The 70,933-nt window shown below is 48.7% G+C and overlaps 3 protein-coding genes, 2 long non-coding RNA genes and 1 pseudogene across 7 annotated transcripts; 2 read left to right on the forward strand and 4 right to left on the reverse strand.

Annotated features, from left to right (window-relative positions):
- Nucleotides 1-3,567: 3,567 nt before the first annotated feature.
- Nucleotides 3,568-5,479, reverse strand: LOC119293259 (annotated as a pseudogene).
- Nucleotides 5,480-30,734: 25,255 nt separating this feature from the next.
- On the reverse strand, nucleotides 30,735-32,353 carry LOC119293260. Its single transcript, XR_005143008.1, has 3 exons — nucleotides 32,235-32,353; nucleotides 31,053-31,689; nucleotides 30,735-30,933 (listed from the first exon to the last, which is right to left on the reverse strand). It is a non-coding gene; the product is annotated as an uncharacterized LOC119293260 (long non-coding RNA).
- Nucleotides 32,354-32,551: 198 nt separating this feature from the next.
- On the forward strand, nucleotides 32,552-36,077 carry LOC119294743. Of its 3 annotated transcripts, none has more exons than XR_005143539.1 (4): nucleotides 32,552-32,897; nucleotides 33,061-33,755; nucleotides 34,165-35,110; nucleotides 35,652-36,077. It is a non-coding gene; the product is annotated as an uncharacterized LOC119294743 (long non-coding RNA). The 3 variants fall into 3 exon arrangements; XR_005143540.1 differs by having other exon boundaries at nucleotides 32,554-32,897; nucleotides 34,165-34,241; nucleotides 35,079-36,077; XR_005143538.1 differs by having other exon boundaries at nucleotides 32,556-32,897; nucleotides 34,165-36,077.
- A 473-nt stretch (nucleotides 36,078-36,550) lies between these two features.
- On the reverse strand, nucleotides 36,551-40,225 carry LOC119292454. The gene is made up of 9 exons (XM_037571290.1): nucleotides 39,789-40,225; nucleotides 39,491-39,555; nucleotides 38,677-38,744; nucleotides 38,396-38,529; nucleotides 37,813-37,978; nucleotides 37,652-37,710; nucleotides 37,172-37,258; nucleotides 37,012-37,086; nucleotides 36,551-36,598 (listed from the first exon to the last, which is right to left on the reverse strand). Exons 1-9 carry the CDS (start codon nucleotides 40,209-40,211, stop codon nucleotides 36,551-36,553), a joined length of 1,125 nt encoding a protein of 374 aa, XP_037427187.1. The 5' UTR covers nucleotides 40,212-40,225.
- Nucleotides 40,226-57,882: 17,657 nt separating this feature from the next.
- Nucleotides 57,883-60,522, reverse strand: LOC119293261 (multicopper oxidase LPR1 homolog 1-like). Its single transcript, XM_037571787.1, has 3 exons — nucleotides 59,772-60,522; nucleotides 58,190-59,656; nucleotides 57,883-58,108 (listed from the first exon to the last, which is right to left on the reverse strand). The coding sequence occupies exons 1-3, from the start codon at nucleotides 60,009-60,011 to the stop codon at nucleotides 58,055-58,057; spliced, it is 1,761 nt and encodes a 586-aa protein (XP_037427684.1). The 5' UTR covers nucleotides 60,012-60,522; the 3' UTR covers nucleotides 57,883-58,054.
- A 4,873-nt stretch (nucleotides 60,523-65,395) lies between these two features.
- Nucleotides 65,396-69,409, forward strand: LOC119292455 (linoleate 9S-lipoxygenase 1-like). The gene is made up of 7 exons (XM_037571291.1): nucleotides 65,396-65,673; nucleotides 66,022-66,321; nucleotides 66,859-67,181; nucleotides 67,446-67,553; nucleotides 67,656-67,966; nucleotides 68,064-68,327; nucleotides 68,405-69,409. Exons 1-7 carry the CDS (start codon nucleotides 65,481-65,483, stop codon nucleotides 69,174-69,176), a joined length of 2,271 nt encoding a protein of 756 aa, XP_037427188.1. The 5' UTR covers nucleotides 65,396-65,480; the 3' UTR covers nucleotides 69,177-69,409.
- Nucleotides 69,410-70,933: the final 1,524 nt, after the last annotated feature.

Raw genomic sequence — 70,933 nt, forward strand, 5'->3', positions numbered from 1 at the left:
GCGCCCGTCCGAGGCTCGTCTACGGCGAGCTCCGGCCACGCCCGCCCTGAGTCGCTCGTCCCGGCCTCGCGCGGCCACGAGCTCCGGCCACGCTCCGCCCCGCGTCGCCCATCCCGGCCTCGTGTGGCCACGCTCCGCACCGCGTCGCCCGTCCCGGCCTCACGCGGCCATGAGCTCCGGCCACGCTCCGCTCCAGGACGCCCTCCCAAGTCACTTTTTGGACGCCGGCGAGGAGCAGCGTGTTCTCGAGGGCGGGGATGCAAAAGGCGTGGGAGCCCGTGAGAACACTCCTATTTGTGTGAACAATGCCCTACCTATTTTCATAAAACCCAGTTGTGTAGCATGTCCTTCTTCCGCACATACTCTCCTGATTTGTTTTCTAGCATTGCTTAGCTTAATCGTATGTTTCTTTTTTGCTTAATTGCACGCATTTAGCGCGCTCACATGCCTGAATTGTACACGCCTTAATCTCTTGCTTGATTCAGATGCTTCTCCACGGTGGGCGTCAATTCTGACCTGACCCCCATGCATCACGATAGGCTTAACCAATGGTGGTTGCGGTCGCGCAAGCAGTTCAGCAGAGTGGACAGGAAGGGATTTGATGTGTTTGTCATGCTGATTTGCTCGACGTTGTGGAAGCAAAGGAACGCCAGGGTTTTTCAGTCAGGTCCCATTCTAGACGTGCACGCTACGGCCAATCTTATTTTTCAGGAGCTGCATCTATGAAGGCTGTCCGGAGTAGTAGGAGTTCAACGATTTTGTGAGTAGTCCGCTTAGTGTTTTGGAGTGGTTGGGTGGGATCGACGGCTTGTGACGATCTACCATGAAATCTTGTACATAATTTTCTCCCTTCTATAAAGTTAAGGTACGCTATTGGCGTACTCTCGGAAAAAAAAATCTCTTGCTTGATTACCTTGTCACGTCATCGACCGATCGATCTCGTGTTGCTTGGCTACCTAGTTTTTGGCTTTGCTGGCTACAAAAATGTCATTGTGCTTTCTGCTTATTTATATTTTCGTCGACAATAAATGCTTAATTCCGTGCTCATGTTTGGAGCTATTTTGGACGAATTTTGTCAAATTTGTCACGCACGGTCGACCGTTTGAAATTTTCCATGGCCAGTAGGGAGGGCATAGCAGGTGCGTGCCCCTGTGATTTTTCGGTCTTCATCCTTACGTTTAAATGACAACTACGTAATCATCTTTTTATCCCTAGTGGCAACTACACAATAAAAGATTGTTCCACTTTCTGTCACCCCAATAGATTTTTGCAAGGTTGAGCTCATCTGTCATACACAACTCCCTCTTGAAGATGAATGTTTTCTTATTATTTGCAAGTGTATGTGTCTTAAAGTCAGATTTGTACTATGCTTTTGCTGCAGAAGTAGGTATTTCTCATTTGTCTTAGAAAAATAGCAACCGAGGCGATAATTATCTAATCAGCTTTAGCGGCTGAATCATGGCATTGTCCTCATGATCCAAAATCTGCGAGTAAAAGCAACAAAACGTATGTTGGGGATCTTCACTGAGGAGGAATTTTGGAATGTAATTAAGGAGTTGCCGCGGACAGAGCTCCGGGGCCGGACGGGTTCATGGGGATTTTTTATCAAAAGGCTTGGCCGATCATCAAGCACGACATCATGACAGCCTTCATGAAGCTGTATGTTGGGGATGGACTTGGATTTGGCAAGCTTAATAAAGCACTCATAACCCTAATCCCCAAACGTGCAGACGCAGAGGAGGTTGGAGACTTTCGGCCTATAAGCTTGACACACAGCTTTGCCAAGTTATTTGCCAAAGTGTTGGCTTGTCGCGCCAGAAGACGCATGACAGATATTGTCACTTTGCAACCAGTCTGCGTTTATTCGGGGAAGATGCCTTCATGAGCTTGTTCGGCAAGTGGCAAAGAAAATGCACGCTATGAAAACCCCGGGAGTGTTTTTGAAGTTGGACATAAGTAGGGCTTTTGACACTCTGTCCTGGCCCTTTTTGTTCCAGGTGCTACGACAGAAAGGGTTCGGCGAGACTTGGATGCGCTGGATTGCCATCTTATTGCAGACTGCTAGCACCAAAGTGCTTGTGAATGGAGTTCCGGGGTTCAGTTTCTTGCACGCATGTGGTTTGCGTCAGGGAGATCCGATTTCTCCGCTCCTGTTCGTGATTGCGATGGAGGCGCTCTCGGCCATTTTCAGAAAGGCCGAGGTCGCGGGGGTGATCAACTCGATCAGAGGGGTCTCGGCAACACAACGTTTGTCCATTTATGCGGACGATGTTGCTTTGTTTATCAAACCCTCCGACTAGGATCTACAGTTTGTGCAAGCAGCCCTACACAGTTTTGGCGAAGCATCTGGGCTCCGGGTTAACTACAGGAAGTCGATGGTTGTGCTCATTCGAGGAACGGAGGACCAGAACAGGATTGCTACCATCCTCCAATGTGCTATAGGCAAATTTCCATGCAAATACTTGGGCATCCTTCTGTCTATCAACCAGCTTACGAAAAATGACTGGCAGCCCCTACTTGACCAAGTGAAAAAGTTCATCCCGGCCTGGCAGAAGGGCCTCATTCATAGGCCTAGACGGCTTGTGCTCATTAAATCTGTGGTCTCCGCCAGACCCATAAATGGCTGGATGCCATCCTTCTTTTGGGCTGGGAAGGAGAAGTCTAATGGAGGGCAGTGCTTGGTGGCGTGGAACACTATATGCCGCCCAACTTGCTATGGAGGTTTGGGCATAAAAAACCTCAGGTTACAAGCTTTGGCGCTCAGGGCACAGTGGGAGTGGTTGCGACGTACAGATCCTGAACGACCATGGCAAGGAATCCCGTTCTTGGTTGACAACGAGGCTAAAGAGGTGTTCAACAGTTTGGTTGCGATCACAGTAGGCATCGGCAGCAGGGTTCTCTTCTAGAGGGACCGATGGATTATGGATCGGCGGTGCGAGATATAGCACCGGCTATACTATCTCTAGTAAATACCCGCACGATCAACAGTCGCACAGTCGAACAGGCACTCACAGATAACAGATGGGAGCGCGACATTAGTGCACCCACCCCTTTCTTGGCGCTGATGCAACTCATGAATCTCAGACTTGCAATTTCGAGGGTGGCAAGGGATACACAATTGCCGGACCAATTCAGATGGCCAACTGATGTCTCTGGGGTCTACTCGGCCCGCTCCACTTACCTCAGGTTGTGTTTGGGTCTGACGAGAACACCAACATTCGAATGCATATGGAGGAGTTGGGCCTTACTTAAGTGCAAAATCTTTGTGTGGCTGGCCGTGCAGTACCGTGTGTGGACCTCTGATAGGCATACCAGGCATGGGCTACAGGACAACATGTCACCATGTTTTACATGCTTGCAAGAGGAGGACACTGTGGACCACATACTGGTACAGTGCACTTACGCCCGCGAGGTGTGGTACCATTTCTTCGCACTGGTACACACACCTATCCTCATACCATCACATGACAGCACTTTCACGGCATGGTGGTTGGATGCAAGGGCTAGAGTGCAGAGCAAGACGAGAAGGACTTTTGATACGGCAGTCATCGCCATTGCCTGGTCACTGTGGAAGCAGCGTAACGCGCGTGTGTTTGGAAGAGTACACGACCAAAGGGGAACAGTGGATCTTGTTGCCCAAATCAGGGATGAGCTGAGTGATTGGAACATGGCGGGTATGGGTAGATTACAAATCTTTGCGAGAGAGTAGATTAATTTGTTTATGGGTGTTGTGTGCGTTTCCGTGATGCTTGCATTATTGGAAACATTCTTGTAAATATGTTTTGCTCCCTTCTATAAAAATCAGGTACGCCATTGACGTACTCCTGAAAAAAAAAGCAACAAAACGTCAATGGTGTACGTCTTGGCAAGATTTGTTTTTTGAGTTGTACGTTGGCAAGTAGTAAAAATATTTGTTGTACGAATACGTACGTGACAGTGATAGACGTAGCCGGGCTCGGCCGTGGCGTCGAACGGGTAGGCCTCGCCCGTGTCCACCATCAGGAACTTGACCACGACCGTCGTCACGTATCCCGGCGCCATCTTTCCCACGTTCTTCCACGTCCTCTCGTGCTCCGGCACGGCCACCGCGTCCCCGGCGGTGTGCTGGCTCAGGTTGCACCTGCCCGCGTCGTTGAGCCTGGCCATGCAGCTCTTCAACTCGTCCAGCCCGACGAGCCCCCGGACGCGCACCGCCTGGAACGTGGCCAGGTGGAGGTGGAGCGGGTGGTCGTCCGACGTGAGAAGCTGCGGTCGTTGGAGGACTGGTCGTCGGAGAAGTCGACAACGACGTCGAACGACTCAGACACGCTGACAAGGACGTGGGTGGCGGTGACCGGCCGGGGCAGGTAGCTGGTGTCGGAGCCGACGACGTGGAAGGGGAGGCCGTTGCTCAGCAACAGATTGAAGTAGCGCGCGTTGCTGGCGTTGATGACGCGAAAGCGGTACCGACGCCGAGCGACGCGGAGGAACGGCCACGCCTTGCCGTTGACGGTGATGGCGTCGCCGAAGTACTCGGGCTGCCACTGTGGGTGGATGCGCGGGTTGTTGCCGGTGGAGTTCATGTACAGGGAGTCGTCAGCGTAGAAGCTGCGGTCGGCGAGCACGAACACGCGGTCGAACTCATCACCGCATGGGAGACCGAGCGGCCACTCGACCGCCGGATTATGGATGACATAGGCGCCGAGGAGGCCGGCGAGGAGGTTGGCGCGCGTGAGGCCGAGAGCGTGGTCGTGGTACCAGAGGACGCCGGGGGACTGCACGTTCGGGTACACGTACGTCGGCGTCGTCCACTTGGCACCCGTCTCGCGGAAGCCGGCGGTGAACCAGGCGAAGGCGCTGCCATCGGACTGCGGCGGGTGGACGCCGCCGTGGAGGTGCACTACGATCGGGACGCCGCCATGCCTGGGGATGGCGACAGGCACGGTGGGGTCCCACGGGAGGACGTGGTGCTCCGGCAGGTGGTTCTCCCACGTCACCAACAGCGGGACCCCTTGCAGGGCCTCGATGGTCGGCCCGGGAAACGTGGCGCTCGCCGCCGACTCTTCGAACACGAACACGGTGGTCGCCGGCAGGTCACGGTGGAATTTCTGCACGCATGCATCCAGAGTCCACACACAACGTACATATACACAAATTAAAGAACAAGAATGATGTTACGGACGAACCCATTTCTTTCGGTACATCCCGACGGCGAGGTGCACCGGCCGGACGAACCCATTTCTTTCGGTACATCCCGACGGCGAGGTGCACCGGCGTGGGGCGGCCGTGTTCGACGGAGTAGCCGCGTAACTTGGGCATCTGAGGGAGCCTGTCGACGTACATTTCCAGTGAGCCGGCGACCTGCTCCAGCGTGTCCTCCGACACCGGCTGCGGCGGCGGCCTGGTCCCGGCCGCGAGGCCGGCCAGCAGGAGAAGGACGGCGAGCGCCGCCTTGCCGAGCATTCCGTCCGGCATGAGCGTATCTTCCTGTGCAACAAGCCAATTTTCTCAAGGCAGAAACACTCACTATGCTAGTGCGTGTGTGCAATATATGTGAACTGCCAAGTGATGTCCGTGTCAAGACGCAAGAAACAAATAATGTGATGAGCGCACTATGTTATCTAGCTAGTTTTGGTGAGCATCTATTTGCATGCTGATGTGTGGAGCTTCCACTAGCTACCCTTTTTCCTTTTTGATTTTGTCGGTATGTTTGGCTGGTGCCAAAATTTGCCCTACCAAATTTTTGGCAGCCCATGACATTTTGGCTCTTGGTTGGTTGGTTGTCCAAATTTTGGTTGCACATGGAATTAATATATGTTTGACACGGCACCACGTACGACGGCTCGGGCAGTGCGGTCGAAAACTTTGTATTACTCAATCACAGTAACATTACAATCTGCGAGAGCTGACTGAACAACATCAGGAGGAGCAGAACCAAGCCAAGACACAGTTCTACCATCCGTTCTGGCAAAATTGGCCAACCTTACTCTAATTTCAACTAACATGAACAACACTGGCATATCTACTACCCTTATAAAAAAAAGAGGGCGGAGAACCAAACAATCTGCACCGTACATAGGATTAAATCCTACGTTCCATATACTCCTGATGTTTTAGCACCAACCGTGTTTAGCCGCATGTAATTACCCACGCTGCCATCGGTAAAAACGCTAATCCCCGCTTCGTCTCACCCCGCACGTCCTCTCAACCACTCCTGTCGGAGTAATGGGCCACGGGTAGGCTAACCCGAGCCCCAGAACCGTTCAAGACATTGGGATAAGCAGCGCCGCTTATGCCGAGTCCCAGGGACGATTCCAAGTTATGCCGAGTTCCAGGGACGACTCCAAGATATACCGAGTCCCAGACGGCGACTCCAAGATATACCGAGTCCCAGACGGCGACTCCAAGATAAGCCGAGTCCCAGACGGCGACTCCAAGATAAGCCGAGTCCCAGACGGCGACTCCGAGATAAGCCGACTCATGGCCAGCGACTTCCAGAGAGCCCGGCTATGGAGAGTCGGCCCGCGACTCCACCCTCGTCTCAAAGGGCGAGGCGGGGTACGGCCACGGCGTGGCCGTCCCCCCCGCTTACAAGGGGTCGGCATGGCTACAGTAAGCCGCATCGTTGAAGATCTCCAGCGGGGCGCGACACTGTTGCCATGCCTGCCCTGACCTCAGCCACAGTGGGCGGCGCACTGTGCCCATGAAGCCTACCTGTACGACCCAAGGACGGCGGGGCCGCCTGTCAGTGGGTAGACCGAAGACGGCACCAGCGCCCTGGAGACGGACCCGTGGGAGTCGGCCCCCTGGAGTCGCCCGACTCCTCTCACGGGCCCCGCACGCCATTAACCATACAAGATGGGGAATGGCGACAGTGAACGCACGCCAGACGGCGGCGCTGTTGCCATTACCACATGACCAAGCCAGCGTCATCAGGAGTACCGCTAAAGTGTCAGGCCTGTCCGCGGGGCCCGCCAGTCGGCGGGCCCCAGTAGTCGGCAGAGCAGACGACGGCCTGAGAGACAGACGGCTGGGACCCACACCCAGCCGGATTACCATTGTACCCCTGGGGGGTAGGCCTATATAAACCCCCCGGGAAGCCCATGCAAAGGGTTCGGACCCCGATAGAGATAGACCTTAGAGCATAGGAAGGAGAGAGCTAGCCTTGCCCTCTCCTACCTCCAGATACAGCTCCAGGAGCACCATTGTAGCCACTTTGCCATAGTGACCATGTGGAGACCCCGCAGAGCAGCAGTAGGGGTGTTATCTCCTCGGAGAGCCCTGAAGCTGGGTAAGTTTCGCCGGTGTGCATGTCTTCGTCTCATCCCGCTTCCGGGCACCGGCGACGTTCTACTTGCTCCCATCATGATTAGCCATCCTTTGGCATATGTCATACCCAACCCCCGACATTTGGCGCCCACCGTGGGGCGAGGTGCACCATCATCCGGAGACCTGCTCTGGACGGGAACTCTTTTCCTCCCTGGCGAGCGCAGCCAGCCCGGCACGCCAGATGGAGTTTGCGCCGACGCGCTGCACGACGCTGAGATCGCCTGCGCGGCCAGCTGCCTCGCCGAGCTTATCGGTGAGGTTCGCCTCTCCGACGAGCCTGCGTCCAACGCAGACACGAGCGGCCCCGAGAGCCTCCTCGCGGGTCTCCTTGACCAACTCCACGTCGCCGGCGAGCCTGCCGTGGACCTGGAGTCCATAGGATCCATCGACCCGATGCTGGTCGACTCCAACACCGCGTCGCTCGACGCGTTTCCCACCAACGTGATGATCTACGACGAGCCGCTCCCTTGCGCGGGGAGCGGCGGAAGCACCGTCACGGAAGTTCTCGTCCTTGATCACGGCGAGCATTCCGATGAGGGAGCGCACGACCCGCTCGACGCGGCTCTGCGAGACCTCACCGCGCCGATTCCGGGAGACGCTAACGCGAGACGCTGGAGGCACGCTGCCTTTAGCTTATTGAGGGCGCGAAGAAGTTGGCAAGCATGAGGCGCTTGTCAGAAGCCTACCAGCGCGAGATGGATCGCGCCGTGGGCGGCTCGCCGGCTCTGACTGGGCCTAGCCGCCTAGGCGCGGTCCGACAACGCGGCGTGGCAATCGCCTATCTGTTCGGGGCTGATCGCCCTGTGTATGCACTCCCGCGGAGAACATCCGCGCCGCCCAGGCGGCGGCAGACGAGCTCGACAACTTCGAGGGCGAAGAGCGCCGCATGATGATGGAGCGAGCTCAGCAGCTCCTCGACGCGGCTGCCGCGCAGAACGATGCCAGCTGCCGCACGGAGGCACCGCAGCGACAAAATGACGACCCGCCATCCCGCCGAGACCAAGGCGCGGCGTCTCAGACACCGACTGGCGGGGCCCGCGGGAAGAAGGACAAGGTGTTGGGGAACGTAGTAATTTCAAAAAATTTCCTACGTACACGCAAGATCATGGTGATGGCATAGCAACGAGAGGAGAGAGTGTTGTCCACGTACCCTCGTAGACCGTAAGCGGAAGCGTTATGACAACGCGGTTGATGTAGTCGTACGTCTTCACGATCCGACCGATCCAAGTACCGAACGTACGGCACCTCCGAGTTCAGCACACGTTCAGCTCGATGACGATCCCCGGGCTCCGATCCAGCAAAGCTTCGGGGATGAGTTCCGTCAGCACGACGGCGTGGTGACGATGATGATGCTCTACCGGCGCAAGGCTTCGCCTAAACTCCGCGACGATATGACCGAGGTGGAATATGGTGGAGGGGGGCACCGCACACGGCTAAGGAACAATCCGTAGATCAACTTGTGTGTCTATGGGGTGCCCCTCGCCCCCGTATATAAAGGAGCCAGGGGAAGGAGGCGGCTGGCCAAGGAGGGCGCGCCAAGGGGGGAGTCCTACTCCCACCGGGAGTAGGACTCCCTTCTTTCCTAGTTGGAATAGGAGAAGTGGGGAAAGAGGAGGAAGAGGGGAAGGAAAGGGGGGGGGGGCGCCGCCCCCCTTCCCTTGTCCTATTCGGACTAGGAAGGGGTGGGGCGTGCGGCCCCCTCCTGCCTCCTTCCCTCTTCTCCCTCGAGGCCCATGTAGTCCCAATAACCCCCCGGGGGGTTCCGGTAACCTCCCGGTACTCCGGTAAAATGCTGATTTCACCCGGAACGATTCTGATGTCCAAATATAGGCTTCCAATATATCGATCTTTATGTATTGACCATTTCGAGACTCCTCGTTACGTCCGTGATCACATCTGGGACTCCGAACAAACTTCGGTACATCAAAACTTATAAACTCATAATAAAACTGTCATCGTAACGTTAAGCGTGCGGACCCTACGGGTTCGAGAACTATGTAGACATGACCTAGAACTATTCTCGATCAATAACCAATAGCGGAACCTGGATGCCCATATTGGTTCCTACATATTCTACGAAGATCTTTATCGGTCAAACCGCATAACAACATACGTTGTTCCCTTTGTCATCGGTATGTTACTTGCCCGAGATTTGATCGTCGGTATCCAATACCTAGTTCAATCTCGTTACCGGCAAGTCTCTTTTCTTGTTCCGTAATGCATCATTCCGTAACCAACTCATTTGGTCACATTGCTTGCAAGGCTTATAAAGATGTGCATTACCGAGAGGGCCCAGAGATACCTCTCCGACAATCGGAGTGACAAAACCTAATCTCGAAATACGCTAACTCAACATGTACCTTCGGAGACACCTGTAGTACTCCTTTATAATCACCCAGTTACGTTGTGACGTTTGGTAGTACCCAAAGTGTTCCTCCGGTAAACGGGAGTTGCATATTTCTCATAGTTACAGGAACATGTATAAGTCATGAAGAAAGCAATAGCAATATACTAAACAATCAAGTGCTAGGCTAACGGAATGGGTCATGTCAATCACATCATTCTTCTAATGATGTGATCCCATTAATCAAATGACAACACATGTCTATGGTTAGGAAACATAACCATCTTTGATTAATGAGCTAGTCAAGTAGAGGCATACTAGTGACTATATGTTTGTCTATGTATTCACACATGTATCATGTTTCCAGTTAATACAATTCTAGCATGAATAATAAACATTTATCATGATATGAGGAAATAAATAATAACTTTATTATTGCCTCTAGGGCATATTTCCTTCAGTCTCCCACTTGCACTAGAGTCAATAATCTAGATTACATAGTAATGATTCTAACACCCATGGAGTCTTGGTGCTGATCATGTTTTGCTCGTGAGAGTGGCTTAGTCAACGGGTCTACAACATTCAGATCCGTATGTATCTTGCAAATCTCTATGTCTCCCACTTGGACTAGGTCCCGAATGGGATTGAAGCGTCTCTTGATGTGCTTGGTCCTCTTGTGAAATCTGGATTCCTTTGCCAAGGCAATTGCACCAGTATTGTCACAGAAGATTTTCATTGGTCCCGATGCACTAGGTATGACACCTAGATCGGAAATGAACTCCTTCATCTAGACTCCTTCATTTGCTGCTTCCGAAGCAGCTATGTACTCCGCTTCACATGTAGATCCCGCCACGACGCTTTGTTTAGAACTGCACCAACTTACACCTCCACCGTTTAATAAAAACACGTATCCGGTTTGCGATTAGAATTGTCCGGATCAGTGTCAAAGCTTGCATCGACGTAACCATTTACGACTAGCTCTTTGTCACCTCCATATACGAGAAACATATCCTTAGTCCTTTTCAGGTATTTCAGGATGTTCTTGACCGCTGTCAAGTGATCCACTCCTGGATTACTTTGGTACCTTCCGGCCAAGCTTATTGCTAAGCATACGTCAGGTCTGGTACACAACATTGCATACATGATAGAGCCTATGGCTGAAGCATAGGTAACATCTTTCATTTTCTCTCTATCTTCTGCTGTGGTCGGGCATTGAGTTTGACTCAACTTCACACCTTGTAGTACGGGCAAGAACCCTTTCTTTGCCTGATCCATTTTGAACTTTTTCAAAATTTTATCAAGGTATGTGCTTTGTGAAAGTCTTATTTAAGCGTCTTGATCTATCTCTATAGATCTTGATGCCCAATATGTAAGCAGCTTCACCGAGGTCTTTCATTGAAAAACTTTTATTCAAGTATCCCTTTATGCTATCCAGAAATTCTATATCATTTCCAATTAATAATATGGCATCTACATATAATATCAGAAATGCTACAGAGCTCCCACTCACTTTCTTGTAAATATAGGCTTCTCCAAAAGTCTGTATAAAACCATATGCTTTGATCACACTATCAAAGCGTTTATTCCAACTCCGAGATGCTTGCACCCGTCCATAAATGGAACACTGGAGCTTGCACACTTTGTTAGCACCTTTTGGATCTACAAAACCTTCTGGTTGCATCATATACAACTCTTCTTCCAGAAATCCATTCAAGAATGCAGTTTTGACATCCATTTGCCAAATTTCATAATTATGAAATGCAGCAATAGCTAACATGATTCGGACAGACTTAAGCATCGCTACGGGTGAGAAAGTCTCATCGTAGTCAACTCCTTGAACTTGTCGAAAACCTTTCACAACAAGTCGAGCTTTATAGACAGTTACATTACCATCAGCGTCAGTCTTCTTCTTAAAGATCCATTTATTCTCAATTGCTTGCCGATCATCGGGCAAGTCAACCAAAGTCCATACTTTGTTTTCATACATGGATCCCATCTCAGATTTCATGGCCTCTAGCCATTTTGCGGAATCTGGGCTCATCATCGCTTCCTCATAGTTCGTAGGTTCATCATGGTCAAGCAACATGACTTCCAGAATTGGATTACCGTACCACTCTGGTGCGGATCTTACTCTGGTAGACCTATTAGGTTCAGTAGAAACTTGATCTAAAGTTTCATGATCAATATCATTAGTGTTGGGGAACGTAGTAATTTCAAAATTTTCCTACGCACACGCAAGATCATGGTGATGGCATAACAATGAGAGGGGAGAGTATTGTCCACGTACCCTCATAGACCGTTAAGCGGAAGCGTTATGACAACGCGGTTGATGTAGTCGTACATCTTCACGAATCGACCGATCCAAGCACCGAACGTACGGCACCTCCGTGTTTAGCACACGTTCAGCTCGATGACGTTCCCCGGGCTCCAATCCAGCTAAGTGTCAGGGATGAGTTCAGTCAGCACGACGGCATGGTGACGATGATGATGTTCTACCGGCGCAGGGCTTCGCCTAAACTCCGCGACAATATGATCGAGGTGGAATATGGTGGAGGGGGGCACCGCACACGGCTAAGGAACGATCCGTAGATCAACTTGTGTGTCTATGGGGTGCCCCCTCCCTCGTATATAAAGGGGGAGAGGAGGAGGGGGCCGGCCTAAGGGGAGGCGCGCCCTAGGAGGGGGAAACCTACTCCAAGTAGGTTTGCCCCCTCCCTTTCCTATTCCAAGAAGGAGGGGGAAGGAAGGAGTGGGAGAGGGGGAAGGCAAGGGGGCGCCGCCCCCCCTTCCTTGTCCTATTCGGACTCAAGGGGAGGGGGCGCGCCTCTTGCCCCGGCCAGCCCCTCTCTCTCTCCACTAGGGCCCATCAAGGCCCATTACTTCCCGGGGGGGGGGGGGGTTCCAGTAACCCTCCCGTACTCCGGTTTTTCTCCGAAAACACCCGGAACACTTCCGGTGTCCGAATATAGTCATCCAATATATCAATCCTTATGTCTTGACCATTTCGAGACTCCTCGTCATGTCCGTGATCACATCCGGGACTCCGAACAACCTTCGGTACATCAAAACTTATAAACTCATAATAAAACTGTCATCGTAACGTTAAGCGTGCGGACCCTACGGGTTCGAGAACTATGTAGACATGAGCTAGAACTATTCTCGGTCAATAACCAATAGCGGAACCTGGATGTTCATATTGTTTCCCACATATTCTATGAAGATCTTTATCGGTCAAACCGCATAACAACATACGTTGTTCCCTTTGTCATCGGTATGTTACTTGCCCGAGATTCGATCGTCGGTATCCAATATCTAGTTCAATCTCGTTACCGGCAAGTCTCTTTACTCGTTCCGTAATACATCATCTCATAACTAACTCATTAGTTACAATGCTTCCAAGGCTTAGGTGATGAGTATTACCGAGAGGGCCCAGAGATACCTCTCCGACAATCGAAGTGACAAAACCTAATCTCGAATTATGCCAACTCAACATGTACCTTTGGATACACCTATAGAGCACCTTTATAATCACCCAATTACGTTGTGACGTTTGGTAGCACACAAAGTGTTCCTCCGGTAAACGGGAGCTGCACAATCTCATAGTTGCAGGAACTTTGTATAAGTCATGAAGAAAGCAATAGCAACATACTAAACGATTAAGTGCTAAGCTAACGGAATGGGTCAAGTCAATCACATCATTCTCCTAATGATGTGATCCCATTAATCAAATAACAACACATTCCTATGGTTAGGAAACATAACCATCTTTGATCAATGAGCTAGTTCAAGTAGAGGCATACTAGTGACACTATATTTGTCTATGTATTCACACATGTATCATGTTTCCGGTTAATACAATTCTAGCATGAATAATAAACATTTATCATGATATGAGGAAATAAATAATAACTTTATTATTGCCTCTAGGGCATATTTCCTTCAGTCTCCCACTTGCACTAGAGTCAATAATCTAGATTACATAGTAATGATTCTAACACCCATGGAGTCTTGGTGCTGATCATGTTTTTCTCGTGAGAGAGGCTTAGTCAACGGGTCTGCAACATTGAGATCCGTATGTATCTTGCAAATCTCTATGTCTCCCACTTGGACTTGGTCCCGAATGGAATTGACGCGTCTCTTGATGTGCTTGGTCCTCTTGTGAAATCTGGATTCCTTTGCCAAGGCAATTGCACCAGTATTGTCACAGAAGATCTTCATTGGTCCCGATGCACTAGGTACAACACCTAGATCGGAAATGAACTCCTTCATCCAGACTCCTTCATTTGCTGCTTCCGAAGCAGCTATGTACTCCGCTTCACATGTAGATCCCGCCACGACGCTTTGTTTAGAACTGCACCAACTTACAGCTCCACCGTTTAATAAAAATACGTATCCGGTTTGCGATTTAGAATCGTCCGGATCAGTGTCAAAGCTTGCATCGACGTAACCATTTACGACTAGCTCTTTGTCACCTCCATATATGAGAAACATATCCTTAGTCCTTTTCAGGTATTTCAGGATGTTCTTGACCGTTGTCCAGTGACCCACTCCTGGATTACTTTGGTACCTCCCTGCCAAACTAATAGCAAGGCACACATCAGGTATGGTACACATCATTGCATACATGATAGAGCCTGTGGCTGAAGCATAGGGAACTCCTTTCATTTTCTCTCTATCTTCTGCAGTGGTCGGGCATTGAGTCTGACTCAACTTTATACCTTGTAATACAGGCAATAACCCTTTCTTTGCCTGTTCCATATTGAACCTTTTCAATACTTTATCAAGGTACGTGCTTTGTGAAAGTCCAATCAAGCGTCTTGATCTATCTCTATAGATCTTAATGCCCAATATGTAAGCAGCTTCACCGAGGTCTTTCATTGAGAAACTTTTATTCAAGTATCCTTTTATGCTATCCAGAAATTCTATATCATTTCCAATCAACAATATGTCATCCACATATAATATTAGAAATGCTACAGAGCTCCCACTCACTTTCTTGTAAATACAGGCTTCTCCAAAAGTCTGTATAAAACCATATGCTTTGATCACACTATCAAAACGTTTATTCCAACTCCGAGATGCTTGCACCAGTCCATAAATGGATCGCTGGAGCTTGCACACTTTGTTAGTACCTTTTGGATCAACAAAACCTTCTGGTTGCATCATATACAACTCTTCTTCCAGAAATCCATTCAAGAATGCAGTTTTGACATCCATTTGCCAAATTTCATAATCATGAAATGCAGCAACAGCTAACATGATTCGGACAGACTTAAGCATCGCTACAGGTGAGAAAGTCTCATCGTAGTCAACCCCTTGAACTTGTCGAAAACCTTTCGCAACAAGTCGAGCTTTATAGACAGTTACATTACCATCAGCGTCAGTCTTCTTCTTAAAGATCCATTTATTCTCAATGGCTTGCCGATCATCGGGCAAGTCAACCAAAGTCCATACTTTGTTTTCATACATGGATCCCACCTCAGATTTCATGGCCTCTAGCCATTTTGCAGAATCTGGGCTCATCATCGCTTCCTCATAGTTCGTAGGTTCATCTTGGTCAAGTAACATGACTTCTAGAATAGGATTACCGTACCACTCTGGTGCGGATCTTACTCTGGTAGACCTACGAGGTTCAGTAGAAACTTGATCTGAAGTTTCATGATCAATATCATTAGCTTCCTCACCAGTTGGTGTAGTTGTCACAGGAACCGGTTCTTGTGATGAACTACTTTTCAACAAGGGAGTAGATACAGTTATCTCATTAAGTTCTACTTTCCTCCCACTCACTTCTTTCGAGAGAAACTCCTTCTCTAGAAAGGATCCGATTTTAGCAACGAAAATCTTGCCCTTAGATCTGTGATAGAAGGTGTACCCAATAGTCTCTTTTGGGTATCCTATGAAGACACATTTCTCCGATTTGGGTTCGAGCTTATCTGGTTGAAGTTTCTTCACATAAGCATCGCAGCCCCAAACTTTAAGAAACGACAACTTTGGTTTCTTGCCAAACCACAGTTCATAAGGCGTCGTCTCAACGGATTTTGATGGTGCCCTATTTAACGTGAATGCGGCCGTCTCTAAAGCATAACCCCAAAACGATAGCGGTAAATCAGTAAGAGACATCATAGATCGCACCATATCTAGTAAAGTATGATTACGACGTTCGGACACACCATTTCGTTGTGGTGTTCCGGGTGGCGTGAGTTGCGAAACTATTCCGCATTGTTTCAAGTGTAGACCAAACTCGTAACTCAAATATTCTCCTCCACGATCAGATCGTAGAAACTTTATTTTCTTGTTACGATGATTTTCCACTTCACTCTGAAATTCTTTGAACTTTTCAAATGTTTCAGACTTGTGTTTCATTAAGTAGATATACCCATATCTGCTCAAATCATCTGTGAAGGTGAGAAAATAACGATACCCGCCACGAGCCTCAACATTCATTGGACCACAAACATCAGTATGTATGATCTCCAACAAATCAGTTGCTCGCTCCATAGTTCCGGAGAACGGCGTTTTAGTCATCTTGCCCATGAGGCACGGTTCGCAAGTACCAAGTGATTCATAATCAAGTGATTCCAAAAGCCCATCAGTATGGAGTTTCTTCATGCGCTTTACACCGATATGACCTAAACGGCAGTGCCACAAATAAGTTGCACCATCGTTATCAACTCTGTATCTTTTGGTTTCAACACTATGAATATGTGTATCACTACTATCGAGATTCAATAAAAATAGACCACTCTTCAAGGGTGCATGACCATAAAAGATATTACTCATATAAATAGAACAACCATTATTCTTTGATTTAAATGAATAACCGTCTCGCATCAAACAAGATCCAGATATAATGTTCATGCTCAACGCTGGCACCAAATAACAATTATTTAGGTCTAAAACTAATCCCGATGGTAGATGTAGAGGTAGCGTGCTAACCGCGATCGCGTCGACTTTGGAACCATTTCCCACGCGCATCGTCACCTCGTCCTTAGCCAATCTTCGCTTAATTCGTAGTCCCTGTTTCGAGTTGCAAATATTAGCAACAGAACCAGTATCAAATACCCAGGTGCTACTGCGAGCATTAGTAAGGTACACATCAATAACATGTATATCACATATACCTTTGTTTACTTTGCCATCCTTCTTATCTGCCAAATACTTGGGGCAATTCCGCATCCAGTGACCAGTCTGCTTGTAGTAGAAGCACTCAGTTTCAGGCTTAGGTCCAGACTTGGGTTTCTTCTCTTGAGCAGCAACTTGCTTGCTGTTCTTCTTGAAGTTCCCCTGCTTCTTCCCTTTGCCCTTTTTCTTGAAACTAGTGGTCTTGTTGACCATCAACACTTGATGCTCCTTTTTGATTTCTACCTCCGCAGCCTTTAGCATTGCGAAGAGCTCGGGAATTGTCTTGTTCATCCCTTGCATATTATAGTTCATCACGAAGCTCTTGTAGCTTGGTGGCAGTGAGTGAAGAATTCTGTCAACGACACTATCATCAGGAAGATTAACTCCCAGTTGAATCAAGTGATTATTATACCCAGACATTTTGAGTATATGTTCACTGACATAACTATTCTCCTCCATCTTGCAGCTATAGAACTTATTGGAGACTTCATATCTCTCAATTCGGGCATTTGCTTGAAATATTAACTTCAACTCCTGGAACATCTCATATGCTCCATGACGTTCAAAACGTCGTTGAAGACCCGGTTCTAAGCCATAAAGCATGGCACACTGAACTATCGAGTAGTCATCAGCTTTACTCTGCCAGACGTTCTTAACGTCGTCAGTTGCATCAGCAGCAGGCCTGGCACCCAGCGGTGCTTTCAGGACGTAACTTTTCTGTGCAGCAATGAGGATAATCCTCAGGTTACGGACCCAGTCCGTGTAATTGCTACCATCATATTTCAACTTTGCTTTCTCAAGGAACGCATTAAAATTCAACGGAACAACAGCACGAGCCATCTATCTACAAACAAACATAGACAAGCAAAATACTATCAGGTACTAAGTTCATGATAAATTTAAGTTCAATTAATCATATTACTTAAGAACTCCCACTTAGACAGACATCTCTCTAGTCATCTAAGTGATCACATGATCCAAATCAACTAAACCATGTCCGATCATCACGTGAGATGGAGTAGTTTCAATGGTGAACATCACTATGTTGATCATATCTACTATAAGATTCACGTTCGACCTTTCGGTCTCCGTGTTCCGAGGCCATATCTGTATATGCTAGGCTCGTCAAGTATGACCTGAGTATTCCGCGTGTGCAACTGTTTTGCACCCGTTGTATTTGAACATAGAGCCTATCACACCCGATCATCACGTGGTGTCTCAGCACGAAGAACTTTCGCAACGGTGCATACTCAGGGAGAACACTTCTTGATTATTAGTGAGAGATCATCTTAAAATGCTGCCGTCAATCAAAGCAAGATAAGATGCATAAAGGATAAACATCACATGCAATCAATATAAGTGATATGATATGGCCATCATCATCTTGTGCTTGTGATCTCCATCTTCGAAGCACCGTCGTGATCACCATCGTCACCGGCGCGACACCTTGATATCAATCGTAGCATCATTGTGGTTACGCCATCTATTGCTTCTACGACTATCGCTACCGCTTAGAGATAAAGTAAAGCAATTACAGGGCGTTTGCATTTCATACAATAAAGCAACAACCATATGGCTCCTGCCAGTTGCCGATAACTTCGGTTACAAAACATGATCATCTCATACAATAAAATATAGCATCACGTCTTGACCATATCACATCACAACATGCCCTGCAAAAACTGAAGGAAATATGCCCTAGAGGCAATAATAAAGTTATTATTTATTTCCTTATTTCATGATAAATGTTTATTATTCATGCTAGAATTGTATTAACCGGAGACATAATACATGTGTGAATACATAGACAAACATAGTGTCACTAGTATGCCTCTACTTAACTAGCTCGTTTATCAAAGATGGTTATGTTTCCTAGCCGTGGACAAAAGAGTTGTCATTTGATTAATGGGATCACATCATTAGGAGAATGATGTGATTGACATGACCCATTCCGTTAGCCTAGCACTTGATCGTTTAGTATGTTGCTATTGCTTTCTTCATGACTTATACATGTTCCTGTAACTATGAGAATTATGCAACTCCCGTTTACCGGAGGAACACTTTGGGTACTACCAAACGTCACAACGTAACTGGGTGATTATAAAGGAGTACTACAGGTGTCTCCAATGGTACATGTTGAGTTGGCGTATTTCGAGATTAGGTTTTGTTACTCCGATTGTCGGAGAGGTATCTCTGGGCCCTCTCGGTAATGCACATCTTTATAAGCCTTGCAAGCAATGTGACCAAATGAGTTGGTTAAGGAATGATGCATTACAGAACGAGTAAAGAGACTTGCCGGTAACGAGATTGAACTAGGTATTGGATACCGACGATCAAATCTCGGGCAAGTAACATACCGATGACAAAGGGAACAACGTATGTTGTTATGCGGTTTGACCGATAAAGATCTTCGTAGAATATGTAGGAGCCAATATGAACATCTAGGTTCCACTATTGGTTATTGACCGGAAACAGTTCTAGGTCATGTCTACATAGTTCTCGAACCCGTAGGGTCCGCACGCTTAAGGTTTCGATGACAGTTATATTATGAGTTTATGAGTTTTGATGTACCGAAGGAGTTCGGAGTCCCGGATGAGACCGGGGACATGACGAGGAGTCTTGAAATGGTCGAGACGTAAAGATCGATATATTGGACGACTATATTCGGAGTTCGGAAAGGTTCCGAGTGATTCGGGTATTTTTCGGAGTACCGGAGAGTTACGGGAATTCGCCGGGGAGAAGTATTGGGCCTTATTGGGCCATACGGGAAAGAGAGAGGGGCTGCCTAGGGCAGGCCGCGCGCCCCCCCATGGCCTAGTCCGAATTGGACTAGGGGGAGGGGCCGCACCCCCTCCTTCCTTCCCTTCTCTCTTCCCCTTCCTTGTCTCCTACTCCTACTACATGGAAGGACTCCTAGTTGGACTAGGAAAGGGGGAATCCTACTCCCACCGGGAGTAGGACTCCCCTAGGGCGCGCCATAGAGAGGGCCGGCCCTCCCCTCCTCCACTCCTTTATATACGGGGGCAGGGGGCACCCCATAGACACACAAGTTGATCTACGGATCGTTTCTTAGCCGTGTGCGGTGCCCCACTCCACCATATTCCACCTCGGTCATATCGTCGCGGAGTTTAGGCGAAGCCCTGCGCCGGTAGAACATCATCATCGTCACCACGCCGTCGTGCTAACGGAACTCATCCCCGACGCTTTACTGGATTGGAGCCCGGGGAACGTCATCGAGTTGAACGTGTGCTGAACTCAGAGGTGCCGTACGTTCGGTACTTGGATCGGTCGGATCGTGAAGACGTACGACTACATCAACTGCGTTGTCATAACGCTTCCGCTTACGGCCTACGAGGGTACGTGGACAACACTCTCCCCTCTCGTTGTTATGCCATCACCATGATCTTGCGTGTGCGTAGCAATTTTTTTGAAATTACTACGTTCCCCAACAAAAACAAGTTAGACGCCCTCTACTTTGTTGTTGCAAATTTTACGTGGCTGCTACGGGCTTTAGCAAGCACCGTTCTTACCTACGCATATAAACCACAACGATAGTTCGTCAAGTTGGTGCTGTTTTAACCTTCGCAAGGACCGGGTGTAGCCACACTCGATTCAGCTAAAGTGAGAGAGACAGACACCCGCCAGCCACCTTTAAGCACGAGTGCTCGCAACGGTGAAACCAGTCTCGCGTAAGCGTACGCGTAATGTCGGTCCGGGCCACTTCATCTCACAATACCACCGAACCAAAGTATGACATGCTGGTAAGCAGTACGAATTGTATCGCCCACAACTCACTTGTGTTCTACTCGTGCATATAACATCAACGCATAAAACCTAGGCTCGGATGCCACTGTTGGGGAACGTAGTAATTTCAAAAAATTTCCTACGTACACGCAAGATCATGGTGATGGCATAGCAACGAGAGGAGAGAGTGTTGTCCACATACCCTCGTAGACCGTAAGCGGAAGCGTTATGACAACGCGGTTGATGTAGTCGTACGTCTTCACGATCCGACCGATCCAAGTACCGAACGTACGGCACCTCCGAGTTCAGCACACGTTCAGCTCGATGACGATCCCCGGGCTCCGATCCAGCAAAGCTTCGGGGATGAGTTCCGTCAGCACGACGGCGTGGTGACGATGATGATGCTCTACCGGCGCAGGGCTTCGCCTAAACTCCGCGACGATATGACCGAGGTGGAATATGGTGGAGGGGGGCACCGCACACGGCTAAGGAACGATCCGTAGATCAACTTGTGTGTCTATGGGGTGCCCCCTGCCCCCGTATATAAAGGAGCCAGGGGGAGGAGGCGACCGGCCAAGGAGGGCGCGCCAAGGGGGGAGTCCTACTCCCACCGGGAGTAGGACTCCCTTCTTTCCTAGTTGGAATAGGAGAAGTGGGGAAAGAGGAGGAAGAGGGGAAGGAAAGGGGGGCGCCGCCCCCCTTCCCTTGTCCTATTCGGACTAGGAAGGGGAGGGGCGTGCGGCCCCCTCCTGCCTCCTTCCCTCTTCTCCCTCGAGGCCCATGTAGGCCCAATAACCCCCCGGGGGGTTCCGGTAACCTCCCGGTACTCCGGTAAAATGCTGATTTCACCCGGAACAATTCCGATGTCCAAATATAGGCTTCCAATATATCGATCTTTATGTCTCGACCATTTCGAGACTCCTCGTTACGTCCGTGATCACATCCGGGACTCCGAACAAACTTCGGTACATCAAAACTTATAAACTCATAATAAAACTGTCATCGTAACGTTAAGCGTGCGGACCCTACGGGTTCGAGAACTATGTAGACATGACCTAGAACTATTCTCGGTCAATAACCAATAGCGGAACCTGGATGCCCATATTGGTTCCTACATATTCTACGAAGATCTTTATCGGTCAAACTGCATAACAACATACGTTGTTCCCTTTGTCATCGGTATGTTACTTGCCCGAGATTTGATCGTCGGTATCCAATACCTAGTTCAATCTCGTTACCGGAAAGTCTCTTTACTCGTTCCGTAATGCATCATTCCGTAACCAACTCATTTGGTCACATTGCTTGCAAGGCTTATAAAGATGTGCATTACCGAGAGGGCCCAGAGATACCTCTCCGACAATCGGAGTGACAAAACCTAATCTCGAAATACGCCAACTCAACATGTACCTTCGGAGACACCTGTAGTACTCCTTTATAATCACCCAGTTACGTTGTGACGTTTGGTAGTACCCAAAGTGTTCCTCCGGTAAACGGGAGTTGCATATTTCTCATAGTTACAGGAACATGTATAAGTCATGAAGAAAGCAATAGCAATATACTAAACGATCAAGTGCTAGGCTAACGGAATGGGTCATGTCAATCACATCATTCTTCTAATGATGTGATCCCATTAATCAAATGACAACACATGTCCATGTTTAGGAAACATAACCATCTTTGATTAATGAGCTAGTCAAGTAGAGGCATACTAGTGACTATATGTTTGTCTATGTATTCACACATGTATCATGTTTCCGGTTAATACAATTCTAGCATGAATAATAAACATTTATCATGATATGAGGAAATAAATAATAACTTTATTATTTCCTCTAGGGCATATTTCCTTCGCAAGGAGCCGGCTGTTAGCCACAGTCGGACTCGCATTACCATCAAGCGCGACCAAGACGGCCGTACCAAAGCGGTGGAACGGCGGGACGACTATCTGCCTCCCCCTCCTTGTAGAGAAAGGCGAGTCTCCCCGCCGGCCATAGAACATACGACTCTCGGCGACCGTCTTGGCTGCCGAGAGGGAGTCGGAGAGAACGATGCCCGTCACCAGATCGACCGACTCCACCGATCCTTGGCGCTGGAAGAAGAATACGAGTTGGGTCCTCCCTGTTTTGGACCCCGCATCCGAGATGAGCCCTTCCCCAAAGGGTTCACGCTCCCCCGAGACACGCCCAAATATACCGGCACCGTGAAGCCGGAGGACTAGCTGATCGATTACTCCACAGCCACTTCAGCCAGCTTCCGCACTCAAGACTATCCCCGTCACCTGGCCCTTTGCAGTTTGGGGCCTGGACATGGTGGGACCATTCAAGACGGCACGAGGTGGCTTGACTCATCTACTTGTCGCAGTGGACAAGTTCACCAAGTGGATAGAAGTGAAACCCATCAAGAAGTTGAATGGTCCGACTGCAGTGACTTTCATCGCCGACATCACGACTCGGTACGACATCCCGCACAGCATCATCACCGACAATGGCACAAATTTTGCCAAAGGCGCCTTGGCCCGTTTCTGCGCGACGCAGGGCATCCGACTGGACTTAGCGTCCATCGCCCATCCGCAGTCAAATGGCCAGGTGGAGCGGGCAAACGGCCTCATCTTATCCGGCATCAAGCCTCGACTGGTCGTGCCGCTGGAGCGATCGACCGGCTGCTGGCTTGAGGAACTACCGGCCGTCCTCTGGAGTCTGCGCACGACTCCAAACAAGTCAACCGGCTTCACACCCTTCTTCCTCGTCTATGGTGCCGAAGCCGTCATCCCGACGGACATAGAGTTCGACTCCCTGCGAGTCACTATGTACACCGAGGAAGAAGCAGAAGAAGCACGTCAAGACGGCGTCGATCTACTGGAAGAGGGCCGGCTGTTGGCACTCAGCCGGTCCAGCATCTACTAGCAGAGTCTGCGTCGATACTACAACAGGAAGGTCAGGCCAAGATCTTTCCAAGAGGGCGACCTTGTGCTCCGACTGATCCAGCGAACAGCCGGCCAGCACAAGCTGTCGGCGCCTTGGGAAGGCCCCTTCATCATCAGCAAGGTGCTGGGAATCGACTCCTACTACCTGATCGATGCTTAGAAGCCCCGAGCGCGCAAGAAGGACGACTCCGGCAAAGAGACAGAACGCCCGTGGAATGCAAATCTTCTCCGAAGATTTTACAGTTGATGCAGTATGTATCACGCTACCCTTTTGTATTAAAGTACCAAGACTTTGGGCCCCCCGAGACGAGCTCGGGGACTGCCCTTTTTTGTTATCTATATGATAAGAATTATGCCTTCGAGTATATTACTCTTTGTTAAATGCCGCTTGGCACCGGGCCCGACTAGTCGGCCCGGGGACTCGCCGCCTCGCGCTATGAGGAGCTTCCCGCAGTCAGACAAGTAGTGTGCGGTGCCTAATCCGTCTCCTGGCAAAGCCGCAGCTCGCAGAGCGACTGTGTGGTGGGAAGGAGTGAGGAAGAACGGGCGCCCACATGAAAAATGGCTAAGGACCCAAAGCACGAACATAGCGTAAGACGGCCTCCAGCATCTCTGAGGCAAAAAGCCGACTCATGAGTAGTCGGCTTGCCGCTTTATACTAGCCTCTATTAAAGACAGCTGACTCTTTAGTAGTCAGCTCGCCGCCTTCTATCCAACTTGTTAAAGAAGACTCTAAAATGGCCGAGTACTTGCCTTCCCAAAGTAGCCAAGCATTTTGATCCAGCGACAGTCCGCAGAGCGGTTGTCCGACTGGAAAGGCGGCGACTAAAGGAAGGCGACAAAGGGAAAAGCCTAAAGAGCAATAAGCAAGGAAAGATAGAACTCTGATAAATATTTACATAGGCCCTTGGCCGAATCTTCAAGTAGAAGTTCAAGATACACCCCGCGGGTGGAGCTGTTCGAATTTAACAAAGTTTTCCAAAAGATTACTAAGACAAATAAAGCAGAGGCAAAAACGGCAGCCTAGGAGGCGGCATCTGGGATCAGAGGATCGGAGGAGACGGCGGTGTCAGGCGCCGGGGCGGCCGGCTGGGCGGTCTCGGTTTGATTGCCTCCGGCGGCAGTCGCCTTCTCTGGACGCGGCTCGTTGCTGGAGGCGCGGTCGAGCTGAGGCTGGCCGCCCGCTCTGTCTTCTGGCACCTCCGTCTCGCCTTCGTCCTCCGCCTCGCCTTCCTCCTCGGTGCTGGAGTCAATCACCTCCGCCGAGTCCTCGCCGAAGTCTGGGTTCATCCCGAACCACTCTGGCGGCACCTCCTCGCCGCCTGCAGCCCGCTCGGGGACGAAGACACTGGTGTCCTGTAGTTAGCAATTGCCACCGCACGCTCGACAAGGGCACCCTCCACTGCCACCAACTCTGCCTGGGCCTCTGACCGGAACGCGGCCAGCCGGTCCAGGTCCAGCCCCGGATACCACGCCTTGACGAACTCCAAGGCCGACGCGCTCCGGCCCGGGCCGAGGAACCCTTCCAAGCTTCAAGACGGCCAGCTGCGACCTCCAGCCAGTCGGCGGTCCGACTGGCGGTGCGCAGGGCTGGCATGTCTGGCCACAGAGCGGCAACCGCCTGGGCGCCGGCACGCTGAAGCCAGCGCATCAGCCGATGGGCCGGACGAAGACGGGCCTCGATGCTCAGAAGCTGCTCACCGACGGTTTGGGGGGCGTTAGCGGCGATCTCTGCGTCGCTTGCCCTCCGCATCTCGCGATCAACCTCAATGGCCTGAGTGACTGCCTGCGAGTGGCCAGGGAAGAAGTCTGCCAAGACAAAAAAGAAGTGAGTCGGAAAAACCAGAAATCAGCTCGATCTATAGTTGGAAGCTCGAAGAAAGAAAGGAAGAAAAGAAACTCACCATCGATGATGTCCTCGATCTCATGGAAGCCGGAGGTCAGCATCGCCTCCCTGTCAGTCCAGGAGGAGCGCTCGCTCTCGAACTCGGCCAGGAGAGTGGCTTCCTTCTTCTCGGCCTCGTCCTGCGCCTTCTTGAGCAGCTCCTTCTGCTTGGCCAGCTGCGAGGCCAGCAGGTCACGCTCTGCGACAAGTTTGCTGCACTCCTCCTCCTTGGCGCGCAAGGCGGTGTTGGCCTCGCCCAGCTGCTGCTGAAGAGCGGCGTTGGCCTCTGAAGAAGAAAAAATACGAAAGACGATAAGTCATCAACAAAGAAAGTCGCTGAGAAGATCCGGCCCGACTGCTCAGCAGTCGGCCCGAATCTCGGGGACTACAGCCCGCGGGTGCGCCAGCGTGCCCCCGCAAAAAAGAAGAAGGACTCACCCCGGCTCTTCGACAAGTCGGCAGTCCGCCTGCCTAGCTCCTCAACATTGCGGTTGAAGGTGGTAGCACGGAGGTTGTGATACTCCTGCAATAAGCATTTGAGATAAAGTTAATATTTGGAACTCGCCAGAGGGAGTTCCGAACCGCCTGCTGAGCAGCCGGCCCGAAACTCGGGGACTACACCCAGTGGGTGCGCTGGGGCACCCCCACAGAGAAAAACAAGAATCAAAAAGAAGAGGGAAACATACTCGGACGGCCGTTCGCGCTGCTAGATGCGCCCTGGTGCAGTTCTGAAGGGCGTCGCCTTCAGCTTGCAGCTTCGCCTGGACGTCCAGAAGCGCTTGGTTCAGCGGCCCTGTGCCGCCTCCGCGCAACCACCCAACGGGCGCAGCGCTTGTCGCCTCGGCGTCTGGGATTGCCGGGGTCGCGGCGCCGGTCTCCCGGGGTCGCGGCGCCGAGGTCGCCCTCTCAAGACGGCGACGCACCGGCGAGGCAACTTGGAGAAGCAGCCTCACCTCGGACTCGTCCGTAGTCGGCGGCACCGGCGGGCCCGTCGGCTGTTTGCCGTGCGCTCTCCCAGACGGCGGCAGAGGCGGCGGTGGCGGCACAAGCGTGTCCGACATGGAGGCCTCGCCGCTTTCCTTCTCCACGACGGGGTTCTCGGCGCCGACTTCTCCAGTCTGCCCCGTGAACTCCGGGGGCGGCGGCGCCGAGGACAACGGGGTGACGAACAACGCCGACTGGCGGCGCGCGGCCTCCTCGGCTTGCTGCCTTGCTGCAGCGACGGCTTCGGCCTCTTCCAGTTTTTTCTGGGCAGAGGCTGTCGCCCTCTCGGCCTCCGCTTTCTCTAAGAGGTCGGCCTCCTCCTCGTAGCGCTTCTTCCACGCGTTTCGCTCCGTCGCCTCCCGGAGGTCGGCGGCAGGGTCAACCCATCGAGTGTTGGCTGACATCTTCGCCGACCCCATGACGGAGGGGACGGCGACCCTCTCGAGGGTAAGGGGAGCCCTGAAGCAAAAAGGGAATGAAAAAGGATACTCGGACAAGATTCACCAAAGAAAAATAAAGACGAAGGAGGAAACACTTACGCAGAGACTAGCGGCGGCCTCTTCACTTCCTTGCGGAAGCGGTTGGCCCTCGCGGCCGCCTCCTCCCGTCTGGTCGCGGCGGCCGCCCCCTTGAGCTTCTTCGGCTTGCCGCCGAGTGAACTCCGCCCAGTCTGGCACCTCTTCAAGCCGCCTTGGCCGACCAGGCCGGCGGAGGAACCCGCGCCCGATGGGCCGACCCTTGGCTGGTGGCGCGGGACGACTTCCCCTTCGGCGTCGTCGTCAGACCACTCGGCGAAGGTGGCCGAAGGCCTGAGGCCGCCTCCCGCTCCTCCTCCCCCACCTTCGGCGTCGGCTTCCATCGCCGCCGCCCCCAAGTCGGGGTCATCGACGTCGCTCTCCGCTTGGTCGGGGACGAACTTGCGGAGCGGTCTCGTGACGCCGGCTGCGGGCTGCATGAGGGGGTTCTAATTCAGAGAAACCAATGAAAATCAGAAGTCGGAGTCGGCTATGAAGAAGACAAAGCAATAAAGAGATGCGACTTACCACTGGAGGGGGGTTGGCGCGCGAGTACAGCTCCTTGCCGAACTGCCAGTCCTCCCCGAGCTCGCAGTTCGCGATGTGGTTCACCATGTTTGCCACCTCTGCGCGGGGCATTTCCCTGGTGCACATCCGACTCGGGTCCCGGTGGTCGCTCATCTGACTGATCAGATGAGGCCGACCTTGAAGAGGGAGGACTCGGCGCACCACAAAGGCGGCCAGCAAGTCGGCCCCAACGAGGCCCTCCAACTGCATTAGAACTCGGAGCCGCGCCACGGCGGCGGCTCCGGCGGGAGTCAGCGTCTTGGCTCGATGAGACCAGCTGGGGAGCCTCCCAGCCGGTGCGCCGGCTTCATAAGGCGGCAAATTGACCCAATCCCCGTCGGGGGCAACGCTCTTCACGTAGAAGTACGACCGTTGCCACATCTTCATTGATTTGATTAACGCGATGGCGGGAAACGGATTGTCGGCCGTCGACCGCCGCATCGCGATGAAGGCGCCGCATTGAGCCGGCACACCGGCAACATGCGTGCCGAGCTTGGATGAGAAGAATTCTCCCCACATCTCGATGGTGGGGAGGACACCGAGGAAGCCTTCGTACAGGGTGGCGAAGGCCGACAGCAGCACCACCGTGTTTGGGGTGAGGTGGTGCGGCTGGAGCCCGTGGAACTCCAGGAAGGATCGGAAGAAGCCGCTCGCCGGCAGCCCTAGGTCACGCATGAGGTACGAGCGGAAGATGACCCGCTCGCCCTCCTCCGGCGCCGGCAATATCTCCCCCTCCGGCGCAGCGCGGGCATGCACGAGGTCTGCGCCGGGGAGGCGGCGCGTCCTGCGGAGAAATTCGATGTGGTCATCATCCACCTTCGAGCCGTCCCACACGCCGGAGCGCACGGCGAGAGCCGTGGCGGCGGAGGAAGAGCTCATCGCTGTTGGTGCAGTGTGTTTTTGCTCGATGGCGGCAAGAGGAAGGAAAGGAGGCAAGAGGAGGCGGGGGAGCAGGGAAGATGGGCGCGCGTGCTTGCCGCTCCACTCCCCCCCGCGTACTTATAGCCTTGAGGGCTGAGAAGCCGATGGGGCAGGTGTGGGATTAACTGCGCGCAGGACCCCACGCCCCCCATGATTTACCCCACGAAGTTACTGCGCGCAGTAACGACGCGGGAAACCCAACCGTCCGCACGGTCACAACGGATCCGTTCGCGTGCCGAGGCGCGGTAGTGGCGGGCCCCTCCTGACGGCCCGTCCCGTCGCGCGCGTGGGTAGGCAGACTATCCTTGCCGCGTGGCACCGCGCGATAGGACCGCGGCGGGCGGCCGTGGGGAGGCGTATCAAGCACGCCGCCTGATCTCCCGCCACGACTTTCGAGCTCTCTACGAAGCAAGACGGCCCTCTGCGAATCCGACTTTCAGACAGTCGGCCTGAAGGAAGACGGCAAGCGAGGTCCTAAGAAGAATGAAACTGTTGAGGCCCCACGGCGCAGTATCACGGAGCCTCACCAGCTTCGGGGACTACTGTCGGAGTAATGGGCCACGGGTAGGCTAATCCGAGCCCCAGAACCGTTCAAGACATTGGGATAAGCAGCGCCGCTTATGCCGAGTCCCAGGGACGATTCCAAGTTATGCCGAGTTCCAGGGACGACTCCAAGATATACCGAGTCCCAGACGGCGACTCCAAGATAAGCCGAGTCCCAGACGGCGACTCCAAGATAAGCCGAGTCCCAGACGGCGACTCCAAGATAAGCCGAGTCCCAGACGACGACTCCGAGATAAGCCGACTCATGGCCGGCGACTTCTAGAGAGGCCGGCTATGGAGAGTCGGCCCGCGACTCCACCCTCGTCTCAAAGGGCGAGGCGGGGTACGGCCACGGCGTGGCCGTCCCCCCCGCTTACAAGGGGTCGGCATGGCTACAGTAAGCCGCATCGTTGAAGATCTCCAGCGGGGCGCGACACTGTTGCCATGCCTGCCCTGACCTCAGCCACAGTGGGCGGCGCACTGTGCCCACGACGCCTACCTGTACGACCCAAGGACGGCGGGGCCGCCTGTCAGTGGGTAGACCGAAGACGGCACGAGCGCCCTGGAGACGGACCCGTGGGAGTCGGCCCCCTGGAGTCGGCCGACTCCTCCCACGGGCCCCGCATGCCATTAACCATACAAGATGGGGAATGGAGACAGTGAACGCACGCCAGACGGTGGCGCTGTTGCCATGACCACATGACCAAGCCAGCGTCATCAGGAGTACCGATAAAGTGTCAGGCCTGTCCGCGGGGCCCGCCAGTCGGCGGGCCCCAGTAGTTGGCAGAGCGGACGATGGCCTGAGAGACAGACGGCTGGGACCCACGCCCAGCCAGATTACCATTGTACCCCTGGGGGGTAGGCCTATATAAACCCCCCGGGAAGCCCATGCAAAGGGTTCGGACCCCGATAGAAATAGACCTTAGAGCATAGGAAGGAGAGAGCTAGCCTTGCCCTCTCCTACCTCCAGATACAGCTCCAGGAGCACCATTGTAGCCACTTTGCCATAGTGACCATGCGGAGACCCCGCAGAGCAGCAGTAGGGGTGTTATCTCCTCGGAGAGCCCTGAAGCTGGGTAAGTTTCGCCGGCGTGCATGTCTTCGCCTCATCCCGTTTCTGGGCACCGGCGACGTTCTACTCGCTCCCACCATGATTAGCCATCCTTTGGCATATGTCGTACCCAACCCCTGACAACTCCGCCGTTCAGAACAAAAGCACCCGCACGATCGATCTCTCGGCCGCTCCTCCTGCCTCCCGCGCGCCACCCGCCTCCCCGCCCACACCGCCCAACTGCTCCTCAATCCTATTCATCCCCATCAACCTCACCTCACGTCGCCGCTCACACCTTGCATCACACCCGCCGTCAGGGACGTGAGCGCATGCGGGGTGACCGCCAGCGAACGAGCCATGGATTGTGAAACTGAGAGACGGTCAGACAACAGGTATGGGTGCTCACTCTCAGTGATATGTGATGAGGATGAGTGTCCAGCTCGCAGGCAAAACCGCAAAGGTGCCAACAATGTCAATCAGCTGGCATTATATCACTGGGCTGCTAAGATCCGAGATTTTGTGCTGCAAAACAGGCAAGGCAGTCAAGGTGCCTTTGCCATTTGATAGTATCCATTTTAGCTTTAGCGCATACAAACAATTGGGCAAGCAGAGAAAGTTTATAACCCATAAGCAAAGCACGCTCAACTCGCATCACAGATTAGCAGTGCAAGGCTGTGGGGATGACCACCAAGGCCACGAAACCCACATGAAAGGAGGCAAGTAAATTGGTGATAACATATCACAGCAGAGCGAAAATGACAAATCAAGTGCCCAATGCTCAAAAGGACAAAAGTGATGGTTTTAATTAAATTCCAGATAGGCAACAAGACAAAAAAACACATTGGTACCAATTGATGGATCTCCTTTGATCATACATAAGTGAGAATTAAGTTCACAGCTAAGACTCTAGCGATACAAGAGATGGCATTTGTCGCCGCAAACTCAGCCACCACCATCTTACTCTGCCTCAGCTTCACCACTCTTCTTATTGCCCTTCCTTGAGTAACACAATTTCCTCGGGTCCATCTAAGAGCACACAAAACATATCATTAATAGAAATACAAATGGCCACGATAAAACCTGTCAAATAGGCACACAAACGGCTCACCAAGTTCAGGAGGAGTCAAGAGAAAAAAAATGCTCACCTTAGACTTCAATCACTCAGAACTGCATCCTTGCATGGAGTAGATTGTCGATCTGAACGAGGTGCTCGGGGATACATGCCTGGAACTCCGCTATGGTCATGGTCCCTAACAGAACCTGATCTGACTGACCTTTTAAGTGTGTGCCGAGATTTCCAACTTCCGTTGCCAGCCCTCCAGCCCTAAATCTGATCTCGGTTTTAGCACGTCTTAGCTGGCCCGCTTGGTACTTAATCCGAACAAACGTGTGGAGAACGCTCTTAGGCCCCTGTAAGGTGGCATGTGGATTCATGGCGGGCTGTAGACCTTCGAGATCGTCGCGGAGGTGTTGGACAAAAAGAGCCAACCAGCTAAATCCTTCTAGAACGGTTAGCTTCTCACATGTCCACAGCCTTGCTCTCACTAGGGAGTGGAGGTGCTGGTACATGTTGGGCGCCGACGCCAGATCGTTCAGCGTCTCCAGTTTTATGACCCGAATCAGACCGAGGAGGTTCTGCAGGGCTAAGAGCTGATCATTGGTGTTGATGATCGTGACTACCATCTAGGATGGGCTGCAATGTTGAGTCCTGGCTCGCAGATCGGCAGCTCCTGAGTCGCAGATCGGGGCGGCGGGATGCTGTCGTGGTTGAGGACCAGGGCCCTGTGCGAAACTAAAAAATGAGGCCGTGTCTAATTAAAAAAAAATAAACTAACAAGCAATTATAATGCAGTGGCGGAGGACGGATTTTTCTTGAGATGGGGCAGAATCTGAGCACATAACAAATTTGATGCACAATGTAGGTAATCCACCAAATTAACAATGTACACCAATAATTTCATGTGGGATTATTAGTATACTAACAAAATATAATGAAAATTAGAACACATATAAATAGAAAATACTTCAAATCTCTGTGTAAAATCAATGATATTGTGTTTAGATGTGTAGTAATATTTATGGCACATCTAGATGTGCTTTAGCAAAATTGTTTAAAACTTTAAATAAAAACAACAGAAAAACATAACGTTAATAAATCTAATGGCATCTAGAAAAAATCAGGCAATGAAAGCTCCAATCTAGCTATTTTCACCGGCGGCGAGCACAACATTAAGCAGTCAATCACACAACAATCACCCAGCATCAAGCAGTAGCCCACGCATACGCGGCAGCGAGCAGCCAAGCATCGCACGGACGGGGTCAATTACCTCGTTATTGATGACGACCGGCGGCAGCGGCGGAGACGACTGAAGTCACTCGAGGCGGCTGCTAGGCAAGTTTCGACGACGGCGAGCCACTCCAGGCGGCGGCGGCGCGAGCTCGTGACTCGTGCGAGTCGATCCAATCTTCCTCGTGCCGGTGCGATTGAACAGATAAGGACAGAGCGCTGCTCACGGCCCAACAACATAGAAACGACTAGGCCTTTGCGAACAGTTTTTTTTTCTTTTTCGATTCCAACCCATGTCTCTTCCCCACACACGCCACCTCCCTTCTCCTCTCTCTCCCAAGTCCCAACCCACTCGCGGCGGAGGCAGCAGGGCCCGCACCGCCGTCGCAGAAGAGGGCGCGCCGCCAAAGCTGAAGACTCCTTTTGCGCAGACCCGTGAGGCGGCACGGCGACGGCAGCAACCTTTTTCTCCAACCTGTTTCCGTTTGAGATACAAGGACTGCTTCTTGCCATCCTTTTTCTCTCTGGATTTGGACTGGGACGTGTTTCTGACTTTCTGTCTACGGGTTACAGCAAAGGTTTCTTGGTTTCTTCAGATGTCTGCGGGGTAGGCAAGATATGTTTGCCATGCTGCCCGCCGTGAGGGGAGACACCGCCCAGGCACGAGCACCGGCGCCGCCGAGAAGCTCGTCCATGGCCACGGGTAAGGTGTCTTGGAGCGATTCTACATCTCGTTTAGTTTGGGGCCGGGTTTCAGTCAATAGATTATTCTACTATTTAATTTCATTATCTGAACGTACGCTGGGAGTAAATGGACGTGCCCGTGTTCCATTGTTGCTGATGTAATACTAGCTTTCGATTCATAGGCCTGTCACCATCGGAGAGTGCAAGAAGAAAGCTCCGAGGAAGATCCACAAAGCCGAGAGGGAGAAGCATGAGCGCGATCTGCTCAATGATCTCTTCAGTGAACTTGGCGAAATAGGTCACTAACCTCGACACCTCCTAGATTATGTCACTGCCAGCGTTGCTTCAGTTACCCTGTCTCTGAATTTTGGGGATCGTTTCCTTTGGAATGTTAGAGCTGAGCGTGGGTATGTGTGAATCTGCATTGTGTTGTTACCATCCATTTCCATGGCTTTTGGGGTGAGTACTGGGGTTCAGTACGTGTCATGGATTGCCTTAGTAGATCCCAGTGAATGTTTATGCTGATGAAAAGGTGTATGAGCTCATTCAAAATTAGTAACAAATGTCCAACATATAAAATTGTGTATTACCTGCATCCATTAATTTCAATCTTTTTCTAATCCATCTGCCTCAGACATGCATCTTGAACCAAGCTGTATGTTCCTTGGAGTCTATTGTTTCTTACATTGCACCATGTGTGTCGCGGGGTCGAGGAAAAGGCCAGCGTTGACATGATGTGCAGACGCTAACGCAATCTCCAGCCAACCCACGTGGCGGGCGGCGCGCGGGCTGGAAGCGTGACGGGTCGTTCTTGGTATGGAGAAAGGGACAAGAGAGAAACCCCAGACCTGTGTGCTGATGCGAGCCCACATCATAGGTGATGTTTCAAGTTTTTCGGATCATATTATTCAAGTTTCTATCGCAATAAAAATATCTTACTATTCAAGTTGATTCACTCCTTCTGCATCAGTCCAGTATGTTGTTCCTTATGTATAGGATGTTTCCTGATACTAGGAACTTAAATCATAGTTGAGAAATTTAGTAATGTATCTCTGCTCACAAAGGACTAATGATGTCCATCCAATATGCTTACATTTTCATGCCGGCAAAACCAGAAAATTGTCATATTAAATGTAAACATACAGTTTGCTGAACCTAAGTCCTCAGTTCATCATGCTGAAACATTACTTAATGTTAATTTAACAAAGCATGTGGCTGCAAGCCAATTCTGAATTTCTTTATGGTGTAAATGAACTCTCATTAACTCCGAGCATAAAATGTTGCAGGCTATTACAACTATTTTGGTCAGCTGCAAGGACAAAGATAATGGGGAAAGATGCAAAGATATTCAGTGAAGCTGCAGGTAGGCTGGTTGATAAGTGAACCAGTTCAATTTTCATTGTACCATTTATATCAAAATCTTGAATGAGTTTTTGTTGGTTGTTCAGTGACTAAGCTTCTGTTGGTTAATCTGAAGTTGAATTGTACTCTGGATAAAGTCATTTTCTGATACGGTAGCTAATTGCTTTTTTTTTTTGCACATTCTAATTTAAAAAAGAAGCATTAACAAATCATACATGGTTCCAAGCAGAAAATAAACTAAATGTAGCCCATTTCTTTAGTATTAGGATTTCTAAACTGTTGTCCCAAAAACATACAAGGACACGTTTCTAATTTCAGATTTGGCTTTTGGATTTTTCTATGAACAAGCCATGTACAATTACATAGGCTGCCGTGTATAGTACACAGAAAGAACAAATGAAACGGGCTTGCAGATTCAGTTTTCATTTGCACTTTATCATAGTTAATGCTTCCTGTTAAAACAAGCCACTTAGAATGATCTGCTTTTCTGTAGCCTCTCTAATGTTTGTGGTTTTGAAGTACACATCTACCACTTTTTAAACACTTCTTATGATCCATATAAAATTTGGTGAATCGAAGAGTTTGTTTCATGATTTTTAACATACTGAAATTAAATGTTTGGCTTATATTTGACGAGCTTGCTCTTTTTGAAAATTGACAGCTAAAGGTAAATAAATGCCATTGGTATGTTCTAATTTCTATCATCCATCGCTGCAAATATATTCTAACTCAATACAGCAGTTTCTTATGTTTTTTTGGTTCGTCTTCACTCGTCCAGCAAATTTCTGCTTATATTTCAGTTGAACACTTTTGAGCAAGCTGTTCTTTATTTTGCCAGTGCGTAGATGCGGAACCGCGAGCAGCAGCCAGGTATACTCAGCTTTGTTGCTGCCGCTCCTTTTCCTCCCTCCCTTTCTTTCTTATATAGGTTTCCATCTAATGGTAGCTCTCTCTCTCTCTCTCTCTCTCTCTCTCTCTCTTTTTTATGTCTCTATTTTTTAAACAGCAGAACAAACTACCATACGTACACACTGAAATTGATTCTGTTGTAAGCTTATTTCACTTTTTTCCTTCTAATCCATCAAGGAATGGCTGTAATGAATATTTACTACAAGAGAACAAATGTAGACCTTGATCTGTTGTAGTATATGGCTACATTCAAGACAACAAGAATATGCTTTTGGAGCCTGTTGAACCTTGATCTGAATTGCTGGTCGTGTCTGGGTCATCGGCCATTCACCTTGTAAAGCTGACCGTTCTCTGTTAATATAGAATTGTTTGTATCTATATGAAACTACTAAACTTCCTCTGCTCTATGTTCTATGAATGAACATTCGTCTGCTGCAGCTCTATTACCATGCCTTATATTTTTAATCACTAACATGCCACTGTTTCATCTGCATTGCCAAAGACGTTACCAAATTCTCCAGCATGTTTAGTGTGCCCAGTCACGCAGAGGAAGTGAACCGCAAATGCACATCCACCAAACTACTGGAATTTGAGCAACGCATGAAGCCCAGAGGGCTCCTTATTCTTGGCATGGAGCATGATGAGCTTGGCGAACGCGCCAAAACGGCTTCACGGCCTGGAGCAGATCGCTCTGGACGCAAGCAGAACACCGAGAAGATCAAACCTTGAGCCAGAGAACAGAAAACCCGGGCAAGAAATTCCGCCAAACAGCTCAACCTGCTGATGTTGTTTCTTATGTGATCAGCAGAGTAACCTGCAATGAAGGATTCTGAGGAAACTTTGCTTGCTATGATTGCCAATAAAAATCCTCTTTGCAATTATCTTTTGACTTATAATTATGTCTGTCATTTCTGATGTTGTGACTGCAATGAAGAACTCTTATATGAATATAATTCATGTTGTGACTATTGCTGCTTTGTTAAGCTGAGATCAAGGACTGTTGGTCATTTCTAAAGATCAAGACCTAACCAGCCACCCTAATCTAAGTGCCAGATTGTGGGAAGTTTGAAGAAGCCCAACATGCATAACCAAGCTTAGATTAGGAACCCAACTAGCCCCCTGATGTGTGTAGACAGCATTAGAGCGCATAATCCCGCCTCAAGAGGTGCACCCGGGGCGCACCCCAGCCACTAGTTTTGATAAAAGTAGAGCATTGCAATCTGTTCATGAAGCATTCACAGGTTAGTGTGCCTATCTATGAGAGAGAGAGAGAGGATCACACTGGTTTGCCACCACATAGGCACGTGCATATAAGCATATTCATTAAGAGCTCTCGAACACTGTAGGTAGTTACTGCTATAAGATTGTCCTTGTCCATGTAGAAATAGAGAGCACAGTACATTAGCTCTCCAATGGACCTATAGCACGCTGTTCAAGAAAAATACGGGTCTGACATATAATAGGGGTATTAAAGCTTTAAGTGTGTTATAGACTAGCTACTAACTAGTAGTTAGCTTTCCTCTCTCTTCTTGCCTTCTCCCCTCCACATGCAAAACAATGACAAGGATCCTATATGGCCAGCTGAGGTGGCATTGTTGGGGAACTCTAAGAAGATTTGCACTCGAGTGGCACACAGCACACTTAACAAGTTTTGGGGCCAAATCTGCATTTGTGGTGCTTAGGGGGCCTGGATATGATACCGTTGATCCATTTTACTCAACAGAAAAACACATGGACACAAAACCAAGTCGATTAATGGTTAGTTAAACGCACAAATCAGCTTCAAATTAGTAACATGACGAACACTCACTGTTAACCATTAGTTCTTTCTCATGCGGTGCATAATATATTTCAGCAATTACCTTAATGGCTTCAAGTGACACCTCACCGTCAAGGAAAAATTTATTAGCATCTTCATTACCAGTGTAAGCAAGAACCTGCAGAAGAATGCAAATGGAATTTACAAAATGACAATATAAAGACATGAAACCAGGTTAATGATGTAAGAAAATAAGGTATTACTGTGGTCTCTTGTCCAGTAATACCAAAGTAGTCAGCAACTGGTTCACCAACTTCCTCATTGTCTCGCTCCACAAAGACAAATAATAGCTGCATATACATGAACACACCTATGCATCAATGATTCACAAAACACATGCCAAGAAGTATTAAGCACAAAAAATAGTACAAGGAAAAACAACCAAAGAGTTGGAAATTAACTTGAACATAGAACAAAGCAAAGGATAGAGGTCCAAACAAAATCAGTTGGTCAACAATGTAAGTAAGGTTAATCGCATGAGATTAGATTGATTGAGCCTCTCGGGTGGTATATATAGAGTATGTGAGGCAATTTGCCTCCCCAGACACATATGACAATACAAGGTTGCAATCCTAATTGTCCCCTGCTCCCCCAACACACACAAACAGACATAATGGAAGCTTGTTAGTGTGGATTGGGTTGCCAAAAATAGAAGGGGAAGTTTCTTGAGTTAGTGTGGTCACCAAAGGAAGCTTGTTAGCAGACACAAAATTAGCAATGGCTGATGCTTTAAACTCCCCATCTGCATCACACACATTGGATTATATGTGTTAATAGGTGCACAAAAAATTGAAAATAAGGCTGGTACTGAAATCTAGAATAATTAAGAGATGAAGGCACCTACCATAGAAGGTCAACTTCTCCTCCTCTTTCTTCAGAAGTACTGCTGATGGACGCTTTGCTGCTGTGTCGATATGGAAAAGCTTAGCAACATCAGGAGTCGAAGTCTGATAAAAGTTGATGCTATCTTCCAGCCTTGAAGCAGCAGCAAGCTCGTCACTTTGAGCACCCTATATAGTAGAAGTTCGCGTAATAATTAAAAAAGGGTCCAAGGTGTCAACGTAAAAAGTCATCAACCACTAATCATTTTTGCTGTTGCGAGTTATTTTCAGCCATTAAAATTGGTCCTCAGGACATGGAAGTAGAACAATTAACCTTACTTGCAGGACATATATTATTGAAGTGTGACAGTAAAACAGCAATAAAACATGAAATCCTCCTTTCACTTAATTCAGCTGGAAGTCAATAAAACAGCAATATGGTGAAAAAAAGTATGGAAGGTTTTTTTTCCTTGATTCAAAGCACCTGTCGTACTGATACCTTATTGTAAGCACCACAATTGTTTTTACAGTCTTAAGTTCCCAGGACAATTTGGTCAAAAAAAGTTCCCAGGACAATGTACATGTAAGTGTGTGTTTTACTTATACCTCATTGCTCTGAGTTGTGTAACGATGGAATGGAACAACGGCAATGTAGTTCCAGTGGCTTTCGTGCATAATTAAACATTTTCTTGATACTAGTAATGATAGAAAACCACATTTGGAGGGACCAAAGAGAGGACCTTTTACAAACCGAAGTAACAATATGAAAAAGCGAAGCACATGAGATAGAATGGCAAGACAATGCACTAGGAGTACCGCCTACCTTAGACGCTTCAAGTCGGTGAATGTTTTTTAAGCACGCTTCTGCTCGATCTGTCGGTTTTTACCTGAAACCAGAAACAGAGTTTGTTGTTCGCAAAACCCATGATACTGACACATTGAGGTAAGGTCATATCTATGTCAAATTGTCAAGAAAGAAGTGGCAAAAATGGCCAATGTTGGGTTAGATAGGCAAATGGAGAACTTTCTGAAAACCTGAATAAATAAGATTGGTTAGCACATTCATAACAAACCTGAATGAAAAAAGGAAAAAAATTGCAATGGGGTCGTGACATCACCTTTGGATTGTGAAACTGAGAGACGGTCAAACAACAGGTACGGGTGCTCACTCTCAGTGATATGTGACGAGGATGAGTGTCCAGCTCCAACAATGTCAATCATCTGGCATTATATCACTGGGCTGCTAAGATCCGAGATTTTGTGCTGCAAAACAGGCAAGGTAGTCAAGGTGCCTTTGCCATTTGATAGTATCCATTTCAGCTTTAGCGGATACAAACAATTGGGCAAGCAGAGAAAGTTTATAACCCATATGCAAAGCACGCTCAACTCGCATCACAAATTAGCAGTGCAAGGCTGTGGGGATGACCACCAAAGCCACGAAACCCACATGAAAGGAGGCAAGTAAATTGGTGATAACAGATCACAGCAGAGCGAAAATAACAAATCAAGTGCCCAATGCTCAAAAGGACACAAGTGATGGTTTTAATTAAATTCCAGATAGGCAACAAGACAAAAAACACATTGGTACCAATTGATGGATCTCCTTTGATCATACATAAGTGACAATTAAGTTCACAACTAAGACTCTAGCGATACAAGAGATGGCATTTGTCGCCGCAAACTCAGCCACCACCATCTTACTCTGCCTCAGCTTCACCACTCTTCTTATTGCCCTTCCTTGAGTAACACAAGTTCCTCGGGTCCATCTAAGAGCACACAAAACAGATCATTAATAGAAATACAAATGGCCACGATAAAACCTGTCAAATAGGCACACAATCGGCTCACCAAGTTCAGGAGGAGTCAGGAGAAAAAAATGCTCACCTTAGACTTCAATCACTCAGAACTGCATCCCCGCATGGAGTAGATTGTCGATATGAACGAGGTGCTCGGGGATACATGCCTGGAACTCCGCCATGGTCACGGTCCCTAACAGAACCTGGTCTGACTGACCTTTTAAGTGTGTGCCGAGATTTCCAACTTTCGTTGCCAGCCCTCCAGCCCTAAATCTGATCTCGGTTTTAGCACGTCTTAGCTGGCCCGCTTGGTACTTAATCCGAACAAACGTGTGGAGAACGCTCTTAGGCCCCTGTAAGGCGGCATGTGGATTCATGGCGGGCTGTAGACCTTCGAGATCGTCGCGGAGGTGTTGGACAAAAAGAGCCAACCAGCTAAATCCTTCCAGAACGGTTAGCTTCTCACATGTCCACAGCCTTGCTCCCACTAGGGAGTGGAGATGCTGGTACATGTTGGGCGCCGACGCTAGTTCCTCCAGCGTCACCAGTTTTATGACCCGAATCAGACCGGTGAGGTTCTGCAGGGCTAAGAGCTGACCATTGGTGTTGATGATCGTGACTGCCATCTAGGATGGGCTGCAATGTGGAGTCCTGGCTCGCAGATCGGCAGCTCCTGGGTCGCAGATCGGGGTGGCGGGATGCTGTCGTGGTTGAGGACCAGGGCCCTGTGCGAAACTAAAAAAATGAGGCCGTGTCTAATTAAAAAAAATAAACTAACAAGCAATTATAATGCAGTGGCGGAGGACGGGTTTTTCTTGAGATGGGGCAGAATCTAAGCACATAACAAATTTGATGCACAATGTAGGTAGTCTACCAAATTAACAATGTACACCAATACTTTCATGTGGGATTATAAGTATACTAATAAAATATAATGAAAATTAGAACACATTTAAATAGAAAATACCTCAAATCTCTGTGTCAAATCAATGATATAGTGTTTAGATGTGTAATGTTTATGGCACATCTAGATGTGCTTTAGCAAAATTGTTTAAAACTTTAAATAAAAACAATAGAAAAACATACCGATAATAAATCTAATGGCATCTAGAAAATCAGGCAATGAAAGCTCCAATCTAGCTATTTCCACCGGCGCCGAGCATAACATCAAGCTGTCAATCACACAGCAAGCACCAAGCATCAAGCAGTAGCCCACACATACGCGGCAGCAAGCAAGGCCAAGAGGAATAGAAAGGAGATAATCTTCTATTGCCATGACGACTTGAGAGAGAATTATATAAAAAGGATTTCCTTCTACGATTCATGACTCCAATATTCGAGTTGGTTCACAAGAGAATTTAACGGGGTTCCAAAGATGCCGAATTGGGAAGAATTGATAGCGAGTGAGAGGGAATTCAAATAGACGAAATGTAGAGGTAAAAGGAAAAGGGAATTTTCCTTTTTCAAGTTTATGAAATCGGTACAAGGAATTCTAGAGTGAGACCCAGTGGAGATTGAGCCGCAGGATGAAGGGAAGGTCGTTTGGGCTACTTGGCTTGTCGTCGACCATCTGTGGTCTGCTCTAGCTTGTTGTGGCCACCGTTGGCTAGTTGTGGCCTCTTATGGCCTATCATGGTTGGACGTGGTTGGCTACTGGCCGGCTACGACTGGCTACGGCTAGCTATGGATGGCTCGGCGAGGCTACAGCTCGCGGGGTAGGGCTATGTCCAACTATGGCTAGCTAAGGTTGGTCAAACAAGGCTAGGGCTTAGTCGGGTTTGGCTGCGGCTAGCTAGGTGGGGCTATGGTTGGCTACGTTTGGTCGAGCATGGATACGGGCAGCTAGAAGGTGGATGCGATGATTGGATAGATCAGGAATCTTGGCGTGGCTCTATTGCTTGCCGATGAAGGACATAGAGAGGTCGCGGTCTCCGTGAGGCAGATAGATCAAAAGTAGTAAGGGCAGTGAAGGGGGTTGATTGTTAAGAGAAGATAAAGATCTTCACTTCCATGAGTTCTGACTTGGAGGATTTGAGTGAGATGTGAGAGAAGATTCACGCGATGAATTCGAGAAGGGTCCACGGAATTCGGGAGGAATTTCCGGAGGAGAGAAAAGACATCACGAGGGATTGAGGGAAAGTTGCTTCGGATTGTGCACTCCGACACAAAACACTATTAACCACTAAAGGACTCCAGCAAACTCCTACAATAAATTCTAAATGTACGCCACGTTTTTCTTAGTGGGTCAACTTACGTTTGACCTAGTGACTACATGATTCACACATTGCATGAAAAAGTTCTAAAAAGTTTGGATTTTTGGCTTCCGAAAACCTGGGATGGTACAGTCCACTCCCATTATAGGAATCTCGTCCTCGAGATTTAGTGGTTGCTTGGTCGATGAAGAGGCGGAGATGTTGCTTCTGAAATCAAAACTTCTGGCACGTTTTTTTTTGTTCAAGGTGGTTGATCCATAGGACCTTGTGGAAAGGAATTGTCGTCCTTTTAGCTTCTTTCATAACTTGATCCAAATTCTTTTCCAGGTGTCCAAGGTACTCGAGCATGTCCTTCTTCTTCTTTTTTGCGGGGGGAAAAGCATTTCATTAATTGATAATGGTTTCTACATTCCTCACTAATGATAGTGCTAATCTCCTGGGGTACATATGAGAGCCAGCATGCAGTGCGTTGTTGGCCACGGCCAATGGCTGCCATGGCCCATGGCGTGGCTTGCCTTGTTCTGTGCTCTGCCAATTTGCCGGACGTGGGTCTCCCTTTCCTTGAGCAAGTCAGCCACATCTGCAAGTTGATACATGTTGCTTGATCGGTCTGGTGTACTGGACGAAAGTAGAGCGACTAACTCGGCGCAGTCGGATTCCACCATAATAGGTGTCGTAGACCAATGCAGCGCTAGTGGTAGGCCTTCTTCGCATGCTGCTAGTTCCGATTCGAAGGGGCTTTGGCAGTTGAAGAGCCACCTACAAGCTGCAAATATCACACTACCAGTATGGTCACGTAATATCATTCCTGCTCCCGCCGTTCCATCAGCAGCAACGAAAGAACCATCAAAGTTCAGCTTGACACAACCTTCCGGTGGCGGTTCCCATTCGGCCATGGACAGTTCAGACTGCACGCGTTTGGATGGTTTCTTTTGCCCTGCTAAACATGCCGGTTGCTTGCCTTTAGTCAGGTCCTCATTGGGATAATGTTTGATCAAAAGCAACGTCTCCACATAGCTGCACAAAAATCGCCTGGATGCTTCTATCGGGATGAATGGCTTCTCATGTGTGAGTTCATTTCGGACGTACCAAACTCGCCATAACAACATTAGCAGAAGCATACGACGGGTGTCATCGGTCCTGTAGAACTAACAACAGCCAATCTGGCTCATCTCTATGCATGACTTCATCCGACGGTAGGTCCCACACCCTACACATAGCATCCCAGAGATCGCGGGCATGAGGGCACCTGGTTAATGCATGTTGGGTAGTCTCGAGCATGTCCTTCGGGGCTAAGGCTTTTGGGAAGGCGTATGTGTCAAATATTTTTAAGGATGTTTTCTTTTTATTTGGAAACCAAAGCCTTTTTTTGGAAGCAACATTTTAAACCCCCGCCCTTTTTTTTGAAGATTTCACAGAGAAGAAGGTTACAACTTTTGGATTTGGAAATATACTCAAATACATTTGAAATAGGTTGTATCCCATTTTGATTTTTGAAACTTTAATCAATTTTTTTAATTGCTTCAAATAGATTTTTTTTATAATATTAAGACTTTTGAAAGGGTTTTGCTTTTCAAAACTCCTTTGAAATGATTTTTATAAAAATCTCCATGGGGTAGATTTTAGAATTCCGCTTCCTTCAGGGGTGTGGCATGTCGCGCTGCAGCTTGATTCGGTGCCCCGACGGCAAAATTCTCATAGTATTACCTTCACTGTGAAATCTGCGGCGGCAGTCCCCAGTAGAGCGGTCGTCACGGTACCTGAGCAGCTCAGCCGGTCAACGTAAATGGTACGGAGAGAACCTAAATTTTCCACCCTGACCTCCTGATGAGGACATGACTACCTTGGATACGACCAAAAATACTGCATACACGCATATTTGTCAGGTGATTTTTAGTGCAAACTATTCAATAATCTATTTATGTTATCTAGAACAAAAATACTTCACACACTTTTGTGTTTTGTCTAATTGCAGGTGTATGGGACATTTGTACAATCCACATATGAAGATAAGGGAAAAGGAGAAGTTTAGGTTCTATTCAAAAAGTCCTCTCACGTCACTTTTGGGCCAAGAGAAGATAGAGTCCAAGTCTCTCACGTTCTGGATTCAGATTCGGACTGCACAGACATACCTGACTCAAAACGCCAACAACTCTTTCATACGGACTCCAAATTGGGTGATTCTTTTTTGTTGGAAAGTAGATTTCGTGCTCTTCCCAACCCAATTGGAATCACCTTAAAATCCATCCGGAGCGTTGACTTAAAACCCAACACGGACGGCATCGACCTATTCATGCGGCCATCCTGGGCTTCACAAGGAGCTAGGACATGATACACATCGGAGCCGGAGGAGGCCGAGCCTGTTGGAAATATGCCCTAGAGGCAATAATAAATGATTATTATTATATTTCCTTATTCATGATAATTGTCTGTTATTCATGCGATAATTGTGTTATCCGGAAATCGTAATACATGTGTGAATACACAGACCACAACATGTCAGTGAGCCTCTAGTTGACTAGCTCGTTGATCAACTGATAGTCATGATTTCCTGACTATGGACATTGGATGTCATTGATAATGGGATCACATCATTAGGAGAATGATGTGATGGACAAGACCCAATCCTAAGCATAGCACAAGATCGTGTAGTTCGTTTGCTAGAGATTTTCCAATGTCAAGTATCTTTTCCTTAGACCATGAGATCGTGTAACTCCCGGATGCCGTAGGAGTGCTTTGGGTGTACCAAACGTCACAACGTAACTGGGTAACTATAAAGGTATACTACGGGTATCCCCAAAAGTATCTGTTGGGTTGACACGGATCGAGACTGGGATTTGTCACTCCATATGACGGAGAGGTATCTCTGGGCCCACTCGGTAATGCATCATCATAATGAGCTCAAAGTGACCAAGTGTTTGGTCACGGGATCATGCATTACGGTACGAGTAAAGTGACTTGCCGGTAACGAGATTGAACGAGGTATTGGGATACCGACGATCGAATCTCGGGCAAGTAACGTACCGATTGACAAAGGAAATTACATACGGGGTTGTTTGAATCCTCGACATCGTGGTTCATCCGATGAGATCATCGAGGAGCATGTGGGAGCCAACATGGGTACCCAGATCCCGATGTTGGTTATTGACCGGAGAGTCATCTCGGTCATGTCTACGTGTCTCCCGAACCCGTAGGGTCTACACACTTAAGGTTCGGTGATGCTAGGGTTGTAGAGATATGAGTATGCAGTAACCCGAAAGTTGTTCGGAGTCCCGGATGAGATCCTGGACGTCACGAGGAGTTCCGGAATGGTCCGGAGGTAAAGAATTACATATAGAAAGTCAGGTTTCGGCCATCGAGGAAGTTTCAGGGGTCACCGGTATTGTACCGGGACCACCGGAAGGGTCCCGAGGGTCCACCGGGTGGGGCCACCTATCCCGGAGGGCCCCATGGGCTGAAGTGGAAGGGGAACCAGCCCCTGGTGGGCTGGTGCGCCCCCCCTTGGGCCCCCCTGCGCCTAGGGTTAGAAACCCTAGGGGTGGGGGGCTCCTCCACCTGGCTTGGGTGGCAAGCCACCCCCTTGGTCGCCGCCCCCCTAGGAGATTGTATCTCCTAGGGCCGGCGCCCCCCCTAGGGGCCCTATATAAAGAGGAAGGAGGGCAGCCGCACCCATGCTCTTGGCGCCTCCCTCTCCCTCTCGCAGACGCTTGGCGAAGCCCTGCCGAGATCGCTGCTGCATCCACCACCACGCCGTCGTGCTGCTGGATCTCCATCAACCTCTCCTTCCCCCTTGCTAGATCAAGAAGGAGGAGACGTCTTCCCCAACCATACGTGTGTTGAACGCGGAGGTGTTGTCCGTTCAGCACTAGGATCATCGGTGATTTGCATCACGACGAGTACGACTCCCTCAACCCCGTTCTCTTGAACGCTTCTGCTCGATCTACAAGGGTATGTAGATGCACTCCTCTCTCTCGTTGCTAGATGAACTCATAGGTTGATCTTGGTGAAACCATAGGAAAAAATTTATTTTCTGCAACGTCCCCCAACAGTGGCATCATGAGCTAGGTCTATGTGTAGTTCTCTTTGCACGAGTAGAACACAAATTTGTTGTGGGCGTAGATGTTGTCAAATTTCTTGCCACTACTACTCTTATTTTGCTTCAGCGGTATCGTGGGATGAAGCGGCCCAGACCGACCTTACACGTACGCTTACGTGAGACAGGTTCCACCGACTGATATGCACTAGTTGCATAAGGTGGCTAGCGGGTGTCTGTCTCACCCACTTTAGTGGAGCGGATTTGATGAAAAGGGTCCTTATGAAGGGTAAATAGAATTTGACAAATCACGTTGTGGCTTTCACGTAGGTAAGAAAACATTCTTGCTAGAACCCTATTGCAGCCACGTAAAAGATGCAACAACAATTAGAGGACGTCTAACTTGTTTTTGTAGCATTTGCTTTGTGATGTGATATGGCCAAAAGTTGTGATGAATGATATATATGTGATGTATGAGATCATGTTCTTGTAATAGGAATCACGACTTGCATGTCGATGAGTATGACAACCGGCAGGAGCCATAGGAGTTGTCTTAATTATTGTATGACCTGCGTGTCAATGATTTAACGCCATGTAATTACTTTACTTTATTGCTAAACCGTTAGCCATAGTAGTAGAAGTAATAGTTGGCAAGCAACTTCATGGAGACACGATGATGGAGATCATGGTGTCATGCCAGTGACGAAGATGATCATGGAGCCCCGAAGATGGAGATCAAAGGAGTTATATGATATTGGCCATATCATGTCACTACTATTTGAGTGCATGTGATGTTTATCAAGTTTATGCATCTAGTTTACTTAGAACGACGGTAGTAAATAAGATGATCCCTCATAATAATTTCAAAAAAGTGTTCCCCCTAACTGTGCGCCGTTGCGAAAGTTCGTTGTTTTGAAGCACCACGTGATGATTGGGTGTGATAGATTCCAACGTCCACATACAACGGGTGTAAGACAGATTTACACATGCAAAACACTTAGGTTAACTTGACGAGCCTAGCATGTACAGACATGGCCTTAGAACACAAGAGACCGAAAGGTCGAACATGAGTCATATGGAAGATACCATCAACATGGAGATGTTCACCGATGATGACTAGTCCGTCTCACGTGATGATCGGACACGACCTAGTTGACTCGGATCATGTATCACTTAGATGACTAGAGGGATGTCTAATCTGAGTGGGAGTTCATTAAATAATTTGATTAGATGAACTTAATTATCATGAACTTAGTCTAAAAACCTTTGCATAAATGTCTTGTAGATCAAATGGCCAACGCTCATGTCAACATGAACTTCAACGCGTTTCTAGAGAAAACCAAGCTGAAAGATGATGGCAGCAACTATACGGACTGGGTCCGGAACCTGAGGATCATCCTCATAGCTGCCAAGAAAGCATATGTCCTAGAAGGACCGTTAGGTGAAGCACCCATCCCAGAGAACCAAGACGTTATGAACGCTTGGCAGTCACGTGCTGATGATTACTCCCTCATTCAGTGCGGCATGCTTTACAGCTTAGAACCGGGGCTCCAATGGCGTTTTGAGCAACACATAGCATATGAGATGTTTGAGGAGCTGAAAATGGTTTTCCAAGCTCATGCTCGGGTCGAGAGATATGAAGTCTCCGACAAGTTCTATAGTTGTAAGATGGAGGAAAATAGTTCTGTCAGTGAGCACATACTCAAAATGTCTGGGTTGCACAACCACTTGTCCCAGCTGGACATTAACCTCCCGGACAAGGCGGTCATTGACAGAATCCTTCAGTCGCTCCCACCACGCTACAAGAGCTTTGTGATGAACTACAATATGCAAGGAATGGAGAAAACTATTCCTGAAGTATTTTCAATGCTGAAATCAGCGGAGGTAGAAATCAAAAAGGAACATCAAGTGTTGATGGTCAATAAAACCACTAAGTTCAAGAAGGGCAAGGGTAAGAAGAACTTCAAGAAGAACGGCAAGGAAGTTGCCGCGCCCGGTAAGCCAGTTGCTGGGAAGAAGTCAAAGAATGGACCCAAGCCTGAGACTGAGTGCTTTTATTGCAAAGGGAAGGGTCACTGGAAGCGGAACTGCCTCAAATACTTAGCAGGCAAGAAGGCCGGCAACACTAAAGGTATATGTGATATACATGTAATTGATGTGTACCTTACCAGTACTCGTAGTAGCTCCTGGGTATTTGATACCGGTGTCGTTGCTCATATTTGTAACTCAAAGCAGGAGCTGCGGAATAAGCGGAGACTGACGAAGGACGAGGTGACGATGCGCGTCGGGAATGTTTCCAAGGTCGATGTGATCGCCGTCGGCACGCTACCTCTACATTTACCTACGGGATTAGTTTTGAACCTCAATAATTGTTATTTAGTGCCAGCTTTGAGCATGAACATTGTATCTGGATCTCGTTTAATGCGAGATGGCTACTCATTTAAATCTGAGAATAAAGGTTGTTCTATTTATATGAGAGATATGTTTTATGGTCATGCCCCGCTGGTCAATGGTTTATTCTTAATAAATCTCGAACGTAATGTTACACATATTCATAGTGTGAATACCAAAAGATGTAAAGTTGATAAGATAGTCCCACATACTTGTGGCACTGCCTCCTTGGTCACATTGGTGTCAAGCACATGAAGAAACTCCATGCCGATGGGCTTTTAGAGTCTCTAGATTATGAATCATTTGACACATGCGAACCATGCCTCATGGGCAAAATGACCAAGACTCCGTTCTCCGGAATAATGGAGCGAGCAACCAACTTATTGGAAATCATACATACTGATGTGTGCGGTCCAATGAGCGTTGAGGCTCGCGGAGGATATTGTTATGTTCTCACTCTCACTGATGACTTAAGTAGATATGGGTATGTCTACTTGATGAAACACAAGTCTGAGACCTTTGAAAAGTTCAAGGAATTTCAAAATGAGGTAGAGAATCAACGTGACCGAAAAATAAAGTTCTCACGATCAGATCGTGGAGGAGAATATTTAAGTCACGAATTTGGTACGCACTTAAGGAAATGTGGAATCGTTTCACAACGCACGCTGCCTGGAACACCTCAGCGCAACGGTGTGTCCGAACGTCGTAATCGCAATTTATTGGATATGGTGCGGTCTATGATGTCTCTTACCGATTTACCACTATCATTTTGGGGATATGCTCTAGAGACAGCTACATTCACTTTAAATAGGGCACCGTCTAAATCCGTTGAGACGACACCGTATGAATTATGGTTTGGGAAGAAACCTAAGCTGTCGTTTCTAAAAGTTTGGGGATGCGATGCTTATGTCAAGAAACTTCAACCTGAAAAGCTCGAACCCAAGTCGGAAAAATGCGTCTTCATAGGATACCCTAAGGAAACCATTGGGTATACCTTCTACCTTAGATTCGAAGGCAAGATCTTTGTTGCCAAGAACGGATCCTTTCTGGAGAAAGAGTTTCTCTCGAAAGGAGTAAGTGGGAGGAAAGTAGAACTCGATGAAGTACTACCTCTTGAACCAGAAAGTAGTGCAGCTCAGGAAAATGTTCCTGTGGTGCCTACACCGACTGGAGAGGAAATTAATGATGATGATCAAGGTACTTTGGATCAAGTTGCTACTGAACTTCGTAGGTCCACAAGGACATGTTCCACGCGAGAGTGGTATGGCAATCCTGTCCTGGAAATCATGTTGTTAGACAACGGTGAACCTTCAAACTATGAAGAAGTAATGGCAGGCCCAGATTCCAACAAATGGCTTGAAGCCATGCAATCCGAGATAGGATCCATGTATGAAAACAAAGTATGGACTTTGACAGACTTGCCCGATGATCGGCGAGCGATAGAAAACAAATGGATCTTTAAGAAGAAGACAGGCGCGATGGTAATGTTACCATCTATAAAGCTCGACTTGTTGCTAAGGGTTATCGACAAGTTCAAGGGGTTGACTATGATGAGACTTTCTCTTCCGTAGCGAAGCTAAAGTCCGTCCGAATCATGTTAGCAATTGCCGCATGCTATGATTATGAGATATGGCAGATGGACGTCAAAACGGCATTCCTTAACGGCTATCTTAAGGAAGAATTGTATATGATGCAACCGGAAGGTTTTGTCGATCCCGAGAATGCTAACAAAGTATGCAAGCTCCAACGATCCATTTATGGGCTGGTGCAAGCATCTCGGAGTTGGAACATTCACTTTGATGAGATGATCAAAGCGTTTGGATTTATGCAGACTTATGGAGAAGCCTGCGTTTACAAGAAAGTGAGTGGGAGCTCTGTAGCATTTCTCATATTATATGTAGATGACATACTTTTGATGGGAAATGATATAGAATTTTTGGACAGCATTAAGGCCTGCTTGAATAAGTGTTTTTCAATGAAGGACCTTGGAGAAGTTGCTTATATATTAGGCATCAAGATCTATAGGGATAGATCGAGACGCCTCATAGGTCTTTCACAAAGCACATACCTTGATAAGATATTGAAGAAGTTCAATATGGATCAGTCCAAGAAAGGGTTCTTGCCTGTATTGCAAGGTGTGAGATTGAGCTCGGCTCAATGCCCGACCACGGCAGAAGATATAGAAGAGATGAGTATCATCCCCTATGCCTCAGCCATAGGGTCTATTATGTATGCCATGCTGTGTACCAGAACTGATGTAAGCCTTGCCATAAGTTTGGTAGGAAAATACCAAAGTAATCCCGGCAAGGAACACTGGACAGCGGTCAAGAATATCCTGAAGTACCTGAAAAGGACTAAGGGTATGTTTCTCGTTTATGGAGGTGATGAAGAGCTCGTCGTAAAGGGTTACGTCGACGCTAGCTTCGACACAGATCTGGATGACTCTAAGTCACAAATCGGATACGTGTATATGTTGAATGGTGGGGCAGTAAGCTGGTGCATCTGCAAGCAGAGCGTCGTGGCGGGATCTACATGTGAAGCGGAGTACATGGCAGCCTCGGAGGCAGCGCATGAAGCAATATGGATGAAGGAGTTCATCACCGACCTAGGAGTCATACCCAATGCGTCGGGGCCGATCACTCTCTTCTGTGACAACACTGCATCTGTTGCCCTTGCCAAGGAGCCCAGGTTTCACAAGAAGACCAGGCACATCAAGCGTCATTTCAACTCCATCCGTGAAAATGTTCAAGATGGAGACATAGATATTTGCAAAGTGCATACGGATCTGAATGTCGCAGATCCGTTGACTAAACCTCTTCCGCGAGTAAAACATGATCAACACTAGAACTCTATGGGTGTTCGATTCATCACAATGTAACTAGATTATTGACTCTAGTGCAAGTGGGAGACTGTTGGAAATATGCCCTAGAGGCAATAATAAATGATTATTATTATATTTCCTTGTACATGATAATTGTCTGTTATTCATGCTATAACTGTGTTATCCGGAAATCATAATACATGTGTGAATACACAGACCACAACATGTCCCTAGTGAGCCTCTAGTTGACTAGCTCGTTGATCAACTGATAGTCATGATTTCCTGACTATGGACATTGGATGTCGTTGATAATGGGATCACATCATTAGGAGAATGATGTGATGGACAAGACCCAATCCTAAGCATAGCACAAGATCGTGTAGTTCGTTTGCTAGAGATTTTCCAATGTCAAGTATCTTTTCCTTAGACCATGAGATCGTGTAACTCCCGGATGCCGTAGGAGTGCTTTGGGTGTACCAAACGTCACAACGTAACTGGGTAACTATAAAGGTATACTACGGGTATCCCCAAAAGTATCTGTTGGGTTGACACGGATCGAGACTGGGATTTGTCACTCCATATGACGGAGAGGTATCTCTGGGCCCACTCGGTAATGCATCATCATAATGAGCTCAAAGTGACCAAGTGTTTGGTCACGGGATCATGCATTACGGTACGAGTAAAGTGACTTGCCGGTAACGAGATTGAACGAGGTATTGGGATACCGACGATCGAATCTCGGGCAAGTAACGTACCGATTGACAAAGGAAATTACATACGGGGTTGTTTGAATCCTCGACATCGTGGTTCATCCGATGAGATCATCGAGGAGCATGTGGGAGCCAACATGGGTACCCAGATCCCGCTGTTGGTTATTGATCGGAGAGTCATCTCGGTCATTTCTACATGTCTCCCGAACCCGTAGGGTCTACACACTTAAGGTTCGGTGACGCTAGGGTTGTAGAGATATGAGTATGCAGTAACCCGAAAGTTGTTCGGAGTCCCGGATGAGATCTCGGACGTCACGAGGAGTTCCGGAATGGTCCGGAGGTAAATAATTATATATAGGAAGTCAGGTTTCGGCCATCGGAAAAGTTTCGGGGGTCACCGGTATTGTACCGGGACCACCGGAAGGGTCCCGGGGGTCCACCGGGTGGGCCACCTATCCCGAAGGGCCCCATGGGCTGAAGTGGGAGGGGAACCAGCCCCTGGTGGGCTGGTGCGCCCCCCCCCCTTGGGCCCCCCTGCGCCTAGGGTTGGAAACCCTAGGGGTGGGGGCGCCTCCACCTGGCTTGGGGGACAAGCCACCCCCTTGGCCGCCGCCCCTCCTAGGAGATTGCATCTCCTAGCCGCCCCCTAGGGGCCCTATATAAACAGGGGGGAGGGCAGCCGCACCGATGCTCTTGGCGCCTCCCTCTCCCTCTGCTACACCTCTCCCTCTCGCAGACGCTTGGCGAAGCCCTGCCGAGATCGCTGCTGCATCCACCACCACGTCGTCGTGCTGCTGGATCTCCATCAATCTCTCCTTCCCCCTTGCTGGATCAAGAAGGAGGAGACGTCTTCCCCAACCGTACGTGTGTTGAACGCGGAGGTGCTGTCCGTTCAGCACTAGGATCATCGGTGATTTGGATCACGACGAGTACGACTCCCTCAACCCCATTCTCTTGAACGCTTCTGCTCGATCTACAAGGGTATGTAGATGCACTCCTCTCTCTCTCGTTGCTAGATGAACTCATAGATTGATCTTGGTGAAACTGTAGGAAATTTTTTATTTTCTGCAACGTTCCCCAACAGGGCCATGGAGAGACGACGTGTCATCTGAGAGATTTCGGAGGGTGGCAAAGGGAGGTGGAAGTTTTGTATGTTTATTGATTTCTGTAGAAGCAAAATACTTCTTGATTAAAGGAAATTCCAACTCTTTGGCCACTCCCAAGTCCCAACTTTGTATGTTATTATGGAAGAAAAGAATGATGGCATTCAAAGGACAACATGCCTTCCTGATACAATCTTCCTAAAGTGTTTTTTTTATTTTCTGCTTCTGGTATCTTGAGGAGAACATTCTTTGTTGGATTTCCTGCGTGGGACAGTTCTTGCCTACTCATTGTGGTCTCAAGGGGTTTCGTAGTTCAGTCTAGAATTCAGCCCTGGATATGTCACATGTCAGTGCAATATGTCTTGGCTTCGTAAAGTAAAACTTTCATTTCCTACTTGTGGTATCGTTAGGAAGTTCCTCAAGTCTGAAATGAGAAAACTTCATTGTTGAATTTGTTTCAACATGTTTTTCAAAGATGTTTGTGCCGCTTAATAACTCATTTATGTCTAGTATGAGTAGCACTTTTAAGTTTTTCTCCTTACGGTCCAGTGCTTGGAGTATGTCTACTTGTTTAAATGGTTTGCTGTAAGTCTTGAATAAAAGCTTTAGGAAGAAAGGGCTGAAAGTGGGACACTGGGACCAACCAGCTAGTCTGTTATGGATTCTTAAAAATGTTATATTGTGTGTCTATACTGTGTGCTAACATACCCGTAGCTTTCCTACTGCATACTAAAATTATGCACTTTGATCTTCCTGCTTTGAGCTAATAATCGGTTATATTCTACATGGACAATACTGTAGGACAGTGTTCGGGCTCTTTTTTTTGCTAGTTTTGATTGACTAGATAGTGCAACTCATGAGGTCCTTCCTTCCTGCACGAGGCTAGTTAATTAAACTAGGATATTGTGTTTTTGTGTATCGAGTTATGTATTCTCAGTTCCTTCTGCAACTGTCTTTGTGTATCGCAGGCTGGTGGTGATCTGGAGATGGTGGGTTAACTGCTGGAAGTTTGGTCTTGTGGAGGGCGAGAAGACGCATCAGATTTCCTTTACATTTCCGACAATAGCTTTGTCGTTTTCGGTTGCCCGCTAAATGCGGTGTTTGTGGTGGTGTGATTTTGTTGCGGCCAGGGCCAGGGTCAGGCCTGATTGATGGACGCGTTGTTGTTTTGTTGCCTTTGCTCACCAAGCCGGTTGAGGAGGCGTCATATAGTTTGTTTTTTGTGTGGATGATCAGTTTTTATGATAGCATGTTCGTGTTTTTCCGAGCAATTTGTACTTGTGATGTTGAAGAAAAGAGATATAGCATGTTTGTAACAAGGGATGGATGTTGTATATGCAGGTTTGATTGATTGAATCGTGCATCATCAAACCAAATATTTGCCCGGCTCTTTAAGGATCTAGAGGAGGATTTGTTGGCCACATATACATAATCAATTCGTCCTTGTTTGAGGATCCACCCCTATGTTACCAGATCCATCCATTTTGCTTTGATTGTAAATGCTACTAGATTCCTTTGGCTTTGCTTGCAACTTGTTATTCTTGTGAAATAAGAGAAAAGGGACTGACCATGCCAATGAACCTCAACCAAGAACTTGAACATAAGAAAGATATTACAAAGTCTAGAACAACTGATTTTCAACATCCTCAAAGAAAGCAGAATAGTATTGCTCGACTGACTTGGAAAAGTTAGTTTGCAATAAAATACAGAGACCCGGTTAAAAATATGTATGGAGACTATATTGTAAAGGCGAGTAATCTTCTTTCCAAGTCATTGAAAAAAACAAGGCCTTTTTCATGTAAATGGCAAGGATGTGTGCCCGCCACCACCGTCGTCATCATGCAGTCTGACTTGCGCCACCTCACCGATCCATGGCACTACTTTCCTTCATCATGCGGCCTGGATTGCGCCATCTCATTGATCCGTGGGACGACCTTCACTCTGGCCATGGACCAACCTTCTAAAGCCATCTCTATCTCTATATATACTAGACATAGGGACTCATCCGCATGCGGGGTGCGCGTGCGACTTGGACTTGGGGCTTGGCGACGACTGAGGCTGAGGATGAGGCTAAGGCGGGAGGAAACCGCTTCGGCGAGATCCAGAATGTAGTTTTTGAAGCAAGCGAAGTGGGCCACGAACCTGGTGAGTTCGCTAGCTACCAGAGGGTGGTTGATTTCAATGGAAAAACACTCTCCATGGCCAGAGGAGGCCGCTCCGATGAGATCCATAATGTAGTTCACTGGCAGAGGAGGCCACTCCGGCGAGACCGCAATCGTGAAGCAGCAGGCAAACACTGCTTGTCCTACTTGGATAGTTGGTCAATGGTACAAGAGGTGGGGCTGCGGCTGGAGGAGGAAGAAATGATCATTCAGTTGGTTTATTATATAAGCTGTCCTGTTTGGAAAATACTTCCAGTTGGCGATAATGCAAGGCGTGTACCCCTTCACTTCATCCCCAACTTGTACTATGACTATATATACTCCCCCACCTCCTTCTAGCTAGGGTTAGCATTGTGATAGCTCATTTGAGATAGAGCTTTGCTCATCCATACGGATCTCCTCCTTGTGAGAGACCGCGGCCTCTTCGGAGAAGATCCACCATGGATTCAAGACCCCTTTATGGGAAGATCCCTCGTGGATTCAAGACCTCCTCTCGGAGATGAGCTACCGCCACTTGTATCGTCCGTTGTTGACTTTGGATCTCGTGTATCTCTTTGTGTTTCTTGGATCTAGCACTTGTGTGATCAATCACTTGTCGGTTGAGTGTTTCTCTCGTTTTCTCCCGTGATTTCCCTTGTGTTCTTCCGCGCGTTCTTCGTGTTTCCCCGTAGGATCCTCTCCAAACGTGAAAGATCGGCCCCTAGGGTTCCGCCCTACATCAGGTGGCATCCTCCTCCTCCATTGATGGTGGTAGTTGTGGCTAGGGCTTTGATGGTGGCCATCTCTGCTCGTTCTCTGTTTGGGGTCGGTGGAGTCATGGGTTGGCCCTCCTCTCGAGGGGGCAGCGAGGCGCATGGTGTCCGCGAAAATAATGTGTGTGGATTGGTCTAGGAGTAAAAGAGGAGAGGTCGAGGGGGGGCATCAACATCCGCCTTTTATGGGCGTGCAACATGAAATTGGGGAATGAATGAGTGCGGGAAGGTGAAAATACGGCAGACGATGTCAATGGACATGTTCCCCAATGCTTGTAGGACTGGTACATGTGACATTATCATTAAGCAAGGAGGACAAAAGGGCTGAAATGTCACTCGTGCCACATTAGTTGGGTTTAGGACACAACTCTAAAACATACCCCTACCTCCAAATATGGAGGCTACGATCCAATTTTTGAAGTGCACTCCATTCATTTCCGGAGGTTCGGGCACTTATGATAGACTTTTTTCCTAACTCTAGCCTTCATATTGACGGTTATTACAGAGTCCCCCCTCCCCCCTGGTCGAATCTGCTAGAGTTCTTGTTGCAACTATGTCTTTTTCAAGGATTGCAAGGGGTTCCACACATACGAAGTACAATTTTAGTGACGCGGAGAAAGGAGAGAAACATTCGTGTACATGGTAGGATTTTCATAGATATCTTGTAGATTGTCATTTTGTTGTCTTGTGGATCTCACAATGAATTATGACCAAAATATAATATTTACATATGCATATAAATTGCATGATCATCCATATTGCTGCTTGTAGGTTATATTTGTACATGTTTTAAGGGGGAAATTCAAAGATAGACTGATGTTGTGGCTTGTGCAGTTGTGATGATATGAGTCGTCTGCTTCCTCTGATCTAAGAAGGTGCTGCCCCCCAAGTGCAAGGGTGTAGTAAGCAGCAATTTTCGTCAAGTGGATGACCTTAAGATTTATCGAACCAGCATGAATTTGCGATACAATCAATGATCAATATTTGCACACATCAATTACAAAACTGCTTGGATACTCGAGTCGATTTTACGGATCTCGATGGTAACAAGATATTGTGAAGAGGCCGAGTGGCGAGTATAGTGCCATCACTGATTGATCTATTGGCCCCCAATGAAACTAGTCAGCAAGTTGTCAGTCTCACTAGATTTGCCATTTACAAGAATTAAATGTAAGTGTGTATAGAAGATATTGCGACGGAGAAGTAAAAGCAAGGAATTGTAAGAGAGAGCGTTTGATCAAGGTTGAAAGAAACAGAAAGAAGAATGGATTGGGACCCATAGGTTCACTACTGGTTTCTCTCTAAAAGATAGCATGGCGTGGTGAAAAATTAGAGGTGGGTATCGATGAAATTGCGGTTTTTATGACTATGACTGTCCACGGCAAAGTTAACATATAAGCACTCACAACCAAACATCTATAAACCATTATTCAACTGCATGTATTGCTAATACTTCACTCAAGACCACTAACCAACATGCATCTTAAAGTATCAAGTAAAAATAGAATATTGCATCAAGTATGATGACATGAAGTAGATGATATATTGTCTTCATCTAGAAGAGGATCTATGGCGCGGACGTGCGCGGGCACCGAGTCCCTCGTGTGTGCTTTTTCTTTTTGGCTTCTGATTTTCAATCTTTTATAACTTTTGAATGAAATGTCCAATTAAAATTATGTTTTCATGTTCGTGTTTCTTGCGACGAGGACTTTCAAATAAGATCCATTTTAAGTACATCTTTAGGAGTTTTTAAAAATTCCGTTAAGTTTCAACCTTTGAAACTTATTATGAGAGATCGACAAAATCACAACTTTTGAACAAATAAAAAGATTAAATTTTCAACTTGGTACGAGCGACCGAGAAAACCGCAAGTTCCAGATGCAAAACCGTAAGTTTCAACTATCAAATATTAAAACTTAATGTTCCCTCGTGCGGGATCCAACTACTTTGTGGATCGAGATGCAATCGGGTGGCCGGGAGGGCTTGACCGGTGCATGCCCCTGTGAAATTCCGGTTTTCACCCTTACGTTTAAAAAGACAACTACATAATCATCTTTTTATCTCTAGTGACAATAACACAATAAAAGATTTTTCCACTTGATGTCACCACAATAGAATTTTGCAAGGTTGAGCTCATCTGTCATACACAACTCCCTCTTGAAGATGGCTTTTTTCTTATTATTTGCAATTGTATGTGTCTTAAAGTCAGATTTGTACTATGATTTTTCTGCAGAAGTAGCTATTTATCATTTGTCTTAGAAAAATAGCAAAATCGAGGCCATAATTATCTGATCAGCTTTAGTGGGCGAATCATGGCATTGTCCTCATGATCCAAAATCTGCGAGTAAAAGCAGCAAAACGTCAATGGTGTCTTGGCTAGTAAAAATAATTTGTTTGTTTGTAAATGATTAACACGTACGTGACAGTGATAGACGTAGCCGGGCTCGGCCGTGGCGTCGAAGGGGTAGGCCTCGCCGGTCTCCACCATCAAGAACTTGACGACCACCGTCGTCAGATATCCCGGCGCCATCTTCCCCACGTTCTTCCATGTCCTCTCGTGCTCCGGCACGCCCACCACGTCCCCGGCCGCGTGCCGGCTCACGTTGCACCAGTCTGCGTCGTTGTGCCTGGCCATGCAACGCCTCAACTCGTCCAGCCCGACAAGCCCCCGGGCGCGCACCGCCTGGAACGTGGCCAGGTGGAGGTGGAGCGGGTGGTCGTCCGGCGTCAGGTTGACCACCTCCCACACCTCCGTCGCGCCCACGCGCGGCGTCTCCGTCGCCGGGTCCTCCAGGCGCTTCCCGTTGATGTATAGGTGCGTCGGGCCGCCCGTCGCTCCATCGTCGTCGTACTCGTACAACACGATGTACCGCTTCCGCGCCGCCTCTTCCTCGGCGACCTTGACGTACTCCAGCAGCCTCGCCGGCACCCTGGAGTGGTCCCTTGTCTTCGCTGGCTCGACGACGAACTTCATCACCTTGCTGGAGAGGCGGCCCGGCGCGTTGCCGTTGGGGAACGGGTACGGCGCCGTGTTCACTAGCTCCACCTCGGGCGTGTTGGACTCGTCGTCGGAGAAGTCGACGACGACGTCGAACGACTCGGACACGCCGACAAGGACGTGGGTGGCGGCGACCGGCCGGGGCAGGTAGCTGGTGTCGGAGCCGACGACGTGGAAGGGGAGGCCGTTGCTCAGCGAGAGGTTGAAGTAGCGCGCGTTGCTGGCGTTGATGACGCGGAAGCGGTAGCGACGGCGGGCGACGGGAAGGAACGGCCACACCTTGCCGTTGACGGTGACGGCGTCGCCGAAGTACTCGGGCTGCCACTGCGGGTGGACGCGCGGGTTGTCCCCGGTGGAGTTCATGTAGAGGGAGCCGTCGGCGTAGAAGCTGCGGTCGGCGAGCACGAGCACGCGGTCGAACTCGTCGCCGCTGGGGAGGCCGAGTGGCCACTCGACCGCCGGATTACGGATGACGTAGGCGCCGAGGAGGCCGGCGAGGAGGTTGGCGCGCGTGAGGCCGAGAGCGTGGTCGTGGTACCAGAGGACACCGGGGGACTGAACGTTCGGGTACACGTACGTCGGCGTAGTCCACTTGGCGCCGGTCTCGCGAAAGCCGGCGGTGAACCAGGCGAAGGCGCTGCCGTCGGACTGCGGCGGGTGCACGCCGCCGTGGAGGTGGACGACGGTCGGGACGCCGCCGTGCCTGGGGATGGCGACGGGCACGGTGGGGTCCCACGGGAGGATGTGTTGCTCCGGCAGGTGGTTCTCCCACGTCACCGACAGAGGGACCCCTTGCAGGGCCTCGATGGTCGGCCCGGGGAATGTGGCGCTCTTCGCAGACTCTCCGAACGCGAACACGGTGGTCGCCGGCAGGTCGCGGTGGAATTTCTGCACGCATGCAGGATGCATCCACACACAGGACATGAGCCGGCGAGGTGGACCAAGTGATCACACGGTACACACATACACAAAGTAAAGAAGAGCAATGATGTTACGGACGAACCCATTTCTTGCGGTACATGCCGACGGCGAGGTGCACCGGCGTGGCGCGGCCGCGTTCCATGGAGTAGCCGTGTATCTTGGGCATCTGGGGGAGCCTGTCGACGTACATTTCCAGCGAGCCGGCGACCTTCTCCAGCGTGTCCTCCGACACCGGCGGTGGCGGCGGCCTGGTCCCGGCCGCGAGGCCGGCGAGCACTAGAAGGACGGTGAGCGCCGTCTCGCCGAGCATTCCGTCCGGCATGAATGTAGATGTAGCTTCCTCTACAACAAGCCAATTTTCTCAAGGCAGAAGCATTCACTATGTTAGTGCACGCGTGCAATATATGGTGAACTGCCAAGTGCTGTACGTGTCAAGATGCAATGCAAGAAACAAATGATGTGGTGAGTGCACTATGTTATCTAGCTAGTTTTGGTGAGTATCTATTTGCATGCTGATGTGTGGAGCTTCCACTAGCTACCCTTTTCCCTTTTTCTTTTGTCGGTATGTCTGGCTGGTGCCAAAATTTGCCCTACCAACATTTTGGCCCTTACTTGGTTGGTTGTCAAAATTTTGGCTGCGTATGGAATCTTGCAAGCTCTCCTCCCATTCTCCTCACAAAATCTTGCCAACAATTTTGTGTCAGCAAAGGTTCAAGGAATCTCCGCGTTAGCTATGTCTCGGTTGCCTGAAAACACAATTCAAATCAGTCGATTTTGTTCGGCGCCCTAGGTCGAGACATCAAGAGCGAGCCGGAGTCGGCGACGACGTGGCCGGCCACGGCGTCACATGCGAAGGCAAATCAAAGGTTAGATCGTATATTGGGTGAACGGGTGCGGGAGGGTTGCCGACGACGGAATCGTGGAAGATGGCCAGGACAACATCAGGGTGGTGGCTCCGGTAAGGCTTCCGCAAGGTGTTAGCACCGGCAGGCGTGGTGCAGACAGTTGGGCCGATGGTACAAGAGGTGGGGCTGCGGCTTGAGGAGGAAGACGACTGGGTCAGTTGCAAGTTTGAAGCCGTTGCGATACAAAGGGGGGAAATGGTTGGTTGTCAAAAAAAAAGAAACCCTGCACCGCTGAGTTATTCTCCCTCTTCCTAAAATAAATATTGTTGATTTAGCACAATTTTGTAGTAACTTTATACTAAATCAATGACACTTATTTTGATATATGTGCTTCTATATTTTGGTAGCAAATGGTTTGCAAATTTTTGTACCAGATGCTATGGCATGAACCAAACATACTCACATATTCATATGACAAGATTAACACTGCAGTGATATGTGTAAAGTTCCTTTGGTTCATATGTGATCATGGAGCGACAATGACCATCTGTGAAAGAGAAACCGAAAGATATGCATTAGGAAGGTAGATGACGAGGAAACTGAATTAAAAAGATTGTAGTACAAACCAGTGATCGAGCAGAGCAGAATATATGAGATGGAGAATAACACAGTTAAGCCGGTGTGTTTGCCTGCTTGACATGCATCCACGGCCCTGCTATAAATAAGCAGAAGGGTGTAGTTAGGTCTCAGTCGACTAAGATTTAACCAAGTCTCAGTCAAGTGATATAACATGCAAAAGAGGAAAAAAAAACTGAAAAGAAAATTTTGCACAGATCTCAATGTAAATCTTATGGATATAGTATCGACTTAGACTTAACGAAGTCTTAGTCGACTGAGAGTTAGCAAGACTGTAAGCAGAAAGCATACAACAACATTTTTGCAGCCAGCGAAGCCCAAAAAAAACTAGGTAGCTAGGCAACACGAGATCGATCGGTTGACGCCGTGACAAGCTGATTAAGCAAGCGAGGGACAGTGCCAGACAGCCGGCGATTTGCAACTTTTAAACCCGGTGAAGCTGTGAAGGCCAACTTGTTGTATCCCTGCAAAATTGGAAGAAGGAACACTCGTGTACAACGAGATAATGCATGGACAACTTGTCTTCTTCTTATGAAGACCGTCAAGGTACGTACTGTACGATCAGTTGGGGACGGATGGCAAAGACGAGCCTCTATTCAAGTATGTGCAATTTACTTTTCTTGATAGGTTGAGATGATAACGAGCACAGCAGAGCGCCAAACATGGATTGTATGCCCACATGAAATTAAAACCGATGGATCGGGCCAGCCGATAGGTCGTACTTATACTTACCTATCCAAATAAATATATCATCGCACGGCGCATGCATGATGTTGCCCATTTATAATCATAGAAATCCCATTCGACTGCTCCCTCTACCTCTCCCTGCGCTGTCAAGCGTCAACATTATAAACTCTCGCAAAGAAAAGTAAGTCTTATTTCTATTGCATTGTGCATCGCCTTATTGCACTTTAAATAGCGTCTACTAGATGATGAATAGGAGATCTTTTCTGGCGGTTTGTGAAAGGGACCATTCATTCATTCACAGACCTTCGTACAGTGAGACCACGATTGATTAGTACCACATACCGTGACTTTTTTTTTTTGCGAAGACCACATACCGTGACTGATTTGAACTCCGTTTAAAATACATTACCTATTAGATTTCGTTAGTACAAGCATATATAACTATAAAAATAATTAACGATGTTTTCCCACAATAAATTATGTTTACTTTTTTACTTGCATAAACGTACTATATTTTACTATGTAGGTAGTAACAATACATTCGCCACCTCGCGCTGGTCGATGCTTAGCACCTCGCGTTCCAAGAGCAGGTTGCTCTCGGGGGCCGTCCATCCTCTCTTTTCCTTCTTCTTTTTTCCAATTTTCTCTCGGCGGCTTAGACCATTTTGTTAGTTTGTCTTCTTTTTTCTTTAGCCCTCTATGATCTTCTTCTATCAATACAAAACAACTCACCTATCTGGAGAAAATAATTAATCTTGCTTGTATATAATTCTAGATAGGTGCATACATAGAATTGAAAAGTGTATCTCAAGTCTTGGTGGATTGTTGGTTCGTGATATTGACTCTATGACACAAAAAATACATCAGAATGTAAGAGCTAGAGGCTCGATCATTTGTAGCCGACATGTTAAATCTAAGGTTGTGATTTTCCTAAATATATGCATGATGATCTACTGCCTATAATATGTTTACTCCATATTAAAAGGTTCCATTAAATCAATGGTACTTGTGTTTCCCCCAGAAAAAATGGTACTTTTGTTTCTTTGAGAACCTTTTTGTGATCTATTTAGTTTGTTCTCCAATCTGCTTTTAGTGGATATTCTACTGTCATAAATAACACACACCAATAAAATCACCCCCCCCCCCACCCCAAAAAAAAAAGATGTCAGTATAATGCAATTTTTTTGCCATTTTTAAAATGAATTTTGGTGCCATTAAAAATGAGTAGTTAGCAAGTGCAACAACTAGCTGACACTTCAGTTCATTCAATTGATTGGGAACCAGAAGTATCGAAGCTGTGCATGGTATGTACTCCCTCCGTTCCAAAATAGATGACCCAACTTTGTACTAAAATTAGTACAAAGTTGAGTCATCTATTTTGGAACGGAGGGAGTATGTATAGTGCCGATAGATACATTCGTGTCTTTCGGGCAAAAAAAGAAAAAGAAAAAGATACAGTAGTGTAGATAGGCTCTTGGCCTAGTGCTTGTAGCGTAGCGTGTCTCTCTCCTCCGCCACTCCTGTTCAGTGCACGTTCGGTCCGGGGTCCAATTCATCCCACTATTCCTCAAAATTTTACTTATTTTTGCAGTGTCCTCCAAATTTTACTTATACTTTTATACTTTTGCTTGTCCGTAATTTAACCTATTTTAGCAGATTTTTTTAGAGCTAGCATGTTAATATGACTATATGAGCAAACAAAAATTCTCCAAAGAGATGTAAACATGCACATAAAATCTAGGGCACATCTAGTTATTGCACATCTAAGTGACTATATCAAGCATAAGATCAATGACATAGAAAAAGAAAATATTCACACGGATCTTCGCGTAACATCAGTGACATAGTAAGACTTAGATGTGTAATACTTATGACGCATCTAGTTGTGTTTCAGCAAAACCGTGAAATTTATGTATTGCTTTGACTGAAAGTGACACACCTTTCTGAAAAATCCAACCACACACGCCCACCTCCCCAGAGGCGGAGCCAGGATTTCTGAAAGCCTAGGGCTAAAATTAAGTGCCTAAAAAACACCAAATACCACGGATACTAATGCATATTAGAAGTACACAAATTCACATTACGAATGAAATATGAATTCATATTACCATGAGAGCAAATTTGATAAAACATGTTAGAACATTAACAAAGTGCATCATTCGAAGGTCGATACCAAATTAGTTAATTTGAGGTCATTCTTTCTTCAGAAATAATAAAGGGACGTGGACCTGTAAACATAAATCAAGTACTCAAGTATTTAAAATCAACAGACTGGACACAGACTAGATCATTTTTTCACGTGAAATTTAGCAAAATAAGATCGTATGAAATAAAGTTGACTAAAGTAGTAAAAAATTACATCACTAATTCATTGATTTAGGTTGATACAAAAGAAGTAGGGAAAATATATATGATACAACAAGCTAGAGATTACCTATCATGTCCAGCTGGTTGTGTAGATGGAGCAGAACGGAACATATAGCAAAACGGTTGGAGGGAGCTGCTCTAATGAGGCTACATGATCTGAGGTTCAGAACGCCGCCCGCCGGGCGTAGCTGCCCAGGTACGGGCGTCCGGCCGTCGAGTCGAGTAGCAGAGTCCCGAGGGGAATTGGCGGCGCAACATGAACGAGGGTTTTTTCTGACCGATCTGGCGAGATGCTTGGCGATTCCTTTTGGAGTGATCCTACGTCATGGGCTGGTGGCGATGGAGAAAGCTCTCTGTGGGTTGCATATGGGCTGAGGCATGGCTGGACGTCTGGGGCTGGGCCTTTATAAATGTGCACACATGAAAATTTCCTACTGGATATGTAGTTGCTAGTTGGGCCACACCTGGGGCTATAGCCCCAGTTGCCCCAGGCCCAATTCCGCCTCTGCACCTCCCTCAACTCGAAGATTCCAGGCAGCCACTGCCGCCAAGTAGCAATTCCCATAAAGACGTTTTCATCGACTGCGAGATGCCTGAGATGTGTCAATCTCAAGATATTATGGTGTTTTAATATCTCAAATGTGCACGTAGAAATAGGATATACCCGCTTGCGTTCGTAGAGATGAGTATGCGCGTGTCCGATTGGCCGCATACGACGGTTAGAAACCATACAAAACATTGTTCCAGCCCCATGCACGCACCGCTTGGCCACACGACGGAAGCGTCGCCGCTCTCTCTCTCTCTCGGTCGCCGGTCGCCGGTCGCGGACGCGTACGTTTGACCGCCAAATCCATCGGACGCAAAAATATGTCCTCGTCGCAGCGACGTACGCGATGCCCCATTCCTGGAGCTGGAGCGCGCCATGCGAAACACGAGCCGGGCGCGTTGCCGTCTGGCGCTGCGGGTATTCCGATCCGGTCGAGCCAGCCGCTACGCGCCGCGCGCAGCCGAAAACGACGGGCCGATGCATCCATCCCAACGAGCGCGCGGATATCTCCCACGCCATCCACGCAACAGTCAGGCCAAAAAAAACTCCTGTACGAAGCTCCGTGCTAGCCGCGCTCTCTCGCCGCACCCCCACCCCCTATAAATTGGCCGGCCCGCGCGGCGACCTACTCACACACTCGCACAACACACAGCTCTCCACTGAAAAGCAGTACTAGTGCCATTGGAGCAGTGAAAGCGAGAAGGCCAAGATGATACTGGGCGGGCTCGTCGACAGCCTGACCGGCGCGAACAAGAGCGCACGGCTCAAGGGCACGGTGGTGCTCATGAGGAAGAACGTGCTGGACCTCAACGACTTCGGCGCCACCATCATGGACGGCATCGGCGAGTTCATCGGCAAGGGCGTCACCTGCCAGCTTATCAGCTCCACCCTCGTCGACCACGGTAAGCAGTGCACCATTCTCCTCTTCCTCCTCCTCCTCTCCTTGGTAGATATTTCTTTTGTGTTGTCGGCCATGGATGCATGGATGTATCTCGATCGGCTAAAGAATGATAGATAGATAGCCATGGTCGGTCGTCTTTAGCTGAGCATGGGCATGGAAAGAAGAGACGAGAGCATGGTGCGTGCACCAGAGCTTACAGAGCACCAGATGCTCCAGACAAAGCAATAGAACAAGCAAGGACACGTCGCCAAAAGCAACAAACACAACCTAAACTAAAGCACAAAGACGTAGCGATGAAAAAAGCATCGTGGGCAGATGCTCTAACCATGCGAGACCGTGCTCCGTGCAGACAACGGCGGGCGTGGGAAGGTGGGCGCGGAGGCGGAGCTGGAGCAGTGGGTGACGAGCCTGCCGTCGCTGACGACGGGGGAGTCCAAGTTCGGCCTCACCTTCGACTGGGAGGTGGAGAAGCTGGGCGTGCCGGGCGCCATCATCGTCAACAACCACCACAGCTCCGAGTTCCTGCTCAAGACCGTCACCCTCCACGACGTCCCCGGCCGCGGCAACCTCTCCTTCGTCGCCAACTCCTGGATCTACCCCGTTGGCAGCTACACCTACAGCCGCGTCTTCTTCGCCAACGATGTGAGTTGTGACTTGTGAGCCTTGCCTTTCCTCTCCTTTCCTTTTCACTGGCTTCCTCATTCATGGTCATTTAAGTCTTCTCTGAGATAAGATAAGATTAGTAGGTGCAGAATTTATTCCATGTTGGTAGAAAAAAGATATGGCTAGGTGCAGCAGAAGATTGAATGAATGTGGCACCGTGGTTGGTGAAGACAACTGCTGCCCTTGACTGACCTGCTGCTGGGTTCTTCCTTTGGGATAAGAACACCGAGCGAGACACGTACGTACGTGAGCTCAAACGAACCCATGGCTCCACCTCCATGACCTGATCCTTCCCTTGAAACGACCTAAGATAGTTACATGGCCGAGCCCAGAACAAACTTTTAAAAAGAGATGCTGCATAGTCACGATACAGTGACATAATAAAACACATGAAAGAAGAGGCGATTATTGCTCTAGTTGGCAAAGCAAAATAATCTACTAACTCTTGTGTAGTACTACTAGCTAGCAACATACGTACGGGAGTTCTTTTGTCATAAACAAGCGATCGATCGGCTTCCTGCAGGTTCAGTGCCCATCACGCAGGGCATCCTGCCGGCGGTGCGCACATACGTAGACACCACCCCCGGCGAGTTCGACTCCTTCCAGGACATCATCAACCTCTACGAGGGCGGCATCAAGCTGCCCAACGTCCCCGCCCTCGAGGAGCTGCGCAAGCAGTTCCCGCTCCAACTCATCAAGGACCTCCTCCCCGTGGGCGGCGACTCGCTGCTCAAGCTCCCCGTCCCCTACATCATCCAGGCGGACCAGCAGGCGTGGCGGACCGACGAGGAGTTCTCCCGGGAGGTCCTCGCCGGCGTCAACCCGGTCATGATCACGCGTCTCGCGGTGAGTCAACAATAATTGAACAGTCTTACTAAGTCTCGGTCCATCTATATCCGACAGATCTTACATTAAGATCGGTGTAAAGTTTTCTTTTTAGTTTTTTTTCTCTTTTGCATGTTATATCAAATTTGACTAAGACTTCATTAAATCTCGGTCCACAGAAACTTAGCCACATCCCATAATTGAACGATGAATGAGTATGCTATCCATGGATCTGTGTTGGGTGGCATGCATGATCTTAATTTGTGCTGGGTGGCATGCATGCAGGAGTTCCCGCCAAAAAGTAGTCTGGACCCTAGCAAGTTTGGTGACCACACCAGCACCATCACGGCGGCACACATCGAGAAGAACCTCGAAGGCCTCACCGTGCAGCAGGTAATAATACAATACACGAGTCGGCCAACCCATCGCCATCAACTGTGATTTGATGGAAGCAGGTGTAACTAATTTTGGCATGTTGCAACTTGTTGCATGCAGGCGCTGGAAAGCAACAGGCTGTACATCCTTGATCACCACGACCGGTTCATGCCGTTCCTGATCGACGTCAACAACCTGCCCGGCAACTTCATCTACGCCACCAGGACCCTCTTCTTCCTGCGCGGCGACGGCAGGCTCACGCCGCTCGCCATCGAGCTCAGCGAGCCTGTCATCCAGGGCGGCCTCACCACCGCCAAGAGCAAGGTGTACACGCCGGTGCCGAGCGGCTCCGTCGAAGGCTGGGTGTGGGAGTTTGCCAAGGCCTACGTCGCCGTCAACGACTCTGGGTGGCACCAGCTCGTCAGCCACTGGTACGTGCACTACGGACTAACCAAACAATGGCGACACTAACCCGGTGTTATTCAGTCAGTAGATGCACAACTGACGCAGTACGATTGAAACGTGCAGGCTGAACACTCATGCGGTGATGGAGCCGTTTGTGATCTCGACGAACCGGCACCTCAGCGTGACGCACCCGGTGCACAAGCTGCTGAGCCCGCACTACCGCGACACCATGACCATCAACGCGCTGGCGCGACAGACGCTCATCAACGCCGGCGGCATCTTCGAGATGACGGTGTTCCCGGGCAAGTTTGCGCTGGGGATGTCGTCGGTGGTGTACAAGGACTGGAAGTTCACCGAGCAGGGCCTGCCCGACGATCTCATCAAGAGGTATGTACTTACCTAGTAAATGTAGTGAAAGTGTAAAGTAAACTGTCGCTGATGCGGATGTGGTAAAAAAAATACAGGGGCATGGCCGTGGAGGACCCGTCGAGCCCGTACAAGGTGCGGCTGCTAGTGCCGGACTACCCGTATGCGGCGGACGGGCTGGCGATCTGGCACGCCATCGAGCAGTACGTGAGCGAGTACCTGGCCATCTACTACCCGGACGATGGCGTGGTGCAGGGCGACGTGGAGCTGCAGGCGTGGTGGAAGGAGGCGCGCGAGGTGGGGCACGGCGACCTCAAAGACGCGCCATGGTGGCCGAGGATGCAAGCCGTGGGCGAGCTGGCCAAGGCGTGCACCACCATCATCTGGATCGGGTCGGCGCTGCATGCGGCGGTCAACTTCGGGCAGTACCCCTACGCGGGGTTCCTCCCGAACCGGCCGACGGTGAGCCGGCGCCGCATGCCGGAGCCGGGGACCGAGCAGTACGCGGAGCTGGAGCACGACCCGGAGCGGGCCTTCATCCACACCATCACTAGCCAGATCCAGACCATCATCGGCATCTCGCTGCTGGAGGTGCTGTCGAAGCACTCCTCCGACGAGCTCTACCTCGGGCAGCGCGACACGCCGGAATGGACCTCGGACCCCAAGGCCCTGGAGGTGTTCAAGCGGTTCAGCGAGCGGCTAGTGGAGATCGAGAGCAAGGTGGTGGGCATGAACCACGACCCGCAGCTGTTGAACCGCAACGGTCCGACCAAGTTCCCCTACATGTTGCTCTACCCCAACACCTCCGATCACAAGGGCGCCGCCGCCGGGCTCACCGCTAAGGGCATCCCCAACAGCATCTCCATCTGAGCATTCATTGCTACATACTGCACCGGCGCCAACCACGGCAAGGCGGCGGCCGACGTTCATAGTGATGAGTGCGAATAAAGAGTGTCGACACGTACGGGAACGGGAACATGTTGATAGACTGGTGTTGTGTATGTGACACTGTATGTGTGTGAGTTCATGTCAGCAACTGTTCGATCCTAAGCGTTAATCCTTATGCATTTGGCAATAAATGAAGCACATATGTTCCACTGAAACTATCCACATTGGAGTAACATAGATGGTAATATCACATATCCAGGTAAAATAGATGATGTGACAAGTAATGAAGAAAAAGAGACATGTGATAACATAGCTAGTTACTCATAGCATGAGAAACATCACACATACAAAGATAAAATGAATTTACAACCTAATAAATGAAGTGTTGCATGACACCACATATGTTACTCCCCATTGCGACTAGTCTGACATTGTTTCAGCAGAAAGCATGATTGCTATTTGTGATCGCGAGACTTTTGAACTAGTATTGCTAATTAGTTACATGTATCGGTTGTCCACGTTCATTGATCAGTGGAGGAGCGAGCAAAATTTGACTGAGGAACTTGATGAGCCAACATATTGCGCATGTGCAACTGACATGTGTAGCATACATTTTCTTGCCATGTGGAAATGAAAAACATATGGGAGCTTGGCAGGTAAATCAGATCAACACACAACTTGGAGGTTGGCAGGGGGAGAGAGCGATGGTTCTTCCCAGCGTAGAGCCACTTGAAGAGCAAACTCAGCTAGAATGCTCCATTTTTTCTTTGTTTTGGTCATTAGAAGAGATGCCATGCTGACCACTTGGAGCACGACGAGAAGAATCTGGGTCAGGACGGTACAACTCACAAGGTGTTGTCAGACTAGTCTGAGCCGTGAGGCTTTCAGTTGTCCGGTGGCCAGTTCAGCAAGAGGCAGTGCAGTGTGGCCAACACTGTTTACCAACGTGAAAAAGACAAAACTGACCATTTTAGTAAAGTTCAGCACAAAATAAACACATTTTATAAACATTTTATAAAACAGCCCTTTTCCATGACGCCGGAGTCCCGGGCGTCATACTAGACAGTCAAGGGCGCCATCCACCGACGCTGACCTGGCATGTCAGTCCACATACAATAGCATGACGCCCGTTGGCAAGGCGCCATGCTCGGTAGCCCTAGCACAGGGCACCATGCATGTGCATTCAAAATACTTACTCGATAGATAAGCTTATTGATATTTCCTTGCTTAGAATATGTGCATGCAAGATACTCCCTCCGTTCCTAAATATAAGTTTTTGTAGAGATTCCATTAGGTGGACTACATACGGAGCAAAATGAATGAATCTAAACTTAAAATGCATCTATATACATCCGTATGTGGTTTATAGTGAAATCTCTACAAAGACTTACATTTAGGAACGGAGGGAGTACTTGCTAAGAAGCTAAGCTAGAGCAATAGAAAAACCAGGCGCGTACACAGTAGCAGCTAAGCTAGACCAAGAGCATCTACATCCAAACCTAGCTAATCCGGCCTCTTATGTGTCCACGGACGCGTCCGAGCATCTCTACATAGATGATCCAATTTATTTCTTAAATTCTACTACATCATCGGAAATCCCTTTTGGAGCTCGGGCTCCAGTGAGGCCTCCAAATTCAAATTTGAAATTTCATTGAAATTTGTATTTTTACATTTCAAAAAAATCTGAAAAAAATTACGGATATACATGAAGGCATAATACACACGTGTGTAAATTTTCA

This window comes from Triticum dicoccoides, chromosome 4B (assembly GCF_002162155.2).
Source record: "Triticum dicoccoides isolate Atlit2015 ecotype Zavitan chromosome 4B, WEW_v2.0, whole genome shotgun sequence".
Classification (NCBI taxonomy): Eukaryota; Viridiplantae; Streptophyta; class Magnoliopsida; order Poales; family Poaceae; genus Triticum; species Triticum dicoccoides.

Excerpts from the sequence above, each read along its gene's own strand:
- LOC119292454 (XM_037571290.1), bottom strand. The coding sequence starts at position 40,211 with ATGGCAGTCACGATCATCAACACCAATGGTCAGCTCTTAGCCCTGCAG. Across the intron at positions 38,530-38,676 it reads AACTCTGTTTCTGGTTTCAG|GTCCTCTCTTTGGTCCCTCC; the intron begins GTAAAAACCGAC and ends GGTTTGTAAAAG. Across the intron at positions 37,711-37,812 it reads GGAGAAGTTGACCTTCTATG|ATGGGGAGTTTAAAGCATCA; the intron begins GTAGGTGCCTTC and ends TGTGTGATGCAG.
- LOC119292455 (XM_037571291.1), top strand. The coding sequence starts at position 65,481 with ATGATACTGGGCGGGCTCGTCGACAGCCTGACCGGCGCGAACAAGAGC. Across the intron at positions 65,674-66,021 it reads CTCCACCCTCGTCGACCACG|ACAACGGCGGGCGTGGGAAG; the intron begins GTAAGCAGTGCA and ends TGCTCCGTGCAG. Across the intron at positions 67,554-67,655 it reads AAGGCCTCACCGTGCAGCAG|GCGCTGGAAAGCAACAGGCT; the intron begins GTAATAATACAA and ends TGTTGCATGCAG.
- LOC119293261 (XM_037571787.1), bottom strand. The coding sequence starts at position 60,011 with ATGCCGGACGGAATGCTCGGCGAGACGGCGCTCACCGTCCTTCTAGTG. Across the intron at positions 59,657-59,771 it reads GCATGTACCGCAAGAAATGG|AAATTCCACCGCGACCTGCC; the intron begins GTTCGTCCGTAA and ends GCATGCGTGCAG. Across the intron at positions 58,109-58,189 it reads GCTACGTCTATCACTGTCAC|ATTTTGGATCATGAGGACAA; the intron begins GTACGTGTTAAT and ends TTTTACTCGCAG.